This window comes from Ornithorhynchus anatinus, chromosome 19 (assembly GCF_004115215.2).
Source record: "Ornithorhynchus anatinus isolate Pmale09 chromosome 19, mOrnAna1.pri.v4, whole genome shotgun sequence".
In the NCBI taxonomy this organism is placed as follows: domain Eukaryota; kingdom Metazoa; phylum Chordata; class Mammalia; order Monotremata; family Ornithorhynchidae; genus Ornithorhynchus; species Ornithorhynchus anatinus.
Window position 1 is genome coordinate 10,336,825 of NC_041746.1, and position 72,089 is coordinate 10,408,913.

Sequence of the window (72,089 nt, forward strand, 5' to 3'; positions counted from 1 at the left end):
TTTTAACCTCCCAACATCATCACTACCACGCCTGATCTTAGCTTTTCCATTTTCTCACTCCCTTCATTTTGCTTTTATCTCCAAATTCTCCGTTTTTATTTTCAGGCCTCACTACTGCAGAGACCACACTGGCCCCATGCCCAAGGCTGGCTTGCTGCAGGTGACACACTCCTGTCTCTCCCACGGCGCAGAAATCGCCGTTCCTCAAGGTTACTTAGATAACCCTGTTTGTAATTCTCCCCTCGCCCCCCTTCCCTTCCCAGAGAGATGCCAATGCAGTGGTGATTTCCAATCGAAGCAGCAATGCCAGAACTGTAAGCATGGTCTCCTGAGTGCAGTAAGCTTTTTATTATAGCCCACTAGCATATTGAACCATTACACCACCTTGAACATAAGTGCAAATAAGCACAAAGTGACAAACTGCTTTCAACTTCTTCCTAATTTACTATAAAATAAAAGGACAATATCTTACTAAATTGCCTTTTGAAATAATGTTTCCCTTTTGCTTTCTTTGTCGATGCAGGTCCAGGGTTAACCACTCCTGGAGAAAAGATGGGAACAGGGAACAAAAATGCCAGATTTTACAATGAGCTGTGGTTTATAGTATTAATGGCAGCTCTAGGTTTGCTGTTGTTGGCCATCTTTCTTTCCCTGATTCTACAAAGGAAAATTCACAAACAGCCGTATGCCAGAGAAAGGCCTCCCCTGGTGCCACTCCAAAAGAGGATGTCTCCACTGAGCGTCTACCCACCGGGAGAATCCCACATGGTATGTACCACCAACTGGGGAGCTGGACACTGCAGTGGTACTATTATTCATTCATTCATTCCTTAATAGTATTTATTGAGCGCTTACTATGTGCAGAGCACTGTACTAAGCGCTTGGAATGGACAATTCGGCAACAGATACAGGCAATCCGTGCCCACTGATGAGCTTACACACTAATCGGGGGAGAGAGACGGACAAAAACAAGACAATTGAATCACGATAAATAGAATCAAGGGGATATACACCTCATTAACAAAATAAATAGGGTACTAAATTACAGAGCTGCCCTGCTAAGGGGTGGTTCCCTAGAATGAGACTTGACCTAATCCAAGTGAGAAGGGCTCTAGGGACCACTCTGAGGATTCAGTGGAGTCCAAAACGGCTCCAGGTTTCAGATCATTCCCAGATGCCAGACTTAAGAAGGGAGGAAGAAAAAAATTCATTCACTAATTCATTCAATAGTATTTATTGAGCGCTTACTATATGCAGAGCACTGTACTAAGTGCTTGGAATGTACAATTTGGCAACAGATAGAGACAATCCCTGCCCAATAATGGGCTCACAGTCTGAACCGGGGAGAATCTCAGGCAGAAACCCAGTTTCACTGTCTGCAATCCAAAAGGCAAAAAAAAAAGAAATGAGTAAGAGCTAGGACACATCAGACTCAATCTCAGAAACCTAGACTCACCGTGGCTTTACTAGAGCACCAGGTCGAATTAGCCTGCTTATTTGTCCCATTACTGGGCAAGAGAGGATACTCCTTGTTTATTTTTGACAGACCCTTTCAGTTCAAACATCAGGTGGTTAACTAATGCTTCCTTTCCCTGGGGCAGCCAAGAACCACCCTTATGCAGGCAGATAATCCCAAATTAAGGGCTTTCTATCTAGCTGGGCCTGGGGCTGCAGAGCCATTTGAATGGGTTCAGCTCCTCCCTCTTCTAGCCTAAAGAGCTCTTTAATGATCTTTTTTTTTTCTAAATGGTACTTAAGCACTTACTCTGTGCCAAGCACTGTACTAAGGACTGGGGTGGATAAAAGATAATCAGTTTGGACAAAGTCCCTCACCATTTTGGGCCTCACAGTCTAAATGTTAGCAGCAGTCCGAGAAGCAGCGTGGCTTAGTGGAAAGAGCATGGGTCTGGGAGTCCAGGGACCTGGATCCTAATCTAAATTCTGCCAATTGTCTGCTGTGTGACCTTAGTCAAGTCACTTAACTTCTCTATGCCTCAGTTACATCATGTGTAAAATTGGGATTAAAACTGTAAGCCCTAAGTGGGACAGGGACTAGTTAACTTGTGTCCAGCACAGCGCTTAGGACAGTGCCTGGCCACATAGTAAGCGCTTAACAAATACCGTTAAAAAACAATGTGGGTGGGTCTCTTTAAAGCAGGATTTTTGAAGAGATTACTTTGGACAAGTTTCAATATCAAAATGTCAAGCAATTTTGTATACTAACACTAAAAGTAATTAATTGTTCATCAGGAAGAAATTTATCAGATGCAGTATGGTCAAAAGGAAACTATAGCTCTATACCCACCTGGGTGTTATTTTGAGGATGTACTTCTGCACAACCTCCACTCATAAGACCTTTTCCCTTCTCTATTAACCATATTGATTTTGGGAATATGAAACTTAGACTGAACCACCTCTTCAAAATGTAGCTGTATCATTCAAGCAGAGGCCCCTTTTGCTAAGACTGTCACAGGTCTTTCTTCCCTATTTTGAAGGAAGTAAAATTGATGCAAGATTTACAAGTCACCACCAGGTTTTAGTTTACGCCCAGTTTACGCTCAGCTCCCAGGACCTGAATAGTGAATTTGTTAATTTGCTTTTCCGACCGGAAGTTCACTAGGTTTAGAGGATGCCCTCTGAGCTGTTTGAATTACTTTTCTGAGCCATCATTCTATGCTAGAGTTTAGGCTGTTGACTGCCAGATCTATTCTTATGAACTGGCTTGCTTTTTCTCTGCTTCTGTCTTCTGTAATTGAAAGAGACTCTGCAGTCACAAAAATTCTCTTGGAGATTCTGTTGAGCCCAGGAGGAAAGACTCAGGGTTTATGTAGAAGCTCATATCTTAGACAAATACCCAGGCTCTGAATGACTAAAAATGTTTTCTACTGATGACATTCCCTTCACCTCTTCAAAAATCTTTCACTATGACCTGTTTATCCATAACTAGAGCTCCATAAACAAAAAGCCAGCAGGTACCCATGTACAATACTGGCCCTGATGGCAGGCAATACAAACAAAATCTCTCAGTAACTCTAAGGGACCCTGGGTTTGTTCAAGTGACCCCGGGAACTGAAACAGCAGTATTCATTTCAATGTGCCTTCAGCCGGTCACTCAAATAGTACAGCTTTAAGATGGAAATGAATGGCTATTTTTCCTTTCTCCTGGGGTAGGTTGGTGACCATATATGCTGAATCTGTAGCTGTCTTTCAATTCTTGCCTTCTGCTCTCTTGTTTCACCTTCTGCTTTCTCCAAATCCAACTTCTTAAAACCACAGCAATCCCCATTACACGAGGTTCTCTGCCGTCCCCATTCCACTGTGACTGCTTTTCAAGTTCCTGTCATATCAGCACCACCACCTTCCCAGAAACCACTCCTCTCCAACCAGGTAAGCTGCTTTCTAAGTGCCAGTCTTTAGGGCCTGCGCCAAATCTAGAGGAAGAAGCACAAGCACAGTGAAGTGAGGGAGCCATTAGAGTTTTATTAGCATTTTCAAGGTCACACAGCATACGGTTCAGCTAATTCTAAGAGCAGGTTTTACACAGAACTCAATTACTGATTTGAATTTGGTACTATCACCCTCCGCAGTACTGAACAAATAATACAAGAGAAACTTGCCTTGGAGACTAACCAATTAGTCTCCAGTCTCCATGTGTTTTTAATTGTGAAAACCTTTCAATTGACCTGAATGTGTATGTTTAAGGTTCATTTCAGGGTAATCTGTTTGGAGATGAAGGGGTGGGAACACTTCTCATCATACATTCTGCTAATGCCGATTCCACCTTTTAAATCTCAGTTCGACTCTGTTGCGGATATGGCTGAATCTTCAACTAATGTCACTCTAAAAAGTTACACCATGCACTTTGAGGTATAGTTAGAGTGGAAATGACCTGTGTGCCGTGACCTGGAAATCCCCATAATGTTTCTGCGTGATTTTTCGTGTGTTTTTTTTTTCTTCAGTTCAGGAAGGACAGCTCACAGCTATTTGGAAAATACAGATCCAAACTGGGCCATGAAACTATCTTTATCCGGAGGAAAACTAGGGGCCTGAATTGGGTTGGGGTGCTGGGGAAGGTGTGCTTCTCCTAGTCAGAATTACAGTGGGATCTTGTCTCCCTCCTCCTTTGGCCTAACTCATGGGGAACAGGGACACTAAGAGTCAAAGGGCAAAAGGAAGGATTCAGTGCCCAGACATCAGATCGGGAAAATGGAGTTATGTTCTCCCCTAAATCAGTTGCAAAAGAGGCGTATGCACCCAGCAGGCTAAAGCAGGAGAATATGGTTGACCTTGGCACCATGTAACAGCCCGGGGAAAAGGGTGTGCTGAAGGGGGAGGGGCTGACTGAGGTGACATGCATGAAGAGATCACCTTGTTAAACCCGCATTGCAGCAAGCCTTTGTTTCCACAGGGAACAATAGCCGGCTCCCTTAATGAGTTACCATGTGTTAATGGCACTCTCTTATCAGGTGTCTGACGTGACCGTTAGCTCCACTGTCTGCCCTCCATAAAAATCTAAAGTAGTAATTGCAGGTAGTAGAATTCCAATCTAGAAAGAGAAGAGGCTTTTTAGAAGAGATTAAGGAAATGGCACTGCAAGTGGTCGTGTGTGCAATGTGGTCCTTTATCCTCTCTCTGGCGCGATTTTTCTCGGGAGTTTTCATTCTGAGCCCATCCTTAACATGAATCTTCTTCTTAGGGACTGGCTGATACCAAAATCAGGGGATGCAGGACTCCCGTGAGTATCCGTAGCAGCAGAAGTATGTCAGTACTTAGGATACCAAGTCAAAGCCAGTTGGGTCGGACCTACTCCCAAGGCTCCTTACACCGCAGTGTCAGCCAGCTAATTGACATGCAGGACCAGAAAATCTTGATTGGCGATTCAATGTGGGAGACCGTCACTGCTCACGACAACAGATTGGTAAGCCTTCGTTTACTACTTCATGTTCGTTGATGGGAAGAGAGTCACACGGGTTACGGTTTTCTCTGACGTTGAACACCCACAACTCTCAATCAGTGGCATTTTGCTTTGTGCAGAGCACATGCTTAGGTGAGTAATAATAATAATGTTGGTATTTGTTAAGCGTTTACTATGGGCCAAGCACTGTTCTAAGCACTGGGGTAGATACAGGGTAATCAGGTTGTCCCACGTGAGACTCCCAGTCATAATCCCCATTTGACAGATGAGGTAACTGAGGCACCGAGAAGTTAAGTGACTTGCCCAAAGTCACACAGCTGACAGGTGGCGGAGGTGGGATTGAAATCCATGACCTCTGACTCCTAAGCCCATACTCTTTCCACTGAGCCATGCTGCTTCTCTACAGTATAGTACAGTACAATACAATATACAATACAGTACAATACAGTATAGCAGAGTTAGGAGGCATGATCCCTGCCCACCGAGAGCTTAGTCTCTCCGCCCTCCACAGTCTTCTGTTTAAATACCTATCAGTCAATCAATGGTACTTATTGAGCACTTGCTATGTGCAGAGTACTGTACTAAGTGCTTGGGAAAGCACAGTACAACCTAATTATCCCTGGCCATAACAAGCTTACAGTTTAGAGGGGGAGACAGACATGAATAGGAATAAGTTATGTATAATAATTTAAATAGAATGGAATGAGGGGACAGGAAGTCTCCCTGGGATGGTGTGTACCTGGATATGTACCCTTCTACCTCCACCCCACTGCCAAGAACCCTTAGCCTGGTATGGAATGCATGCAATTCTCACTATCTTGAATACCATATTTTCTGGCTCACCTACCTGCAATCCTTTTTGTTGGGTTTTAAACCCTCTCTTACCTTTCCCTCACTCCTCTAATCAATCGCCCATTTGGATGCTCTTCTGCTCTTAATAACCATAAAATTGAATGTGTGAGTATGTGAGGACCAGCACCAGGTTAGTGAATAATAACATTTATTAAAGGTGAACCAATCAATCAATGGTATTTAGGGCACTGTACTGATTGGGCAAGTACAAAAGAGTTGGTAGATGCAATCTCTGCCCAGATGGAGCTTACAGCCTTCAGAAGAATGTGTGAAACACTCTAATAAGAGCTAGGAAGAGTCCATCTCAACGTTATCAAATACGATCCCTGGCTGCTGAGGAGAGAAAAAAGAAATCAGGTTAGAACAAATTAAAAATAGCAACTGTAAAAGGTCCATTATTCCTTGAGGGGATAGTCAATCCCCTGTTTCTGATGCCTAACAGGGCCAAGCTGTGGTTACTGCAAAGCTGATGGGGAGGATGGGGTCCCCCAGGCTTCAGGCCACCTTTCTGCACTGCCTTTCCCATTTTCCAAGCCCATCCCCCTACTCCCAGGACCCTGCAAATATTGCAGTTCCACAGGGTGGAGGAACGCAAGGCCTCCTGTTCCTAAATTCTGCTCTTGGATGGGGAGGTAGGGCAGGTAGCTGTGACATAGTTCCCACAATATTGGGCAGGAAAATCCAGAGTTTAATTTAGCACGTCGGCATTTTGAGCATGGACCCTAAAAACGATCATAAATTGAGAGGATTTATTATGTCCTACAGTGAAGAGAAGCACTTGGGAGAGTACAATATAATAGACAGGCACATTACCTTCCCACAACGAGCTTACAGTCTGCAGTAGAGTTAGAAGACATTAATTGTGCCTTCAAAGAGCTTGCAGTCTGGGTGGAGAGACAGACACTGCAGTAATTTATAGGTAGAAAAAGGAAGAAGAGAAATGGATACATAAGTAATATGTGAGTAGGATATACAAGTCTGTATATGCAGAGTACCAAGATGACAGTTGGGGTGGAAGGATATGATCCCTGATGGTGATAAATCTGTATGCTTAAAAAAAAATTCTGAAGGAAAAAGCATTAAAATGCTCTTTAAAATGAATTAGAGAAAACATAATGTCAAAGAGGTAAATAGGATGATCTCTAGAAAATCCGAAGTTGAACATCTGAGTCATAGAATAGCAGTGTGTGTGTATCCCCGTCCCTGCCTCCCCTTGTTTAGTTATTCCTCATTTTGAACAAAACACAAGGAATTCTGCCAGTAAAATACTGAGCCGTAAAAGACTTTTAGAAACAGTCTGAGGATAGAGAAGGGAAGGATTAGTTTTGAAGTTTAAAGATTAGGTAACTTTCTAGGTTTGTTTTCTCTATATTGTAAAACGTCTATGGGCAAGGACAATCTTTAGTGGGGTTTTTTGTTGTTTTTTTGTCTATTCCCAAGTTCCATGAACAGTGCCATGCAAGAATTTAGAAATTTGGTAAATATCAGCAATAATAATTTTAAGGCACAGCCATTTTCTCTAGTCAGCAAGCCTTCTCTTCTCCTAAACAGTCCCAACTCCTTTAACCATTTTTTACAGGGTGCATTTTTGAACATTTTGCTTTTTGTCATTCTTTTCAGTTCGCCCTCTGGTTTCCTTAGTTATATTCCCTCACAGGTCCTCAGTAAAAGTTAAGTGACTGAGAATTGCAACATGGAATCAAAAGAGCCACTCTAGGCATTCCATGAACCTCTACGCAATAGGCATATTGCTTAGAAGCACCAAATGTTAACGACTGAGGAGTTAACATGTGCCTTCTCATCATGACTTCAGAAATTCTGAGTGATTTCACTGATGGACAGTGGAACAATTTACACTGTCCATTTTCACAGTAAGGCAAGTGAATGTTTTACCTGACTTCAAGTGCTTTCCCAGAGCAGTACATTATGGACACAGTGCTATGCAGTATGGATCTCATTAAGACTAGATGCTTTCTCTCTCCATCAACCACTGGTGTTTATTGAGCACTTACTATATGCACAGCACAATACAACAGAGTTGGCAGACTCTCTTCACCATTATAAGGCTTACCATATTATTAAGAGGGGTTCTTTTGGATCCCACACCTCTTTAGTGATCGGAGTGGTTTGGGACTGCATTTGCTTCTTGTAGATCCTATCCTTGCTTTTAATAAATTTGCCTCCTTGACTTGCAGCCTGGCTTTAAGGCTTTGCTCCAGGACAGTCAATATAGTCCTGATTACTACCTCTTAGGCCAGCCAGTGCACTACTCTTCTCTCTCAGCAGCTCACACCTGCCCCGACATGGTTTGAAGTTGTTGGGTCGTTAAGCTATGGCTTCTATCCAGCTTACTTGTGGTGCACCCCTCCCCTGCCTTTTTTCCCCTCTGTCCTCACTCTGTCATAGGGATCTTGTTACAACCATCACCACTGCAGTACAGGTAAACTTACTTGTTTTGTGTGGTGCCCTGTTTGTGTGGGACCCACAAGTCCCACAAAGGTAAGTTAGCCTCAGGATTTCCACACCCATTTTGGGATCTTTTCCTGTCTTGGCTTAGGAGATATTTTATAGTTCCAGTATTCCTGATAAGAAAAAAAAAACTTTAAAAATGATAAAAGTGATATTTTGATACATGTTGGAAGGTTAAGCATTTGGAATCTACATGTAGGATTTTAATCCGGAAAATAGTCTGTGGCTAGAGAATAGGTATATTCTGAACTGCCCTTATATTGTCAGACCTCAGGGAACATTTGTGGTTCTTGTTGAGTACTTACTATATGCCCGGTGCCGATGCAGATACAGGATAATCAGATCAGACACAATCCCTCTCACACATGAGATTCACAGTTTAAGAGGGAACTGGTCTGGACTTCTTACCAGGCACTGTTCTTTTGCATTTATTCTTCAGTGCACAGACAATGAAGACCTAGTGAATGCCATCAAGAACTTCAGTTCAGTGACCAAGGAACACACCACATTTACAGACACACAGCTGTAACAGGATGGGAAATTGGAGTAGAGGAAGTGCAGCCCTGAAGAGGCCAGCTGGATGTTCTTCTCCTGATTGCTGGAGCTGATAAGTCACTCACTGCTTTTGTTTCTGTGCTTTATTATGAGCTGGGGGCCAGGCTAGTTAAGATGTTTGGGAGACAGATGACCACATGTATATTTTGATTTTCTAGGATTTTAAAGATGGAGGGCCAGATACTTCCGAAGCTCAAATGCACATGCACAGGTAGCATAAGCACAGTTAGGGTAGTGTGCCACGGAAGCTGGTAGATTTCTTTCCATCACCTTGTGTGGAACAAAGCAAGCCACACAAGAAGGTTGTACTGAAAACCAATGTAAGCAGAGTGCTGTTTTACATAGCATCAAGGTTCAGTGAAGTAGCATTTCTACAACTTGAGTCACACAAACTCCAACAGCTCTGTGGTGGTGACAGTGGCAACCCTGACCAATCTTTTACTTCCCCAGTCTGCCTCTAAATATGCCAGAATGCCAAGAGGAAGACAAACCATGAGCTCTGACTTTGGCTGAGCATTGCCAAGCAGCGGTTATGGGAGCTCTCAGGAACATTATGGAGTGAAAGAGTTGTGTAACTAGGCCATGCTCATCCTCTGGTTCAGGGCTGTGAATGGGAATCCCTTTCTCAGGTGGCTCACTACTATTCACCATCTATCCCTCTGGAGTCATCTTTATTTACCTTGGGAGAGGGGCACAGTTGTCTCTTACCTTCCCCCTAAAGTCTTGACTGAGGAGGAAGCTGGAAGAGAAAAGGGAGCTGTGCTGGCAAGGATGGGCTTTCAGGTCCTCCCAAGAAGACAGCCCTTTGAGCTGGGAAAGAAGCAGTCCAGAAAGCACCTGGGAATACAGATTCCAAAGTAGTCATAGGCATGCCTATTTCCCCATCTTCAGAGAAAATAAGATAGATCTGGAAATATGCTGAAAGCTTTTCTTATATCCGTAAGCCACACAAACATAGCTTTATAGTTTTTCATGTCCTTACAGATTCCCATCATCTGCAGTATCATTTTTTGGCTGAAAACATGTTCCTCCACACCCTTTAAGCCAAATAAAAATAATAATAATGATGTTATTTATTAAGCGCTTACTATGTGCCAAGCACTGTTCTAAGCGCTGGAGGTAGACACAAGGTAATCAGGTTGTCCCATGTGGTACTCACAGTTTTAAACCCCGCTTTAAAGATGAGGTAACTGAGGCACTGAGAAGTTAAGTGACTTGCCCAAAGTCATACAGCTGTCAAGGAGCAGAGTCAGGATTAGAACCCATGATTTCTGATTCCCAAACCGTGCTCTTTCCACTAAGCCATGCTGCTTCTCAATGACATTCACTGTACTGAAAGTTGCTCTTGTTTTAGGGACAAATGGTTCTTTCTTTGGCATCTGATTTCTGGTCAGGATTGAACCTACCCTCACACTAGCACCAGTTTTTGCCAATGTCTGGGAGGGAACAAGCAGAGCCAGAAGCAGAAAATACTGACAGCAACTTTAGACTGGCTAAACCATTGAGCACCTCTCAGTCTCTGACTTTTCCAAGTTTTACAACTGGTGAGTCACTGTTTAGCCAGAGGATGTTTAAACTGAACATTCGATTAATCAAACTGAGTGAACTAATTTAGGCAACAGTCTACTCTGAAGAGGGAATCAACCCATAAAATTGTTACATCTATGGTAAATCACAATTTCCCTTTTTAAAAAACCACAGATCTTTGCAAACAATCACTGTGCATTTCATATCTTTCTTCTCTTTCCAGTTTCCTTTTAAAACTGTTTTTTACCACTTTAGGATTAGTTGTGTGGTGAATGCTCATTATTTTCAGCTTTACTTAGAGGCTTAGAAAAGGTTGCACATTGTTCATTTCTACAAAGGGTTCCACTAAAACCAACATACAGTGCTAGCCTTCCTGAACATTAACTCACTGTCCTTCCATCTGATCTGAAAAAAATATGTTCATGTCTATCTAAAAAACCCACCACAATCAGGACATCAAGTTAAGTCAGGTTAGTACCTTAAATCATTATGCTTTCCTTTTGATGCAGAGTTGACATCCTGAAAATGAATAACGGCTTGTCAAATAAATATTAAAAAATAAACGTGTGTAATGTTGTTTAGTCTGGGCTGCATTAAAAGCAAGCACCAGTTAATAAGGGGGCAGTTCAAAATGGTGTTGGGGAATGTGGCCTGTGAAGGCAGAGGTTTGACATTGGTTACCCATGTCGAGTTCTTATCCTCTCCTGCTTGCTTTTCAGACATCTGGGTATGTGGGTGAACGCAGGCAGCTGGAATGACTGAAGCTAGTACATCATTTCTCTTGGGAGCAGCCAGGGTGACAGTGGGATACCCCCCCCTCCCCCCCCCCGGATCTCCTCTTGTAGTTGCTGCCTTAATTGGGCACTGAAAAGGGGGAGGAGGAAAACTAGCCAGGCAGGTTTGGAGAGAGTGACAGATATTTGACTCCTGCAAGACTGTCTGGCTACAGAGAAAAAATATGGTTTCTGTTATTTATTTCCATCTATATTTTATTCCTTGGTGATAAGTTTTTCATGCCAGAAACTGAAACCGTTTCTAGAATTGGCGTATTCCTCTAGGATTGGCTTGTATACTTAACTAAAATTTTGGAGGCTTTTATGTTAAAAGGTTCATTTCTACATCCAGTCCAGTTGGAAGGAATTAGAGCAAGAGGAATCAGTGCCATTGATGTACTTGAGAGAAGCATTTAGTGCAGAAAAAAAAAATGGAGGTTACTCACCCGGCCGCACCCATTGGGGTAAGGATCGCTCACCCTACCTCTGCTTGCAAGATGTTGGGAAGCTCCAAAACAAAGGAAAGGAAGGGATGGAGACTTCAGGAAGGGAGAGAGGTGAACCAGCTGAGGGGCAAATAAGGAAAGCTGCAAATCGGTGAGTACATTGATTCTGCACGCTAATCAATCTATTTCTCTAAACCTCAGTCCCTTCAGAAGCTAAACAGCCAACACCCCCTTAAGAGCTTGAAACATCAGTTTAAACTTTACTACAAATAGTTTCTTACTTCACATGTTAGAAAATACATTCCTCCTTCCAGCCCAATGATTCTGCTGGAAATGAAAGTGCTTGCAGGTTCCAGGAACAGTGAATTTTGTTTCGAGTGGGGTGATTCCTAAAGTGAAGAAAATTCTTTCCTTATATACCCACCTGGTTTTGTTCACATCTGCTGGAAGGATGTAAGAATTTCCTTATTAGACTAAAGTGAATTTTGATTATCTAGATAATTAAAATCCACATACTGCTGGCTTTCTGTTATTAGTTTGTCTTCTACCCGCCCTCTGGTAGAAGTGCTAAAGAGAATGGAAAATGCTGGCGCTCAGAATAAATTCTCTGATAGGTAACCAAACTCTCAAGCCACAGTGTTCAGTAACAAATGTTGAATCCTTTTATGCATTTTAGTTTGTGGTGAGAATTGCCTGAAACCAACTCACCATTATCAAAAAAAAGTCCCACAAGCAACAATTACCATTCCTTTTGCATTTTAATTTTAGGACAAATATATGCAAAATAATATTTTTACAGCAACCAAAAGCGAGAGCCAAACATTCAGAATCACAGCCTCAAAATTAGCAAATTTACCACATACAAAATATATTGAACATATTAATACTGAAAAAATAGGGTGTCTTTTTAAACAACTCAAACAAGTGCGGTTTGTTTTTCAATCTGATCCAAACTGAGAAGAGAGGGTTGTTGTGCTAAAGTAAGAAGTTCCAAGTCATTGTAAATTACTACATGGATGAATGACATTTAATATAGAGGGTGTTTAACGGGAAGGGTCCCAAACATTAAGCACTTAATACAGTGCTTTGCACACAGTAAGGGCTCAATAAATACAATCAAATGAATGAACCTTGAGAATCAGAAAATGACCCACTAGAAAAAAGCTTTCACAATAGTTCATGAGGGACTGTATCACTATGTCACAAATGTTTGATCATTAGATTAATGACATTAATGTGGAGCACCTTTGCCCAAGGATCTCAAAAAGGATAAGTGAATCCCTGGCAGAACAGAGTGGACCCGGGAGACTTACGAACAACACCGAAAAGGCAAGGGGGAAGAGGAATGGGTGTTTATTTCCCTTCCTTAATACACAGCTAAACATCCAAGTGGGTTACTACTTCTAAAATGGCCCTGTGAGTTGTGCTGGAAAACCTGAAGAGTTTTCAGGCGATATGAAAAGATATGTTTACCTGTGCACCTTAATCCAGTTAATTCCTTCTGTGAACAAGACATTGAAACGGAGCCCGTTTTAAAGTGGAGCACTGTGGAGAAAAAGTCAACAGCACTGAAATCCAGTTGTGAGTTTGCATGGAAACACATGCCCTGTGTGGAAAGGTTTTTCACAAGCTGTACTCTTGGCAGGAAGAATCGCTCTTCTTATGCCGGGGAGAGGGAGCCGTCTTGGTCGGTGACGGGGAGGCAGTACCGGGTGAGTCGGGCCCCGTGTCCGAAGTGCTTGGCGATGATGCCAAATGAGGGACTTTCTTTCTTCCCAGGAACCCGGTTCCCTCAAACCCACCTTTCTTCTTCATTTCTCCTTTGTTGTCATACTCCTCCTCTGAGCCCCTCTTCTTGGCGTCTGATGAGCCCTCGACTATTCTTGGAACCTCTGCTCCACCGTCTGGCTCTTTGGGTGCTTTGGCTTCTGCTGCTGGGCCCTTTCTGTCGGCAACATTGCACTCACCTGTGGGCCACTTCACTTCTGTTTCAACAGGACCCACGCTGTCATTTTCAGGGACTGGTTTTTCCATCCCGTTTTTATTTAAGTGAAAAGTCTGGAAGTCTTTGTAACTATGGAAGCTCTCAGTTCGCCGAGCCCTTGCTAACAAAGGGCTCTCTCTATAGGGCCTCACAGAGCCGTACGACGCTGCTGGTTCATGGATGGTTTCGTGGTGTTGAAGCTGAAGGCTGAAAAGTAGTGGGTAAATCGTATTTTAGCTATCTCCACTGATTAAGCCAAATAATTCAACTGTCTAGTTGAGATTTTGAAAAGGACTGAGCAGATAATTTTTTTCCTCTCCACAGCTAGTCTAGAGTTAGACTCTGTATAAAGGAGTTTTCCAAATTTCCTAGTTGACCCCCCCCCCCCCCAATTCAGTCTAAGCTAATATTCTGTAAAATACTACCTCCCCTGGGATACAATTTAAGAGATTGCTGGGAACAGTGGCTTCAGGAATTCTAAGTCCACGAAAATACAATGGCCATCTGAGTGGACCAAGGTTGATACGAAGAGTAGGAGGAAAGTCCACTTGTATATAAATTGAGAAAACATGCTCATTAAATGTATGAACATCTTTTGAGGATAGACAGTCATGCCTATATTCATGTGGGGGGAGAGGGGACTATTTTGTCCAAATCAAAAACTCCAAAGCTATTCTGCCCGCATAGCAGACACGTCTCCTACCTAGAGTTGGACTCCCGGAGGCGGCTGTGTTGGACTACCGAGGTGGCGGGGCTGATGTTGGGAGTGGCACAACGGGAAGTGCTCAGGTCACACTGATCCAACAATTTCAGTAGCTCCTCCTCAGTCGGACCTCCTACATCTTGGGGAAAAAGAGCAGGTGGTCATGGCCTGCTCTTACTCAGGCATCTCAATACCAGAGAAGCATCTCTATCTGAGGCCACCTACCCTTCTCTTCACTCTTGTTAACCATATCCATTGCTGTGGTCAGATCCCACATTTGGATGCTGCCGTTGGCGTGGCCAGTGAAGAGGTAGCGGCGTGGCCTCGAGCCCATCCGACTGGATCCTTCGCACTCTCGCACAGTGAAGGAGGAGATGGTGGTACAATCCACAGCCTGGATCTCACAAATTCTGCAAGACAGTAGTACAACCGGAGTTTATGGGGATACAGAGACACACACAGTGGTTCAGAGAAGAATTTGTTGGTGTTTCTTTTCATTTGCTTAGACTAGTAACTATAATGAGTCAGTTTCGTAGCCTTCCACTCTAAAATGTCAGATACATTGAATATAATAAAAATGCCAACTGCATTCCAGCCTCTCAAAGTATATCACAATGCAATACCACCAAAAGCTGTAGAAAAATCACCTTATTTAATAAATGGAGCATCAATTAGGTATGAATGCTGAGAAATTTTACATGAATGGAGGGAGTGAGAGTTAATACTTAAATGATAATTTCTATTACCACCTTGTTTGTCCCCAGGATTCTCTGCCTCAATCCAGGGTCAGAGGTAAGAGTTCCACCTTATGAATTCCTACCATTGCCTCTTATATTAGGATGACGTTTTCTGTACCAGTGTCCCCTCCACCTCTAGGGCAGCTCCAGGTCAGCTGAAAATGAAGACCTGAATCCACCTGAAGAGCTGAGGTAACTCACTTAAGCATATTCATTTACTTTTCTTCCTCAGATGGTCCTTGGAGGGCTCCCATGCTTAAAAATATATATGCTACTATGTAAGGCTACCCAGATAAAAATTTAAAAAATATTACAATTCCTTAATATCTGTGCTGAAAGTATTCTTAAATCCTGCATGTTAAAATACGATTCAAAATCTCTCTTGTTTTGACATTCACTAATGTATAGCTTTAAAAAGCAACACATAAAAGATTGAGCTTGGGCAGTACATGCCAAGCTAAGATTCAACCTCGTACGACTGTGAATTTTAGTTATCCCTAGGTCTAAAATCTGTATTACACTCATGTTAAAATATAGCTTCAGTTTAATGGCCCTGAAAACAAACAAGTTTTTCATTTGGAAGGAACTGGCCTCATTTTCTCCAAAGGAATGTTAGAGATATTATTGGAGCATCATAAATGAGAAATTGTGATTTAATTGTGTTTGATGAAGAAGGCCAAGTTGATTACCACACGCTGGTGTCACTCTCAATAACAGGAATTGAACAGGGATTTGAGTTATTGCTTTGTTAGAATTTATTCTAATGTGACACCAATTTTAATAAGCATTTGGCAGCTTCTTCACTAAATATGTACAGCACATTAAATCACAGTGATTTATAATATTTATTGGGACAATAATTTGGCCTCCAGCCACATTACAGGCTTCTAATGCTGTTTTCTTAAAAAATAAACAAGCTGTCAAATGGGTAGTTTAGGTGTGTAGAGAAAAAAAAGTAGCCTCTTGATTAATTCCTTTTGCAGTTGCTTTTGACTGAATGTAATGAACTTTGAAGCAAAGAAAATTGATTATCTTAAGAAATTTTAGTCATTATAAGATTAAGCAATAAGAGAGCAGATATTACAGACTGATTAATAGAGCACTATTAAAATTGCAGTATTAACAATTACATCATAAAATATCTATCCCTTTCTCCTGGACTGTCATTCAACAAACATTACTTTACCTGAACCCACTTGTTTAATAACTAAAACAATCAAGAGGGCTCTTGGAAGATCATGGTACAAGTGTAATAATAATAATGTTGGTATTTGTTACACGCTTACTACGTGCAGAGCACTGTTCTCAGCGCTGGGGTAGATACAGGGTAACCAGGTTGTCCTGCGTGAGGCTCACAGTCTTAATCCCCATTTTACAGATGAGGTAAATGAGGCACAGAGAAGTTAGGTGACTTACCCACGGTCACCCAGCTGACAAGTGGCAGAGTCGGGATTCGAACCTATGACCTCTGAGTCCCAAGCCCGTACTCTTTGCACTGAGCCACGCTGCTTCCCCTGTGTAACCCAGTTACAGTGAATTTTGTTGACCTACCTAGCTTTCCTGCAGTGTTAGAGAATTCCAGCAAGGCTAATTTAGCTCTACAAAGCATAGAACCAAAGGACATTAGAGAATGGACCAATCTGTTGCTTTTCTCTCAGCAAATTCTGCAGACCCCAACTGTATAATATTGAGAACATGTGGGGAAAAAAAGTGCAGTCTATTTTACTTATGCCAGGTAGTAGAGTCAGACCAGACTGTAGCCAACATACCTTTTCCCAGTTGATGACAGTCTCACAAAGAGTTTGTTAGTGACGGGAACCACTTTCTGGATAAACACCTGTTGATCATCCCTCTCTCCAAATGGCCCTGTAATTAGATTGGGGGGGGCGGGGGGGAAGAGGATAGTAAAACCCAAACAAAGTACTGAGAAGCAAACCTCTATTGTGTCTTTGGCCAAGAGGTCTGCTACAAATAGCTCCGCTGCAGTTCAGAAGAGGGGTGATAAGGAAAGGAAGGGGTGGACTGTGCACATCCCAGTTATCACCTTGCAAACCACTTTGGCAACTGGTGTGGAATGCGGGGGAGCTCCCTTCCTCCCTTTAGCCCTGAAGTTGGGCTAAAAGAGGTTCCCAGTAGCTGAGAAAATAAGGCACCAAAGAAGAGAAGGGATGGATGTCCAAGCCCCTTTTATGACTCTGCAATAAAGTCCAGGGACCTTCCCATTCCCTCTGCTGGGCCCCATCCTGCTTTCAATACAACCAAATCTGTGGTTTAACTAATGCTGTTATACGGGAAGGATACTGTCATTACAAAAATGCTAAGACCTCTTTACCAGAAGCGTACTACAAATGGAGACAATTCCATTAGCCTCAGGCAAATCAATTCTAATGCATTCTTCCACATTTTACATCAGTGCTATAAAATCCTCATGGATTAAAAAAAAAGTGATCCAAAAAGGAACATTAGTTAGCCAATAGGTGCTACGGACATGTTCTAAACCTGGTGAGAGGCCCCCTGCACCACTACTGTAAGTTTCCCTCAAATGGGTCCTCAGGGAAAACAATCTGACAGTTTCTGTTCAGAAGATGGATGGAGAGACAAATCAAACTTCCACTATATATGGTTTGGTCAAAGCAGACATAAACGAGTAACTGCTGAGCAGAGATATGCGGCACACCTTTTACATGGCTTACCCTTCCGATGGTATCATACTGATTTGTTATATATGAAAAAAGCTGGCCCCCTAACTTGGATGTCTTCAGTAAATAAATAACTAGCAATGGAAGATGCCAACTTGAAAATGCTTTTAATGGACTGCTTAGCTTTTAAGACTACAACTGTACTTCGACAAGGGTGTACTGCCAAAATTACTTAGCCATCCATAAAGATTTTCTGCCTCTGAATAATTTCCACAAGAGGAGTAAAAACACACCAGAAAAATGTCATCAAGCCCTATTTTCAAAGTTACTGGATTGGAAAAAATATAAAAAATGGGAAACAGGCATTCTGCTGATAATATACGCTCCCTCAGACCTCACAGTTTGGTTACTGCTCTGGAAAATATTTCACCCACCTATGTCATTTCCCGAAGAATAGCTACCATGGCTCTCCGTTTCCTCCAAAGACAGTATCTTGAAAGATGCTAAAGGAGTAGATCCTGGCTGAGTGGAAATCATACCTCTGAATCGTGTTACTGTCCATGTCCGGACATGATTATTATCTGCACAGACTAGAAAAGGTTGAGAAGCACATAGTAAGAGCTTAACAAATACCATAATTATTATATGTAAATATGTAAGATACGGCAAAAGTTAAATACATCTTGCACAATTTTTAAATTAACTTTATTTTGATTGACTTAAAATAATGTAATTGATCAAATCCTAATTTTTGCCAAAGAACTGGGATGTGTGGTTATTTATATTTTGCCTTCCCTGTGAAAAGCACTTAATTTGGAAGCTAATCAAGTCCAAAGCTTTGTTTTTTTGTAGAAGTATGCTTTGATTTACCATAAAGCTGGAAGGTTTAGTAAGCAAATATGGAGGCCGTTCTAAAAACAGTCTCAGGAAGTGGAGATGGGAAAAGAGAGTGGCTAGAGAAGTTCTGTTCATAGACTTTGCAAATCTCTGGTTTCTCTTGTTAAGTTTGCTTCATATCAAGCTATTGGCTTGTTTTACATTTTTCCATTTCTGCACATCGCCTCTAGTCATTTGGCCAAGTGTTCATAAGAGCCTTGGTCACTGCTGCTGTTGTCAAGAAGTACTGGCAGTGAGGAACACTTGTCAAAACTGGAAATACTGGCATCCAATTTATGGAAATTGTCAAGGAAAATAAACTATTGGGATCACGCTGTAAGACTTGCATAAAACCAAATAATGAGCTATTTAATAAGAACAGTATTTTTGTTGAGGGATTTACTCAAAAGTTCATTGAGTGAGATGGCCTTAAGTTTTCAAATTGAATAGCTATTAAACTGTGAATGGGTCAAAGTAAGTCAGAACTAAAATAGTTTTGTTTTTTTTTAAAAAAAAAAAACCAATAACATCAACACTCTGAAAGCCATCTTTAACAAATCTGAAATCTTTTACCCTCAAAGAAACTGCCTATTAATTTTGTGCAATAAGCTTCAAATTCACCTTTTGCTAAAAACATGCAGTAGAAGCCCATCTGAACTTGCAAGTCCCAGCTCTGGCCTGCAACAACTGGCAAAAATCATGGGAGGGTGAATTGAAGCAAATATGTAACAAGACCCTAACTATGCACAAGAGAGTTCTCATTGTTTAACCTACACCCTTGAAAAATTCCAAAGAAAATAATGTAGAACATTAATTGGTTAACTGATAAGAGTGAGTCCTACTATTAATACACAGACAGTCCAGCTCAGATTTATGACTGAAAACTGCATATATCAGAAGCAATTTTTTAATAGGAATAAATTTTATAAATCAGGAATGGGGCCTTAAAACAGGGTCTGATAGCCCTTTATTCTCCGAATTAATCCAGAAATACATATGCAGTCCATCAGATTGAATAATATAGCTACAGTGGACACTCTGACCCCTCCCTGGTGATTCCAACTGGCAATCAGGTAATGCCTTCTCCCCACCACGCCTTCTTCTTTAAACATTACTCCTTGCCCTGCACTGTGACTTTTAAAAGGGCTTCCCCATTTCCCTGCAGTTCTCAGAACTATGCTCTGGACACAGTAAGAGCTCAATAAATACGACTGATTGATCGAGACACCTCCTGAATTGCCCAGGACCCCAGAGCTGGTGCCACAATGGAGGCAAATGCTGTAAAATCAAAACTGACGTGCTGTAAATTTGAAAATGTTTTGTGTTGGCTCAATTCAAAACGTACATTAAGTGCTGAAAAACAACTGTTGCTAATACTTGCAGTAAATGGTAAATTTAACTGTACTGTTGAAGTAGCAGAGGCCTAATACACTTATAAGAAACTCTTGATATTTGTTTGGTATAAACACCCTTTAATCCCTCAGACAAACTTTTCTATGTGCTTCAATGTATTTGAACTCAGGAATACTACGTAAAAAAAAAAGATGACCAGGTTCAATCATTAGTAAACAGTGAGTGCTTGCTACATTCAGAGCACCATACTAAGCACTTGAAAGAATACAAATCAGTTGGTAGGCATAATCCCTGCCTATAAGGAGTTGGCAGTTTACAGTACCTAATGAATAATAAATGCTAGAAGTAAAGTCAAAAAACCTTTCAAGAAAAAACATTCCAACTAACAAAATTACTGTACCAGATACAAGGTGTTTCTCTGACAGCATGATCTTTGTAACAGGACTTCGGTGAACTGTGAATGTCTGGAAAAGCTGAGGACCAGATCCAACTGTCTCTGGGTGTTGCACAATAACTCTCACTGCTCCAGAACTGGTGCCATAGGCGATCTCAATCCAGTTACCACTTACACCTAAAAAAGAGTAAAAGTTGAGATATGGTATTCTGAATGAGAGGATAATACACGGGACAATACACTGAGGCTTAGTCCCCACAATCCTCCAACAGAAGCTGGTATGATTCGGTTCCAGCCTCACCATGACTGAATTGTCAAGGGGTCCAGGGGTTGGCAGAAGCAGAGGCAGAAGCGCTGCTTGGGTGCTGCCCAATTCTAGGTTATTCCTTAACTGTACGATCTCAAGGAGCCTGAGGCTTTGGTGGAGTATAATGGGGGGGGGGGGGGGTTTGACTTCTCTGGAGCCATCTTGGAACACTCCTAGCATTTGCAGGTATGTACATGGTTATATTTACTTCAATGCTAACCTGCCACTAAAGCAGCTTACTACTCCTAAAACAATACCACCTCATAACTATTCATTCAAACTATTATCTGCATGTAAGCAATTTTATCAGGAAGGTTAATCAGTTAGAACTTATAAATTTATTAACAGAAGTAACACTGTGGATGTATTTTATGTTTACTTCCACATGTTCATGTGCTCTTCATCACATGAGTACACTTCCAATCAGTCAATCTCAGTGAAATAAGGTACTACATTTTGAACAGATCCAGGACCTAGTCAGCTTACAGTTGATTCATTCTGAAGTCTGAGAAGCAGCATGCCCTAGTGGAAAGAGCACAGGCCTGGGTGTTCAGAGGACCTGGGTTCCTAACCTGGATGCACCATTTGTCCGCTATATGACCTTTGGAAAAATCACTTAACCTCTCTATGGCTCAGTTTCTTGATATGCAAAATGGGAATTTAAAACCTGTTCTCCCTCCTACTTAAACTGTGAGCCCTATATGGGGCAGGAACAGTATTTCTAGCTGATTAACTTATATGTACCCTGATACCTAGAACAGTGCCTGGCACATAGTAAGCACTTAACAAATACCATAATTACTATTGTAAGTGTAACTGTAACATCTTATCCCTCCTTTATCAAACATATTTCATCCCCAAAGTTCTTATTTAAGCACAATATCTAAGTATCAGGATTCCTGGAAAATGATTCTTTTAAAACAAAGGAGTCAACGTGCATTGACTAGCAGCAGAAATTGTGCTGAGTGAACTGTTCTTTTCCAAAACAAAAATATGCTTTTACTTTAAAAATTACAACCATTCCATCACATACTGACTTGTTTTGGGTGTGAGGTAGACACTCAGGGCAGTAATAGCATCATTTGAGGGATCATGATAAAGTTCAGTTACCAGTAGATCATTGTCCTTCATTCGCAAAGGAAATTTCTGCATATCTAGGGAAGAAAATATATTAAATTCCATGTGTACAAATGAATAGTCTGGTCATCAACTTTGTCACCACATCTGCAACTCCTCTGTTGGCTCAGAAATGGATTCCAAGCCACAAGTGGCTGCGAAGGACTGGAGAAAAGGGACAGCCATGAAAGTGGTCTGGGGAAAGGTGGGAGGGAGGATGGAGGTAGAGGATTGGGGATCATCACTGCTATCTTGGTGCTGGCTCTGGTGGTCAGCCACAGCAACCACATTGGAGTTACTCCTAGGGAACCAAATGCATCGGCACAGCGGAACCCACTTTTCTCCCTATGACTGTATCCACATCTATGTGAGAGGGTGCATAGTTCTTGTGACCGGGCCTACGTCTTTAGGCATACCACGGCGAAGCATGCACTTCCAACAAGTACTGCAGGAACTAATGTATCTACTGAAAAGATATTCTTTCTGAAAGCAGAACTATATCATTTAGACTTCATTGTGCTTACCTATGTAATATATGGATCCATTGTTACAGCCCAGCAGCAGGAAAGATCCAGCAGTGTCATAGCTAGTTATAGGGACAACATCTTGAACCTGATGGGTGATTAGAATTATTATTAGAATTTTGCCTTTTGCAATTGACGTTTTCCTCATCCTCAGTTTTCCACAATTTTGACTGTGTGAAACACAAGAGGGCTCTATTCAAATGTCTGAATAACGTAGAAAGCACAAATAGGAATTCAAGACTAAGTAATACCGACCTATTTATTCAGCTAGCAAACAAGGTGTCTTCCTGGGGATATTTTGAAAAGTCTTTACAAACTATATGATTCTGAAACAGATTACAAAGAACTTTTCTGTGCACTGAGCAACATAAATAAACTTAAAAAAAGGATCATCTATTTTTAAATCACAACCGTGCAGCATGTGGACCAAGGGCCATTTTAGGGGTTGCATAGTGATTCTATAAAGGAGATTAGCTCTTAGGATTTTTAAGCCTGCAATTGAAATAACCTAACTTTCTAGCCTCTTTACTCCTGCAACTACTTCTCCTGTTCCTGACATGTACCCCAGAAATTTGCACTTGCCACCTCAATTTCGCCCAACAAGGACCATCTTTTTGAATGAGACTACCAGGAAACCTTAACAATAATAATGGCATTTATCAAGTGCTTACTACATGTCGAGCACTCTTCTAACCACTGGGGTAGATATAAGTTAATCAGTTTGGACAAAAGCTCCTCTACCACATGGGCTCACTTTCTAAGTAATGAACTAGACACTGAACTAGTGTTCCCCCTCCACCCTTCTAGACTGTGTGCAGGGATTGCCTCTATTTGTTGCTGAATTGTACTTCTCAAGTGCTTAGTATAGTGCTCTGCACTCAGTAAGTGCTCAATAAATATGACTAAATGGATGAACTAGACTGTAAGCTCATTATATAGACAGCAAGCTCATTGAAGGCATGGAACATGTCCATCAACTCTGTTGAACTGTAATCTCCCCAAGTGCTTAGTACAGTGTTCTGCAAACAATAAGCACTCAATAAATTCCACTGATAATGACAGAACTATTATGCTTCAATCAGACCCAGCTTCAGTTTAGATTTAAATCTCACCCTCAGCCCTCTCAAGGAGAATGATCCACTCTCCTGCTGGCTCAAGGTTAAGTTAATGTCTGAGCACATGAACTATAAATCAGAGTAGAAAAACAATCCACCAAATACAATGAAAGCCATAGTCAAGACCTACCAATTTGGGCTACCGAAAGTAACTGAAGAGAGTCAACATGGTATTTAATAAATAGCCCAAGGCCAGTCCTAAAATGCCAGGTATAGCTAATACCAAATACAGCTATTTGGAACAAAAACTGAAGCTTGAATTGATATGGGTGAAGGTCAGATGAGACAATACAAAATTCATTCATATTTATTGAGCGCTTACTGAGTAAAAATCATCGTACTAAGCACTTGGGAGAATACAATAACAACCAATAGACACATTCCCTGTCCACAACAAGCTCACAGTCTAGAAGGGGAGACAGAGTATGTAGTTGGCAAAGCCTACTAAAAGCATAAGACACACTTTTGGAGTAGAAAAGAAAAGGATGAGCAAGATAAAGCTGAAGGGGAAAGATCTTTTTCCTAAAAAAGCCTTTATATCATTTTAATAAAACTTTATTCTAATCATGAAGTGTCCTCATTTAATTGAAAAAAAAAGCTTTTATAATTGACTACAAAAGCCTTAATGTCAAAAAACCTTTTCTAAAAATCTCAGTTTACTTCTTTTTGAGATAAACAGTACAACAACCTCCACTACCCTGCTAAAGTACTATACTGTGCTACAATGACTGTCTCTTTACACTTTCTCAGTGTTATTCACTGGCAGAATTGTTGCTTTAGGGCCAGATCAGAACTTATTCAGCCAGTGTGTTGTGGCAGCCATAGAGGTCGGCTTCGGGTCAGCTCTGCCTTTTGACATTTGCAAAATAGACTTTTGGAATTCATTACTCACTACCTCTGCCTTGTACCACACAGACATTCATCCGGCTACATTACAAGGCAGGCTTCCTGCATGAATGCCCATCTTTTCCCCAAATCTTGTCTGCAATCCACAAATGTATCCATTCCCATTGTCAGATATGGTTTTCCAGTTACCCCTGCACTGAGTAAAAAAATAGTCAGTTTACACATTAGTATATCTCCAGAGAATGTGTCTTCCCTGCAGGGTAGGTAAGAAAGACGGTTTCAGGATCACAAAAGATATGGAATTTTTTTCGGCTCTATTAAAAAACAAGTTCCCTAGAGTAACCAATATTTTCCTTGAACAAATGCACTTCCTACCACAGCTATCTATTTTAAACCAGAGAAGAATTTAAAACAGTTAAGTACTCATTTTCTTCAAAGAGAAAAAAGACCTCCCTGAGTTTGAACTTGAGAATAAGCAGAGGAATGAAAGAAGGTGAAAGGAGATAAGAATAGAGGAAGGTTGTATTGTGCCTTTATTTTTTTTTTATCAACTTCTTGACCCATGACAATCTTGATTTTCCCTCCCTTCACTTCAAAGAGTCCACACTTTCCAAGGTCACCAATTACTTTATCCTAATCCTCCTTGACCTCTAAGACACCTTCAACAGAGTTAGCCACTCCCTCCTCCTGAAAATGCTATCTGAATTTGATTTGGCCAACAAAGTACTCAAGTGTCCTTTTCCCTCTTTGGCTACTGAGTCTCTTTCGCTGGCTCTTCTTCCAACTAGCTGTGGATGCCCTACAAGGCTGTCTTTAGACCCCTACCTTTCTCACTCCAAGCCCACTTAGGTAGTTCAATCACATGGTTTTAGCTAGCATATCTACAGAGCTTGCTCCTCAATCTACTTTAAATACCTTGACTTCTCTCATTAGGATTAAGAACTCTATTAAGCATTTGGGAGAATGCAAAAGAAGCAAGGAACCTATTCCCTGCTCTTTAGGAGCTGAATTGATGTCTGCCTTCCTCAGGGAGATTTCTGTTTTATTTATTTATTTTGCTTCTGTTAAATCCCTCCAAGAGCTTAGTGTAGGGTTCTGAACATAACATGCTCAGTAAATATCACAGACTGATTGGGAGAGAGGGAGAAAGGAGTAACAGGACATGAAAACAGAGTTATTTTTTCAATTTTGTTGAGCACAGCGAATGGATCTGGCAGGGGGCAAGAGGGACTATGGGAGCAGAATTTGAGAGCTCCTAGGTGTGTGCCTGGGTTGCTCTTCACTTGTCCTTTCTTATCTTAGTGTTGGGTCCCCTACTGTAAGGACACTATGAGAAGACTGCAATAAATGCTGTTGAGAATGACCTAGAATGAGTTTTTCCAACACCTCACAGTAGGAAAAAGGACTCCTAAATAAACAATCAATGGTATTTGTTTACTGTTCACTGTTTCCAAAGCATTGTACTAAGCACTTAGGAGCATACAGTAAACAAAACAGCTCACTGGTAAAATCTGTGTAATAAACAGCCCAGTTAGAACTTAGAAAAATGCTCTAACAATGGGTCACCAATCAGATCTTTCCCATATTGCGGAGGGACCGAGTTCGATCTGATTATACCCCAAGGCTTAGTACAGTTCTTGGCACATAGTAATGTTCAACAAATACCACAATTATTAGTTATGACCTGCTAAAAAGAACTGGTAAACAGGGCCTTGAAATGTCTCAGGTCTGCTGTAACGAGTCAAAAATTCTTCAGTGTAAACAAACCTGCCAATGCTGTGTCACTGCGTTCCAGACTCCCACTTTTCCGGTGTGACTCGTAGCAACCAGCTGATTACCAATGAAGAAGAGGGCATCTACAGGAACTCCAAGACTGAACACGCCTATAAAAAAGACAAAAGCAGATGAGATTAGATTTAAAGTAAATCTGTAACTACAGAATACATCTCACTTGTATTAGAGCTACACCTGTGGTTGCATAAATAGCTTTAAGCTTTTGATTAAGGCTGAATGAAGGAAACATTTTTCACAAAAGATTCGGAAATTGTGCTTCAACCTCGGTTCATATAAGACACTGCAGATTTGAAGAACACTAGTTCTTCATCTGTCAATGCATACACAAACACAGAAAACATTATGAAACACTTTTGAAATTAGATTCTGACCTGCCACCAGTCTAGAATTCCTTGAGCAGATTTTGAGGGAGTTCAAGGAATGTTTGCCCCTGTTGAACCAGTATATCGTATTAAAACTGTAAAGCCCAATACCAAGTTAAAATATGTTCAAACATTCAAATTACACTGTGATAAAATGCATTCTCTCCATTTAGAAACTGTAATGATTTAGAATGTATACACAGTGTGGTTATAAAGTTTGGGATATTTTTTCCCCCTAAAATAACATCCTAAAAGGCAGGGGAAATGTAAATTATACATCACTTGAAAGTCTACTAAAAGTTATATTTCACAATGTAACATACTCTTCATATCAAAACACTGGCATCATTTCCATTACTTGTGAGGGCAATGACTCATGTATAAAAATCCAGTGTATTATGTAAGGATTTCACAGAGACAAGTAAATTAAATCTGTCTGGCCCTTTAGAGTGTAAACTCCTGAGAGTAAGTTTGAAAGTAGGGATTTTTTTTTATATATATAATCTCCAAGGATTTAGTTAAGTGTTCTGCACACAAAAGATGCCTAAATATTGTTCAAACTGATATTAAATATGACATATTCCATAAAAAATCATGCCATATTCCATAAAAAATCATGCTACAAGAATTACATCTAGCAGATCCCACAGTGGAAATATCATGAATCAACTATTTGTCGAGGATGGTGGCATCCAGAAATGTTCATACTACTTGAAAAATGTATATCAGTTATGGGAAGAAACCGCAATGCAAAATAAAAGTAAAAATCTTGGAAAAAAATCTGGTTCATGGTATTCCACAAATCATTACCAATCATCAAGAGCACTCATTAGCCTCAAATCTTCCCTCTTTTTTAATTCCTATATTCACTCTGTTGTTAAATCCAGTCAGCTTTTCCTCCACAGAATCTCCAGGATCTGTCCCTTTCTCTCCATTGAAATTGTCACCAAGCTGGTCCCTAACTTGTCGCAACATAGGTTAACAATTGCAGCAGCTGCCTCCCTCATCTTCATGGCTCCAGTCTCACCTCCTCCTCCTCCTCCAGTTCACACTTCATTCTCTTCATTCTCCTGCTGGACCATTTTTCTAATATTCTGCTAAATCCTCTCTACTTCACATAAACCATAAACCAAATACCATAATTATTATTATTCTCCACAAGGAGCAGACTCATCTAACCACGGGCTTTATTGCATGCAATCAACTTTCTCCTTTCTAATTCACCCTTTTCTCACTACACCCCATCTTGTGCTCTTTGCTCCTCCCAAGCTAACTCATTCACTACACCTCTTCCTAATCTCTTGCCGTGATCCCTGGCCAATGCGCTGTCCCCTACCTGAAATTCCCTCTCCCCTCACATCCAACAGATCTCCCCTCCAATTAAACCCTTCTAAAAAAAAAAAAAAATCACATCATCTCTAAGAGGTTTTACCTGGTTAGTTTCTATTCGCCCCAGGTTTTATCACCCCTCAATACATGGATTACCTGACCAGTTGAGACCTCACAACTTCTTGTAGCATTTGTGTATTCATTTTACATAGATTATTCAAATGCTCAGTACAGTGCCCTGCACAGAGTAAACATTCAATACACCCAATGTGCAATAAACCCAACTCACCTAGACAGCCCCGTCATTTTTTTCTCCTATCCAAAAATTATTTCAGGGTCTGTCTCCCCTGTGGGAACGTAAACTCCTTAGAGACTGGGACTGTTTCTACAAATTCTTTTATACTCTCCCAAGCATTTAGTACAGTGGTCTACACACAGTAGGTGCTCAATAAATATTGCTGAAGGACTAAACCTGGACAAAAGGTAAAAGTCTGGCTCAGATTTTTTAAAACACACCAATACCCTGAAAATCCTAGATTTATATGGAATCAGTAAGGCATGTGGGCTAAGAAAATTTTGTCATTTCAAAGCACACAGTTAAGAACTTGTTTCACTTTCCGATCAGTAACAGGACTCGTTACATCTGAGTGCCTTAATTAGGATGCTAAGCAAGTTTTAGGGCAACACTTAGCATTACAGGGCCTATGGAAAGAGGCAATAAGAAAACAGGGCAACAACTAGAATTGATTACTCCAGAGAAGGATGAGGTTCAGGGAAATCAAGAGAGACAGCTTGAATGGTCTCAAGGAATTTAAAGTGTCACTCCTGCTTAGGCTGAAGCATCTTGACGGTCATCCTCAGGGATGGTGATGGTACAAGTAATGACAGGTTCCTGCCTTAAGGGGCCCCTATGGTAAAATACTGTTTATAGCAGCAATCCAGCCGCAGTATCTTATGTAAGTAAAATTGAAGGGTTCTCAGCCTCTGGGAAAGCTCTATCATGGAGATGCCAGGCCTCGCAATTTTCTCAGGATGGTGTTGTCAGTTTCTGAAAAGTATTTGGAACAACGGATTGTTTCTTATACAGGACAGGAAACAAAATTCTGCTACATTATCCTACCTATTATGACAGAGCTAAAACATCATTTGCGAACGACACAGGCTATGCAATTGCAATTTACAGTAAGTAACTGTTTCATTGAAATGCACAAAACATTTGGCAAATTCACAATTATTAAAAATTATTTTCCACATTTTTACGGTACTTATTAAGTGCTTTACTATTTGCCAGGCACTGTTCTAAGCAGTGGGGTAGATACAATGTAATTAGGTTGGACACAGTCCACGTCCCAAATGGAGCTCAGTCTTAATCCTCATTTTACAGTTGAGGTAACTAAGGCACAGAGAAGTTAAATGACTTACCCAAGGTCATGCAGCAGACAAGTGGCGGAGCCAGAATTAGAACCCTGATCTTTCTGTCTTCCGGACCCATACTCCATCTACTAGGCTATGCTGCTTCTCATTTAATATAAAAAGAGATTTATTCAAATGATTGAATTGGGTCTATAGGTACTATGAATGACATTGGTAACTTACCGTGAGTTTGTCTAGATTCTTGTAAAACTTTTCATTTCATGAGTATTTATCAATTTGGCACAGTACAATGCTTCCTGCCTCAAAAATTACATTTAAGGTTAAGTAAAATTATCCAGCTTCTTAGAAACAAAAGATAAATAGTAAATAGGAAGTTTTAAAAATTTCTAAGTTGTTAGAAAAGTTCAAAATAAAGTGAAATAATTTCACACAAAAAAGCACAAAAGCTGTAAGATTAACTTGTTTGTTTCTAAGAATAACTGGAAAAGATAAGGGAGGGCAGGGACTTCTTCAACTTTACAGTTAAGTTGTTGACCCTGTTAAAATAACTAATCAACAGAAAAAAAAAATTAAGTCTGATTTCCATTGCTGAGAATGCAAAAAACGAATTCACAACTTCAAACCAGGGAAACCACGTTAATACTCTCACAATACACAGACATAAGCTATTTGGGTATTTTATACCAGGGGAAGAAAAAACAGCAAAGTATTGTTTTCCGTTTGTTTAGTAGCGTTCCTCAAAAATGGACAACCAACAGGACTTTATGTAACCTCATGAAGTTTTCTCCCAATAGATTTAAAGAGTTTAAGTGCAGAAAATAATGAAATGCATCACTACTTGTCACAGAATTTTTCACCAAAAAAGTTCATAGTTCTAGAGGAGTTCAAAATTAAATATCATAGACCCAAAAACATATCTAAGAAGGTGGCACAAGGTGTTACTTTCACTACTGCATACCACATAAATTTAATTCCTAGAGTGCTTGAGAACTCTGAACCTTTTAAACTCTGCCTCAACTGTACACAAAGAACAAGAAGTAACAAATTAGACAGCAAAAAGTAGATGCAAATGAGTGAAAGAGTTGGTGGTTATTTGACTGATGAACGGATTGGAGATTAAGTATTTTGAAACTAGGTGAAACAGCTGACCCGGTTACACAGTCTAGGATGGAGACAAAGATGGATTAAAGCAATCAATCCATAGCACTTATTGTGCACTTATGGGTGGAGAGCACTTTTTCTAGACACAGCACATAGCCTCTGCCCTCAACACCTTTATAGTGAATGACTGAGAGGCCCCAAGCTCCTACTAAAAAGTTCGACAAATCATTGGAATTTTTCTCCATTTTAGAGGCACAGATCACGTATTACCAGGAACTTAACTTCATGGATGTGTACTATTTGAAGAACAGGGGTGGGGAGAAGGAGTTGAGGATATAGGAAAGGTGTGAGCAAGAAGTTGAAAGAAGGGGAGTTGGTCGTTACAGTTGGAAAATAAGCCTAAACTTCAGATGTGAACAGGGGGTAGCATGTGAGTACAGCCGATATAAATGATTGAAGAGTTGGTGGAGAGTCACAAGTCAACTGGGAAGAGTTTTTGCTTGATATGGAGGGTGATGGGGAGCCTTTGGAGGCTTTCAGGAGTGGAGAGGTACATCCTGAATACTATTCTACCAAGATGATTCATAGAGCAGTATGTAATGTTAGACTGAAGGAGTGGAAAAGGCTGGAGGCAGCCAATGAGGAGGCTGGTACAGTAGGCTAACTGGAATAAGGCACAAACTTGGATCAGAGTGGTAGCTGTTTGGGTGGTGAGAAGTGGAACCAAGAAATGTTAGAGAGGAGGAAAAACTGGCAAAATTTGACAAGTGATTGAATTTGACAGAGCTTGGACAATCTGTCTGCAATATTCCTTATAATGACATAATAATGGCATTTGTTAAGTGCTTACTATGTGCCATGCACTGTTCTAAGCGCTGGGATAGATACAAGGTAATCAGGTTGTCCCACGTGGGGCTCATAGTCTTAATCCCCATTTTACAGATGAAATAGTGAGGCACAGAGAAGTTAAGTGACTTGTCCAAAGTCACACAGCTGATACATCGTTGTCCACTACCAAATTAAATATATGCTCAATCCCATTTGTCCAATACTACCAAATTAAATATATATAAATTAAAATATATGTTCTGTTTGAAAATGATCTCAACTGGAATCTGAGAGCACTTTAGGCTTCTGAAAAAGTAGGTGTTCTACATTTATATGGAAATGTCAAAATTGATCATTTAGGTTTTAGGGCTCTTGGTTTTATTCTATTTTTCTAGATAGGCAAACATTCTCTAAATTGATATTCTGAACTGAAGCAGAGAAAAGAATAAAAATGAGGGGTTCTTTTTTAATTTTAAAATGAAAGCTAAAATTTAAGCATCGAAAAGGCAATGATTATCTTTCCACAAATGTTGAGGAGTAAATGACGTCAGCTACCAGTGGTAGAGGAAGAAATAAATGAACACTTGCTTTCAATTACAACTCAATAATGAGAGGTATTTCACAAAGACTAACAAATGACAGATTCTGAATAGTAATTACAAGATCCCCAATGACTCATCATTACCAATAAAAAGTTTTGGGGTGTTTTTTTTTTCAAAATCAAGATTAAGAGCACAGAAGCACGGTAACAATCACAGGAAACCTAGTACCTGAATCACTTCTAAATAGCTATGAATCATTAACAAATCATTTACCGGTTTACATAGGTTTAGGATATGGTTGACAGTAGTAAGGCCAACACATTTTCCCACCTATTTCACTGCCACTGCCACCATCTTGAATGCTCCATAAGATAATGCTACTTTCTGAAGCAACAGCCACCATCTTGTCTTTGTCTCCATGTGGACCTCCAACCACTTTTGCATTCAAAGCTACTCGCTCAATAGTCCAGTCCAAATATGGACTTGTAAACACTTGCTGCCATCCTGAAGATTCTTTGATTCTGAAAAAAAAAAGGGGGGGGGGATGGGGCAGAAAAATATAACCTTAGTTAAGACACAGATTTATACACAAGGGAGCATACTCATTCTACAATTCTTAGCAAGCTTTTTCCATCAGTCTAATAAAATAAAACTAAGGTTGTGGATAAAAATTCATTAAACCTGGATAAAACTTTACCAGCAAAACTACGAATTCAGAAAACCCCATAAATATCTTCCTTTAAAATCTCAGCTCTACACTTTACTGAATTCAAGAATTGGGGGACATTTTTAAAGGCAAATTTATCTGAGACACTTTAAAAAACCCCCACATATTACATATAAATCTTTTAGAACATGCTGAAGTAAAGCTAAAGATAGGTTTAGCTAGATTCAGAATTTGTGGATTAAAGTTAATACATAAATTTCTTATTATGCATTGCTTTTCCAGATGATATACCTTCTCAGATAGCCTCCCCCAAAAGTAGTAATTTTTGTAAACACACTGAAACAAGTAAAGGATGGGATATCAGTCTCTAAACTTTTATGGATTATTTGTTTTGTCACCAATTTGTGGTAGTCTTGATTTATTTTTTTTTAATGCAAGTCAGTGGCTATATTTTCATTTTATTTCTCTAGAATACTCAGGTCCTAGGTTTCAGTTGCATATAGGGGATTGGGCTTTTAAGAATGGAGTAGGGCTTTTAGGCAGGGGAGATGATGGATGGTGCTTAGAAGTGTCCTGCAGGCTTCTTAGAGCTAACACATCAAAAAGACATCTTGGTGTTCTCATTTGGAGACTTGCAAGCAATCTAAAATGAGCAGGCTATGGATTCATGGCTGAAAACCACAAGATAATGTGCTCCATAGCTCCCATGCTAAAGAACATTCCAGAATCCCCTTTCAGTTCATTTTCTGTCCTGTTTAAGGACTGGAGAGAGTCTGCTTACATTGCCTAAAGTGCTCAAAACACTGTCATGGACACAGGTGCTATATGATGAGGATGTTATGCTGCTGTCATGAATTTGGAAGTTCACTAATGTAGGAGTAAAAACAGCTCAAGTAACTGATGAGAATTTAAAAAAAAAAAAATGAAAATGGTTTACCCTTTTATAAAAGGTGTTTGCTCTTGATGTTTTGGATAGAATGCTGTTGGGGAATGTTCTTTTGACAACATGGGCTTATCTGAATAGAACATACAATGTGATGTGGGCAAACAGTCACACACGTGTCCAGAGCAGGACAAGGCCCTCCTACTCAAATGAAAAATTTTCCTTAACATAGCTGATCATACCGCAGAGGGAAACGAGTAGAAATAAAAACAACAATGAATAGACCACAAAAGACAAACATGACTAAGATGCATAGACTTTCCATGCTTTAAGAAAAAATGTCCAATAAATTCTTTAAAATATGATTTGCTCCCTAATAAATTTGAAACTTCATATCTTGATGCTAATAGAGCAACCCAAAGAAATGAACCCATTTCCAGGGTGGCACAACCTAATCCCAAAACCCCCCTGGATGCAGATGCCTGGGGTCAGGACTCTATTCAAGTTGATCTGGAATCAGTCTCTATGACCTGCACACAACTCTAGTTAGGTTTGGCCATCTACAAGAGACGGGAGCTTGGGAGGCTGGACTGTCCTATTTTGAGGACAGAGCTGTTGGGCATGAGACAGGAGGAAATGTGATGTTTGTTTTTTTCCTAGAAAAGCAAAGTTGGATAAGAAAAGTATGTAGCAGAATAAAAACACTGAAGAGACAGCTGCGAAGAAATACAGACTAATGCCTTTCCATTTTGATGTGGAATTTTTTCTTCCAAAAATAAGGTATTTTCCAAGGCAAAAATATGGAGAAAAATTGTTTGGTCTGCAAGTCTATGAGGGAGAACTGAAAGAAGCTCAACAGGAAATGTCAAATGTTCCAGCATAGTGAAGCCTAACCTTAGGGCTAAGCTACTCACACATTTCACTACCACATATTTCCCAGGAAAACAGGCCCCAAAGAAGAGCTTCCAGAAGTAAGGCCTGGAACATCACTGGAAAAAAGTGGGGTGAGTGGGTGATAACAGAGAGAAAAGAAGGGTGGATGGTTTAGCTATTCTGAGGTACGTTAAGCTACTAATACCACCACCCCTTTGGAAAAGTATACCTAGGACAAATTTCCACTCAGCCCATGCAAGAACCTAAGTATTTTCTGGGTAATTCCATACCTGGATGTTTTCTGTGTTGGCCCAGAATACAAGGTACTGTTGGACTTGCATAAGCTTCACTGTCAGCAGCAGCATCACAATGCATTTGTTCCAAATCCGATGATCTCTACTTATAAAGCCCAATTAGTTCCATCTGACTTTTCAATCCCTCCCACAAAGTGACTATATTATAAAGAATGGAAAATATCCACGGCAAGGGAAAGTACAAGTTTCCCCAAAGGATCCATGGAGCCCTAAAATAAACTTTAAGCAAGGAATGTGAAAAGTGAAAAAAGCCTAGTAAAATGTGGCTTGCCAACTGAAAGGTTACATTCTTTCACACTTGCTTAGTACATTACAGTACAGTTTAAGAAAACATCGCACTTGAAGACTTAAAAAAAAAAAATCACTAGACTGTAACTATTTCCAAGCCTTACTGCACATCTCAGAACTGTGAAAAACAAAACCCTTTATAAAATGCATCTATATTCTAAAGATGGCAAATATGGCAAATACAAATTTACAAAGATTGTTTGATTTTTTTGAAATACAATGAATCAATTTAGGACCATCATTTAATTTACCTCAGATTGTGGGACAGGGACTGGGTTTGTCAAGTATCATCCTCTGTGCTTAGCACACACTAAGTGATTAATATATGCCATCATTTACTTTAGGATTTATATTTATACAACCTATTTAAAGGCTGTTTTCTATCTTCTGGATAGACATATTAATGTAACTGTGAATAAAATCACAAGAATATGATAAATGCCATTTGGGGATCAGATCAATCCAGTATTATTTCCCAAAGTGACTAAAGGGAGACTAGAAGAAAAGTGTGATGGTTATCTTCCTTACCCTCTAATTAGTAGTTGGAGATGTTCATTTCTTACCTTTTTCTTCTAGTCTCTGTCTTCCCCTCTAGTAACCTCATTATGGACTTCTCATCCATCAATTTATCCTAACACTTTCTTCAGTCAACTGCTAGTTTCTGCCCACACAACTTTCTGTAGTAAGGAACTTGAACAAGATGCTAAGCACCAGCTGAGTGAAGAAGTGTTTTTGCTTGTCCTGAACTTACAAACTGTAGGCTTCAAATTTGAGTCAGGAAGAAGCACACCTGCAGACCTTCATTGAAGTTGCTCCCTGCTACCCGAAACCTGGCAGGGAAGCAAACAGTGTGGAGGGAGGGTCTCCATTCTAATCTTCCTCGACCGCTAAACTGCCTTCGACAATGTCAACCACCCCTTCTACTGGAAATATTATCCAACCTCGGCCTCATTGAAATGATCCCCTCTTGGTTTTCCTATCTGACTGCTCCATTCTCAGTCTCTTTTGCAGGCTCCTCCTCTGCCTCCCACTCCCTATGGGAGTTCCTCAAGATTCAGTTCTGAGTTCCCTTCGATTTTCAATCTATATCCTCTCCTTCGGAGAACTCATTTGTTCCCACGGCTTCAACTATAACCTCTACTAGGATGGTTCCCAAATTTACACCTCCAGCCCTGGTCTTTCTCCCTTTTTGCAGTCTCGCATTTCCTCCTGCCTTCAAGACATCTCTACTTGGTAGTCCTGCCGTCACCTCAACCTTAGCATGTCTGAAATAAAGCTCCTTATTTTCCCACCCAAACCCTCTCCTCCCAATCTTCCCACCACTGTAGACAGCACCACCACCCTTCCCTTTCCTTAGCTTCCTCAACTGTAAAATGGGTATTAAGTGAAATGACTTACCCAAGATTAATAATAATAATAATAATGTTGGTATTTGTTAAGCACTTACTACGTGCCGAGCACTGTTCTAAGCGCTGGGGTAGATACAGGGTAATCACATCCTACGTGAGGCTCACAGTCTTAATCCCCATTTGACAGATGAGGTAACTGAGGCACCGAGAAGTCAAGTGACTTTCCCAAAGTCACACAGCTAACAGGTGGAGGAGTAGAATTCAAATCCATGACCTCTGACTCCTAAGCCCGTGCTCTTTCCATTGAGCCAAAATTAGAACCCAGGTCCCCTGACTCCCAAACCCAAGTTCTTTCCACTACGCCTCATTGCTTCCCTCAAGTGACTAATCTAGCATTTTGCACTTGGCAGACAAATGCCAATAACGACAATGATGCAGTTTTTTATACTATTTTCACACTATGTTTTCTCCCCATTTATTATCCCTTCTTCTACCGTCTACCTCTCCCATTTCCATTCCCTACCCAATTTCACTTCTTTACACATCCTGCATAGAATAGCAAACCTTAAAAATGCTGGCGTGGCAGTGCTTGAAGGGGTGAGAATGAAGTCTGGAAGGTTCCCAGCAAGCTTAGAGGGTGGAGAGGGGAAGTGGAGAGAAGTGGATGGATGGATGGGAAGAAGCCCACTTCCTACTGCTGTTAATTGACATCATCAGTGCCCATAAATACTCTTATGGGTTAGGATCATTCTATGAATGTGCCCCCTGGTGAGTCAGATTTTATATACGCTTAGCCATCCACAGTCCTTCACTTCCAAAAAATGTCAGCAACTAATCGCTCCCTTGCCTCAATTCTCTCCTGTCTCCTTCCAGAAACACGTGTTTCCACAGTTCACTCCCATTCCCTGCCAATCTTGTACAAGGCCCAGCTAGGTCAAACAAACAGGCCTGAGCAATGGAGAGAGAAAAGGAGTGACTGATGAGAGCCCACACTAGCCCCCACACATCTCACATAAATCATCTCTGGCAACGGCAAGGAAGAACAGAAGAACTCATGTGTGTCCATGCTATTTGAGACAACAAGCTGCCTATTTTTTTTTTAAAGGAAACATTTAACAGCCTAGTGGTCTTTCTAAGAGTAAGCTGTTCCAATCAGCCTGGTACAGAAAGTACAGTTTGTTCCCTTTGCCTATCAGGAAAATGCCTGAAAAGTGCAGGAAAACATTGAGAGTTACAAGCATTACGATTTTATCAACAAAGCTGCATTAATAAGAATGAGAAACAATAGATTTCTTATACCTGTAACAAACAGCAAAGTGGGCATATGCAGCTACAATCCAGTTATGATGACCGGCTACTATCAGCACTTTCCGTGGATCCACAGGAAATCCTGCCAATGGAGTAGCAGAAGAGAAATCGGCCAGCTTGGGTTAGAGCCCTTGGAAAATATATTCAGCTGCGAAGTGAAAATCAGCTCTCAAATCAAGACCCAGGGTAACTGTACTAAAATATCTAAGATCTTTTCAACATTTTAGTGTCTCTCTCTTAAAAGAAGGTAGTCTCTTTTTCCTCAACCTGCCAAAGTCTGAGAGAAACCCACCAGGCTGCAATCAATCATATTTACTGAGTTTACTGTGTGCAGAGCACTGTACTAAGCATGCTGGAGAGTACAATGTAAGGCAGACAGAAGCTGCCTTCACAAGAAGATAGCTGTTATATCACTCATGACTTTGGCTGGAACAGAGAGTACTTGAGAAATGTTCCCCAAAAATCAATAATGAACTGCTCTGCTGACCTCCCTTTTTCCCTCTTCTCAGTGCTCTAAGCTTGTCCTTCCACTATAAACTGTCACAGACCTTGTCCACTAATTTCTATGAAATCACTTCCGGGGCTTAGTATAGGGCTTTGCACATTATAAAGCATGCTGGAAGACAGTGTGGTCTAATGGTGAAGAGCTGTGGTAATCCCAGCTCCGTCCCTGGACTACTGGGTAAACTCAGGTAAATCACTTACCCTTTCTCTGCCTCAATTTCCTCATCTATAAAACACCAATCCCTATCTCAGAGGTATCAGTGTAGATAAAATGAGGTTATGGGGAAGTACTCTGGAAACATAAAAGCCCTCTCTACAAATTTGAGGTATTAGTATTATGAAATGTTGGTGGTATGATAATAATAATAGTATTTGTGAAGGGTTTATTATGTACCAAACACTGCTCATTCATTCAACCATATTTACTGAGTGCTTACTGTGTGCAGAACACTATACTAAGCACTTGGAAAATACAATTCGGCAACAGATAGAGACAATTCCTACCCAACAACAGGCTCACAGTCTAGAAGGGGGAGACAGACAACAAAACAAAACAAGCAGACAAGCATCAATCGCATCAGAATAGATAAAAAGAATTATAGATATATACACTATTCTAAAGACGGGGTAGACACAAGACATACAGGTCAAACACAGTCCCTCACAGTCTAAGAGATCTCTGCCGTTGCCAGAGATGATTTATGTGAGATGTGTGGGGGCTAGTGTGGGCTCTCATCAGTCACTCCTTTTCTCTCTCCATTGCTCAGGCCTGTTTGTTTGACCTAGCTGGGCCTTGTACAAGATTGGCAGGGAATGGGAGTGAACTGGGACTCACAGTCTAAGGTGGAGGAAGAAGGTGTTTAAACCCCATTTTCCCAATAAGGAAATTGAAGCACAGAAAAGATGTCACAGCAGGCAAGGGGCAGAGATGACAGTAAAATCCAGTATCCCCGACTCCCAGGCCCATGCTCTTTCTAATACAGGCCATGTTGTGGTAAAGACAATGGCTTTAGGAGATTAGACGCTAGCTTCACAAACCCCATTTTCAACATAGAGCAGTCTACAGGACTATCCAAATCCACACTTCATTGTGTTGACAGTTGCTAATTCACAGGATAGTAAGCAAGTGATATTAAGTACTTGTTAAAAATTATACCATGAATTAAAGAGAGAAGGAAAGAAGAGAAAGAGAAGGAAAATAATTTTTTTTAAAAAGGAACTCTTTCCTCACCTAGCCTGACTGTCTCTTCTCCCGGTCCAGAGAGAACAGGCTGAGCACTACTTCCATGCACTTCCCTGTCACAATTCTGTCCCGTTCTGGGATCAACAGGGGAATTGCTTATTTTGCGACTTGGAATGCCTTTAAGAAAGGTAAGGAGGAGATTTTAATGCCATAGGTTCATTCTGGGAAAATGTAAAGATTTATGAATCAGATCCGTTTACTTCTGGCAAGAATACTTAATTTTAGCAATGTGTACTCCATTCATCAACATAAATTATACCGATAATTTAATCTGATATTACAGATCCAGAGTCATGGCCTAAACAAGTAAACACAAAAATATCATACAAGTCATGAACATTTCAGTTTTAGTCCATTAGCAATAACAGAAAGCCTAAGATTCAGGTACCATACTCAAAGCACTATTCTAGGCACTTGAGGAATGTTAAAATAGAAGTCAAAGTCATGATCCTTCCCTCTAGGTAGCACGCAAGCCTCCTGGGGAGCCACAAGACATAATTTAGGGGACATATCATGGTTGACAGACGATAAACACACAAGTGAATAAATAAATGAAGGAATGAATACTGAGGGTGGGGCTGAAGGAATGGAATGACCAAGAAGAAAAGAAAATAAATCAGGCAACACTTTCTGTTGCAGGTGACTGGTGAACTGGGTTTTAAAGGAGAATGACAGGTACAAATAAGGATTGGCAGACAAAAATGAATGGACACAAAATTCAAATCAAGTACTAAATGAAACCTATTATAACTGTTTAAGTTGCTGCAGTTGCCCTTATATCAATCATTCTTTACATTTTGTTATTGCACAACATGACAAATTATTTTCTTGGATAAAAATGAAAAATTCTCAAACTTTCTACTGTCTCTTTTTCTGCCTTCCACCAATTTGCTGAAATGTAGCAGAGCTTTAATGTGCATCAGTGAGTAAAATAACATACACACATTTTAGGCAAATACAACCATAAGTCTCAGAACTCACTTGTAAGGCAGGAACAGATTTTAGTTTTCCATAACGCAATTAAGTCCCTCGGCCACCTCTATTTATGCTAAAGGTCTTGCAGAGAAGCAATCACTGACTCTAAAGTTAAATCTTCATTTTTCCACATCCACATCATAAGGAACAATGGATAAAGGGCAAGATGAAGGGAGATGGAAATACCTGGTGGAGGCAGATAGCCATGAAAGAGCACACTGCCGCATGATGAGCGTTCCAGTTCTTCACACAACAGGAGTCTTCTTACTAAAAGTGTTTCAGGACACAATAGAAGCAAACACAAGAAAAGCACTCAACCTTTATTATTTCTTGTTTCAATTGACTGGGGAATGAAGGAAAAACAACTCAGGATATGAATTCCCAGGTCATGCCTTCATGAAGCCAATGTGTTTTTGAAAGAATGTTTCAGTAGAAACTACAGTTTCTGTCATGAGCTCCTAGGGAAAAAACATCTAACACTCACCGGTACCTATCAACAACAGCATCTCAGATGTAAACTGAATGATAGGTTACCTCTGAACCTGCCACAGGGAGTCTGATGTTCCCACATCTGTGTAACCAATTGAAGCGCTCTAATATCATCCTAATGCCCCAGCTCTCCCCTCCGCTCAGTCCCACCAAGTCACTGCCCCCGGCTCAACCCCGAGTGACTTCAGGGATCATCCAAAAGACAGACAGGTTAGTAGTGAAAGATGGGAACGGGGAAAAAGGTTTGTATTTGAGCCAGTCAGGATACATAGGAAGGGAAATGTGCATCCCACATCTGATGTCTTAGCTACCTCATATCCATCCTTACCTAGCACCTCCCATGGGAAACATGCTGAAGTGAAGCAGAAAAGAACTAGTGCCCAAATTCTCTTTTGGTAAACTGCACACAAGGCTTGTATCCTTAAATCGCAAGCTAGATCTGTTAAGAGTCTTGTAGTTTGTCTCGGGTAAACTCGATGAGAGTTACCAGACATTTCTATTGTCTATGATAACTGAAGAAATTAAACACAAGAGATGATGAGCATAAATGTGGTCAGAGGATAAGACCTGATTTCTTGTGGCTGAGCAGAGCAAAGGAACAAGTTATCACCATAAAATTCTCCTAGGAACACATACCTATTGGAGTGATTCCATAAAATTCTGCTTCATGCCTGAGAACATTAATACTCACTCCCCTAAAAAAAAAAAAGGAAAAATAGAAGTCCATTTAGGATCAACTCTGTATTTTTAAACAAAATTTAAAAAATATTTTTCTGCTAATGTTCTAGAGCTACAAAAAGCTAGTAGAAAAGTCAATAGCTTATTCTCTTCAACTTTTTCTGTAATGTCTTGGTTTGGGAAATTATTCTGTCCCCAAACTTTCTAAATTCTATTCCCTCTCAGAATAACCAGTCCCTTAAGAACCTAAAAATCAAGAGCATCTGAGTACTAGATGGCAAATGATAGTCAGGGGCTTGTTTCTGAAGGTTGCAGAAGTTAGGAAGAAATCCACAAGGGAAGAGGGGACTTTAATGAAGGGCTGGATTCAGCCCAAGTAAAAGGCCTCTAACTTTCATGAAATAATACCTTCCACATAGATTTCAACCTTGGAAATACTCTGGGGAGCCAATGTTGTTTCTGTCCAGAAGCCCCTCTCTGTAGCAGGACATTCCTACGAAAGCAGTCCCACTGCTTTCTGTGCTGTTACCGCTTTCTTAAAGTAAAGGATAGACTCCATGGGGCCGTCGTCTTATATCCTGGTCCCAAGTGTCCTCCCCATGAAGTCTGCCCCACTATACCAAAAAGAGAGAACCACAGAGAATGGGCGATTGACTCTTTTTAGGTTAAAATGATGGAGATGCAACTGAGGTGTAAGTGATGGGAAGAGTAATTGGTTTATACAATTTTATTTCCTCATCTCAAGTGTTATACAATCTCATGGAATACTGTAATCTCCTTTCCTCTAAAATGCTAAATTTTTCTGTAGAACTGAAGAGCCATGACAATAGTCTGCAGGGGGGTTATAAACACTGATACCATGCTAGCCAAGCAGAGGAGTTTTGTGCTTGCTTTCCAGGCAGAAGGTGAATGTCTCTTGGAATGTTAAGTAGTTGTGTTAAAAACAGTGACTTTTCAGTTGAAGACAGTGGCTAGTACAGTTTTGGCTGGTCCGTGAAAAAGCAAACCTGAAAACTTCTGGAACCTATCTATCAGCCCATGCCTTATATATGGTACACAATGTCTGCCATCCCACCTTCAAACGTGACGAACAGAGGTTTGCATCCAGATCATTTTCACTTGGGTAGTCTGCTTAATTGCAACAGCAACTGACCTCTCAAATGGATCTGCTTCCAAGACAACAATAACAAAAATACCCAAGTACTTTCTGATCTTGTGTGAAGGCAAACAATACTAGGTCTGTCAGGGAGTACTAACTAAATGGATCTGGACATTTTCAGATCAACAGTCCACAAGTAACATCCAAATCCTCTCAAGAAAAAGCAGGAAAGAAAATGAAACACCCAGATAGAGATAGTTCAAGAGCTGGCACATTGTTTTGTAATACAATGTTAGATGTGGGAAAAAAGCAACCATAGATACTCACCGATAATTCACATTGAGAAATAAAGGTTAACAAAAAAGCTCCTCAAAGAGAAATGATTATGTTGCCAACACTGGGAAATGGAGGTAGTAAGCAAACAGCCTCAAAGCCGCAAAGAAGGAGTGCCTGTTTGAACCGCATGTATTATTCAAATAGCCAAACATCACAAAACTCTTCATGCAAAAGCATACGTAATCCTTCATATCAATATAACAATAATATTAAACCAGTATCAAAATGGATATATTCTTACCGCAAGTCTAGCTCTTTTGTACGAAGAAAATTTAAAATAGGTGCAAATGCTGTTGGGTCTCTATCAATAAATATCTACAAAGCAAAACAGACAGGTTTTACTTTAACAGCTTGATTTAGGTTAACTATAAATTACTTGTTTATAGTAATTTAGATAAATATGTATAAATATTAATCGATAATTACCTTTTGCATTAGTTAAAACATACAAATTGCTGACTGCCATCTTACAGAGGCAATAATGTATTTTTAGTTCATACAAATACATGCATATCTCATATGACATTAAAAAAATTAGACTATTTAGCAAGACTACACAGGCTAATGAGCAGAGCGCTAAACTCTGACCGACTTTTGGCTATTCACTTAATTCATACATTTCAAATTCCTCAACTGAACAAGAATCATTATCAAAACTGATCTGCCTTCAAACGTAGCATGATGAAGCAGTTTTTTAATCGAAAACTCATTTTTCCAAAATCAAAAAAGTAATGGATGACAAAAAGGGTAAGCACTAGGTAAAATCAGAATCCACAGATTACTAAACAGCATCTGTACCAAAACCATTAAAGTGCTCTCTAAAATGGACTGTAGCTCTCCAAGTTAGTTTTCAAGCTTTCAAAGCACATCAGATTTGTTTTATAGTAACCAAGTGAAACACTTGCTACTATATTGACACAGGAACTACATAATGGGAGTTTTAAGGGGGCAAATGTCTAAGATCAAAGAGTTTAAAACCAAAACGTTCTTTGGCAATATTTAAACAAATAAATATCTGAGTAAAAATACATAACTTTGCCAGGGTCAAAGACTGGATACCTGTATTTACTGTCTCCCAAACCTGGACAGTACTCATGTAGGTTTTCCCCTCTAATTCTCTGTGTTTGAGGACAACCAGCTAGTGGCTAACATTGTAAATACATTCCTCTCTCATTGATGGTCTTATCTATTCCCCAGAACATCTGGAAATTCAGCTTTGAGCCCGTTGGAACTGTACTACACAATTTTTCAAACATGCTTTAATTTGCCAGACATTTTCAAAGTAAATAAAATATCTGCCCAAAGTATCTAGACTGTTTAGGCCTAAGGGGATCTGAGGATTATCTGTCATATTCAATGCAATGTGCATCACTAAGAAGCAGCGTGGCTCAGTGGAAAGAGCCCAGGCTTGGGAGTCTGAGGTCATGGGTTCGAATCCCAGCTCCGCCACCTGTCAGCTGTGTGACTGTGGGCAAGTCACTTGCCTTCTCTGTGCCTCAGCTACCTCATCTGCAAAATGGGGATGAAGACTGTGAGCGCCACATAGGACAACCTGATTACCCTGTATCTACCCCAACACTTAGAACAGTGCTCTGCACATAGCAAGCGCTTAACAAATACTAACATTATTATTATTATCTCCTTACAACCGTTTTCTCCAACATCAGCTGGTGGTGTATTGATAAACTCACATTAATTCGGTCAGTTCTGCCAGTTTGGACAGAACTGAGAATTCAATATGACCACCAGTCCCCTTATTCACATATTTACCTTCCATTTTAATGAACTCCCATAGAGTATGTGATTTATCCATACAAAAATGATGCTGTCTCTCCCTTAACTGGTTGCCTTTCTTAGGGATCCTACACTTAATTATAGATGCCACCAAACTGCCAGATAGAGGAAATGACACTCACTGGTCTATAATTCCCACACTCATCTCTCGAATCCTTCCTTTAGGTGGGAATTACACACTGGCTACCTTCCAGTCTGTGCCCATTTGTAACAATAAGCTTTAAAGGCTCTAGTTAGGAGATAATAATGTTGGTATTTGTTAAGCGCTTACTAGGTGCCGAGCACTGTTCTAAGCGCTGGGGTAGACACGGGAATCAGGTTGTCCCACGTGGGGCTCACAGTCTTAATCCCCATTTTACAGATGAGGTAACTGAGGCACCGAGAAGTGAAGTGACTTGCCCAGAGTCACACAGCTGACAAGTGGCCGAGCCGGGATTTGAACCCGTGACCTCTGACTCCAAAGCCCGTGCTCTTTCCACTGAGCCACGATGCTTCTCCTTCAAGACTCTCAATGGATGCCTGCCAAACTGGCATTGACTGTTTCTAGGTAATTATTCATTTGATCTAAAACATCCTGAGGAATCATCCCGATTTGACCCAAGTCCTCTAACCAAGACAACCTCTGACTCTGTTGTAGCCCTGGAGTCACAGTGGCATATGGGGGGTTGTTAAATTTAATCCAACCATAATGTGACTGCAGGGAATGAGGGGGAACCTAGGTCATATTTCTGACCAAGAGGTGAGGTTCACAAATCATCTTTACCCACCTCTAGGCTGAAAGTGGGACTTCCCTTGCTTCCCAAGTGCTTAATCTAGTTTTGAAAGCAGCGTGGCCTAGTGGAAAAAACAGGGACCTGGGAGCTAGAGGACCTGGTTCTAATCCCAGCTCTGTCACTTGTCTGTTGTGTGACCTTGGACAAGTCACTTCACTTCTCTTGGCCTCAGTTACCTCATCTGTAAAATGAGGACTAAGACTGTGAGCCCCTCGTGGGACATGGACTGTGTCCAACCTGATTAGTTGGTATCTACCCCAGCATTTAGTACAGTGCCTGACACATAGTAAGCCCTTAATACCATTTAAGGAAAAAAAAAGGTTGCTATATTCACCAGCTTTTTTACAGTCATTAAACACTGAATATGCCTATTCTTTTTAAGCCAATAAGTAATATGGGCAAATTAAATTTAATTTAGAGATTAGGTTCAAAAGACAATCTTCTCATAGTTAAGCAATACATTATACTCACAGCACCAGTTTCATCTCGAAGGGTTGAAATTCTTCCACTCAGCAAGCTGAAAAGAATATAGAATTTTTAATCTGGAGACGATCTTTTTCATAAATACCTTAAAATATAGGCAAACATTCTGTCATTGACCTAAAGATGATTTTAACTTCAATAAGTGGTCAAATTATAGAAAAGATAACATACCTGGAAAAAAACGAATCTGGAATCCACATAAGTGTCTGTCTTGAAGTACTGAATCTGTAAATTGAAGAACCAAAGCCAGTGAAAAACATTTTTAAGTATTAGTTATTACATAACTTTCCTACTCAGACTTTGAGCCCCATGCGGGCCTGAAACAGCGCCGGACCTGATTAACTTCTATCTACTCCAGCACTTAGAGCATATAGTAAGTGCATAACAAATACTATTAAAAAAAGAACTTTCCACATACATAAGTGACATGGACTCATCTCAGCATATCAAAATTTGACGAGATAATTATCAAGATGGACTTCAGGGTACAGGTGGGCAGTGATAACAAAGCACACCCCTATTCCCCTATCATGGAAGAGCTTCACTCTCGTAAAACCGCAGCTCAAGAGACACTTGCCCATTCTGATACCAGTTTGCCGGCATGGGCAAAAGCAGTTTCGTCGATAACAACACATTTAGTCCCCACTAGCACACACTCTAGCCAAAAGATGAATTGAAAGCGTTCACTATGGCAGAAGTGCATAAGAAAAATGTCACCAGGCCATATGGGATTGGCTAGCCAAATAGCAAATCATCAACTACTGCTCAGTAATGTTGCCGGAGATGAACTTGAAATTTCTAACTTTATCTTTTGCTTCCCAAGTGAAAGAAGTCATAGACTCACCCGTGATCTAAAACAATGCCATCTTACTGATTTCAGCATAAAGTTTTGGAAGATCTCCTTGCATCTGCATCAGCGGCACTGACCACTGTCTCCTAAACTTTGAATTTGCTCTAGTAATATAACCTGGGCATAGAAAAGCAGCCCACAAACCATCATGGCAGCTCCAAGTCCTCCCCTCGAAAAAGAAGATACTTCAAGGTTCTCTGTGACATCAGAACAGACCTATAGTAATGTGGAACTCCGGCTACAAGTAACAATGTGACTAGAAAGTTACCCCTTCTCCACACTAAGACTGTATGGGTATAGTAAGATGACAACAGAGATCAGTTCAATACAAATGACTCCAGAGATTAAAAAATTACTTGCAGTTTAGCAAGACTTGTGACATCTCAGTACTTTGCATCTCCACTTGTTTATGTACCAGGCATGTGATGTTACTAAGCTAATGGGATGCTTGGAAGAAGAGGCTGATATAAGCAGGACTTAGCAAACACTGACCTAGTTCCCTAGGCAAAACTTTGTATCTAAGTATCTTTATATCTTGTTCCCCTTTTTATCTAAGTTAAGTCTTGGCCTATCTATCCATTTTGGTTTGCGTGGGGCCTGCCCCCAGCAATACTCCATGACTCCAACTGTGGCTCTGATTTTTTCTCTCAAGGAGGTGAGTGCATTTATTGAGATCTGTAAGGGTAAGATATACAGAATGAATTTAAAACGACCCGCCTAAAACCCAAATTCTTCATCCCTCCACAGAGTGGAACCTGTCAACAGGAGATGGTAGCAAGATGATCTAGAAATGGGGCAAAGCAAATGCTTGAATGGGAGAATTGGAATTTAAAATTTTAGTTTAAAACTGCTGTAACAGGAATTTATAACAGACTAAAGATTTGGGCAAAAGCTCAATCACTGGAGAAAAAAACAACAACAATGACCTGGAAATCAAGAAAACAGCAAGGACTTGTCAGTGAAGACGAGCCCTTAAAAATGACTCCTGCAAATTTTCACACTTTGCCCCACTGGGAAATGAACATAATGCTTCGGAATTTTTATGTGCTGGAAGAGGTAAGGAAGTTCAATCAGAAAGAGGAACTGGTTGGAAGAGTTCTCAACATCCAAGTCCACAGACATTTAGTGATAACGGAGTGTGTCACACACAAACTCAAAATTACTAACCCCGCCTCCGACCTCCCAGATAGGTGAAAGCCACAAACCGCGATTTGGCACGGGCTGTTCCCCAAGAAATTCCTTCACTAAATGCCACACCCCATCCGCAAGCCCCCACAGTCTCACTTGCCTGTAACAACCCAGACCTAACCCAACCTGAACCACAGGAGTTGTGATCCAAGGTCCTCAGGCTTCCACACTCCCCACTAGACTCTTCCCCAACTCCAAACCAATTCCTCTCCCTCTTTCACTGGTCTAGATCTTGCCAGTCTTTACGCAGAGACATAAAGCCCCAAGGCTCATACGCCCGGCCCCCAAATTACTTCACCTGCACCTTTTCTATAGCCTCTCTTACTTCCAGTTCTGAGTTGGTCTTCAATCGATCAATCTTATTTACTGAGCACTTACTGTGTGCTGAGCATTGTGCTAAAGTGCTTTGGAGAGTACAATACAACAGAGTTGGTAGACGGGTTCCCTTCCACTCGCTCTCTAATTCCCCATGACTATTTCACAAGATAGAATTCAGAAAAGTGAAAAACTGAATTTTCTTTCACCCAAAACTAAGTAATATTTCCTTTCTAAATTACATACTGTAGGATGATTTTACATAAATCACCTGCTTTCTAAATTATGCATCTGATAGTTACAGAGCTCTTTTCGATTTTTCCAGCTCCACCAGCATTATTTTCCACATAAAAAATATCAAGCTGCCCAAGTTACTCTATATAACAAGTGTGATCATTGCTGTTTGAGGTGTAATTAAGCAGTTATGCTGTCAACAAACAATTTTAGAATGTACTTCACCTCAGCCACCAAGACAGCTCAGCATGCTTTGAAGGAATTATTGACCAGAAATTTAGGCTCCAAGAAAAAAATAAAAGAAAAATCTCTCTAAAGCAGTAGTGAAGTCCACCAAACAGAAATAAAAAAGAATCCTGAGTATTACTTTCTTCAATGAGTGAAGGCATTCTCTGTTCACAATACAAAGGGGTCATAGCAGCTTACATGTCAAAAATCAATTGAACTGCTTAGAGAACAAAGAATACTTTCAAACCAACTAAAATCAAACTAGCTGACTTTTCACTAAGCAGGGCTTTCAGGAATCTTTGCGATTGTCTTGGAGTAGGAGAGATTCTAATTATTTGACAGTAAAATGTTTCTAAAGTTTTGTCTCCTGACAATTACCTCATTGTCAACGAAGTTCTCAAGAAGAGTTCAGATAACCAGGTCAATCAACCTGGTTGAATTAGAAAATATTTTGAGATAGACAATACAAAAGTAAATGTTTACAGAGCTGCAGGAGATCAAACAAGCTTTGTAAACAAAGGTGAAAAAGCATGACCATTTACTCCCAAATTGTCACCTCTTAGGTTTCTCCTCTTCCAACTCAAACACTTCAGCATTAATTCTATAGCAACTCTGGAGACGAATTGGTTTCGTTTGTTAAATTCTTGTGTGCACTTTGCAAGGCGCCACACCCTTCTCCTCCTACTGGCTTGCTGCACCCATCCCAGCAGAAACAACTGGGGGGAGGGCGGGGAGCGGTGAAAGGGTGTGAATAGTGTCCCGTAAAGCCACTAGCACAATCATCAATTCCTGCACACAGGTTCTGGTTCCCAAAAACTTCCTGAAGGCTCATCCACCATATACGAGAGGAAAATCATCATCATCATTTTCCCAGCTGCTCTCTGAACAGGATGAGTGCTCAATAAATACAAACGATTAAGCCTCCAAGTTAGGCTTTGCAACCATTAATTTAAAAAATGCTTTATTATAATAAGATTACGGTATCTGTTAGGGGCTTACTATGTGCCAATTACTGTACTAAACGCTGGGGTCGTTACAAGATCAGTTCAGATACAGTCCCTGGCCTACACGGGGCTCACAGTCTAAGAGGGAGGAAAAGCGGATATTTCATTGCATTTTACAGGTGAGGAAACGGAGGCACAGAGAAGTTAAGTGACTTGCCCAAGGTCACACGGCAGGTGAATGACAGTGGTGGGATTATAACGCAAGTCTTCTGACTCAGGCCTGGGTTCTTTCCACTAGTCCATGCTGCTTTATATAATTTCAAAGTAAAAACCTTCTTCCTCTTCTCTCCCCTCCCAAACTAGCTCACTTAGGAGGAAGACTAACCAAAAACTAAACGCTTGGTCACTGATTTCCATATAAATGCAAATGATATCTTTTACTTATTTTCATTTTAATTCTGCAAGGTTCTCAGAATTCTCCTTGAGGGCAAGGTACATTTCTACCACCCATGTTGTATTTGTACTCTCCCACGTGTTTAGTACAGTGCTCTGCGCTTAGTAGGTGCTCCATAAATGCCACTGATGGATGGATCTTGAAATGAGTATTGTAAAAATGAATAGCAAAGCCTCCCTTCCTCCTCTTCTCCTTTCCCCTACAACATGAATACTTTTCTTCTGCGATAGAGAGGATTGGTCAATTTGGGCGGGTAATGCATACCTCCAAACCTATTAGCCATTCACTATCTGTGCAATTTACAACACTTCCATTTTGCGAAATTAGCATTGTACACACAAAATCATAAAAACCACAGCTACCACTCGGATACACTTAACCACTCGGATTTATCTCAAATTTCACTGAAAACAAAACCAAATTAGGAGCATTTTTTTTCCCCTTCGGGGACTGCGCTACGGGGCGGGGGGGAAAAATCAGAGTGGGGGGGGTCGCAAAACCAGGACAAGAAGAAGAATTTTGCCACGCTCTAAGATCCTCTGGATGAACAGTTTATAAATAAATTTGAAATCACCAGTGTGCATTGTTCCTGCCTTTGCGAGGCCTTTCCAATTTGATTTAAAATAGGCCTCCTGACCTTGAAACTTTTTTTAAAAAAAGATTCATTAGTAAAACAAAGCACGTTATTATCCCAGAGGACTGTACCAGTGACTACCATGTCTCCAGCTAACCCCTTCCTCCGAAGAGACCTGGCAAACTCTCTTTCCTTGCGAGAGAAATGACTCACAACCCGGGCCGCGGCACAAAAATGTAATATATATTTTTTTTCCCTTTCCTCCCTGCTCCAAGTTCCCCCCCACCCCGAATTTTGCCCGCGGGGTCTTCCAAGAAAGCCCCAAACTGCGAGCCTGCGGTTCACTCATTCCTACTTACGGAGCACTTCCTGTGTGCAGAGCACTGTACTAAGCGCTTGGAGAGCACCATTAGGCAGCAAATAGGGACCATCCCTGCCCAGCAACGGGGATACAAGCTGGGGGGAGGGGGCAGACAACAAAACAAGTAGGCAGGCATCAAGAGCGTCGATATAAATGGGTAGAATTCATTCAATAGTATTTATTGAGCGCTTACTATGTGCAGAGCACTGTACTAAGCGCTTGGAAAGCACCATTAGGCAGCAGATAGGGACCATCCCTGCCCAGCAACGGGGATACAAGCTGGGGGGAGGGGGCAGACAACAAAACAAGTAGGCAGGCATCAAGAGCGTCGATATAAATGGGTAGAATTCATTCAATAGTATTTATTGAGCGCTTACTATGTGCAGAGCACTGTACTAAGCGCTTGGAAAGCACCATTAGGCAGCAAATAGGGACCATCCCTGCCCAGCAACGGGGATACAAGCTGGGGGGAGGGGGCAGACAACAAAACAAGTAGGCAGGCATCAAGAGCGTCGATATAAATGGGTAGAATTCATTCAATAGTATTTATTGAGCGCTTACTATGTGCAGAGCACTGTACTAAGCGCTTGGAAAGCACCATTAGGCAGCAGATAAGGACCATCCCTGCCCAGCAACGGGGATACAAGCTGGGGGGAGGGGGCAGACAACAAAACAAGTAGGCAGGCATCAAGAGCGTCGATATAAATGGGTAGAATTCATTCAATAGTATTTATTGAGCGCTTACTATGTGCAGAGCACTGTACTAAGCGCTTGGAAAGCACCATTAGGCAGCAGATAGGGACCATCCCTGCCCAGCAACGGGGATACAAGCTGGGGGGAGGGGGCAGACAACAAAACAAGTAGATAGGCATCAAGAGCGTCGATATAAATAGGTAAAATTCATTCAATAGTATTTATAATAATAATGTTGGTATTTGTTAAGCGCTTACTATGTGCCGAGCACTGTCCTAAGCGCTGGGGTAAACACAGGGGAATCAGGTTGTCCCACATGGGGCTCACACTTAATCCCCATTTTACAGATGAGGGAACTGAGGCACAGAGAAGTTAAGTGACTTGCCCACAGTCACACAGCTGACAAGTGGCAGAGCTGGGATTCGAACTCATGAGCCCTGACTCCAAAGCCCATGCTCTTTCCACTGCGCCACTATGTGCAGGGCACTGTACTAAGCGCTCGGAATATACAATTCGGCAACAAGCATGGTCGCCTTTGGGGTTTGAGGACAGACACTCTGCAGATGACGATAGGCGGGGATAAAGTTGTCCTGTGCGGGCCGCCCTCGCCGCGTCGGGGGAAGCGCTGAGCACAGTGCTCTGCACATAGTAGGCGCTCAATACATACCACTCGAATGAAGGAAGGACAGCCAGCGAGGCGGGGAAGGTTGGAGAAGGAGGAGCTGCCGCCAAGGCCGGGATGCCCTCGGAGGCCTCCCGTGCAGTCCTTCTGGTAGAGTAGCCATAGTTTTCTCGGTAAAAACACGCAAGGTTTACCACTGCCTCCTCCTGGAATGCAATAACCGCTTAACGAATGCCATGAAAAACCTATATATTCGTATTTATTCAGCGCTTACTCGTTCATTCACTGGATCGTATTTCCTGAGCGCCTACTGCGTGCAGGGCACTGTCCTGAGCGCTTGCAATGGTCCATTCACTCAATAGTATTTATTGAGCGCTTACTATGTGCAGAGCACTGGACTAAGCGCTTGGAATGGGCAATTCGGCCACAGAGAGAGACAGTCCCGGCCCACTGACGGGTTTACAGTCTAATGGGGGAGGCAGACAGACCAAAAAAAACCCAACTTAATCACGATAAATAGGATCATTCGGCAACAGAGAGGGCCAGTCCCGGCCCACTGACGGGCTAAACGGGGGAGCCGGCAGAGCAGAAGAGAACTAGCCATCGGTATTCACTGAGCGCTTACTCATTCACTCATATTTACTGAGCGCCTACTGTGCGCAGGGCTCTGTACTGAGCGCTGGGAAGGGACCGTTCGGCACCAGAGGAGGACCGTCCCGGCCCAGCGACGGGTTAAACGGGGGAGCCGGCGGCGCGACCCGGCCCGGCGACGGGCCCAACGGCGGACGCGGCCGGGCGAAGGAGAACAAAAGAAAAAAGAAAAGAAAAGAAAAGCAAAGCAAAGAAAAGCAAGGCGGTCCCTCCCCGGCCCGGTCCCCGTGCGGCGGGCCCGGGTCGCCGCCGCCGCCGCCGCCCCCCGACTCACCGGGTGCCCCCGACATTGAGCTGCACGATCTCCCCGCCGCCGGCCGCCGCGCCGCAGCAGCTCCCGCCGCCGGCCATCGCGGCCCGACCCGCCTCCGCCTCCGCAGCCACCGGGCCCGGGGAGGGAGGGAAGGACGGACGGAGGGAGGGAGGGAGGCTGCGGGGAGGCCGGCCGGCCGGGCGGGCGGGCGGACCGCCGGGCGGCCCCGCTCCCTACCAGCCTCCGCCCGGCCCGGGCCCAGATACCGCAGCGCCCGCCCCGCCCCGCCCCGCACCACCGCAGCCTCGGGGAGGAGCTCGGGGAGGAGCTCGGGGCGGAGCTCAGGGGGGTGCTCGGGGCGTGCTCAAGGCGGAGCTCAGGAGGGTGCCCAAGGCGGAGCTCAGGGGAGTGCTCGGGGGGTGCTCAAGGCGGAGCTCGGGGGGTGCTCAGGGCGTGCTCAAGGCGGAGCTCAGGAGGGTGCTCAAGGCGGAGCTCGGGGGGGTGCTCAGGGCGGAGCTCAGGGCGGTGCCCAAGGCGGAGCTCAGGGGAGTGCTCGGGGGGTGCTCAAGGCGGAGCTCAGGAGGGTGCTCAAGGCGGAGCTCAGGGGGGTGCTCAAGGCGGAGCTCAGGGCGGAGCTCAGGGGGGGTGCTCAGGGCGGAGCTCAGGGAGGTGCTCAGGGCGGAGCTCAGGAGGGTGCTCAAGGCGGAGCTCAAGGGGGTGCTCAAGGCGGAGCTCAAGGCGGAGCTCAGGGGGGTGCTCAAGGCGGAGATCAGGGCGGAGCTCGGGGGGTGCTCAAGGCGGAGCTCGGGGGGTACTCAAGGCGGAGGTCAGGGCGGAGCTCAGGGGGGTGCTCAAGGCGGAGCTCAGGGCGGAGCTCAGGGGGGGTGCTCAGGGCGGAGCTCAGGGGGGTGCTCAGGGCGGAGCTCAGGAGGGTGCTCAAGGCGGAGCTCAAGGGGGTGCTCAAGGCGGAGCTCAGGGGGGTGCTCAAGGCGGAGCTCAGGGGGGTGCTAAAGGCGGAGCTCAGGGCGGAGCTCGGGGGGGTGCTCAGGGCGGAGCTCAGGAGGGTGCTCAAGGCGGAGCTCGGGGGGGGGGGGGGGTGCTCAGGGCGGAGCCCCGAACGGCAAAGTGACGTTTCCTCCTCCCGGACTCCTCCTCCTCCTCCACTCATACAAACCGAACCTCTCGAGCGCGGACTCATAATAATAATAATTATAATAATGTTGGCATTTGTTAAGCGCTTACTACGTGCAAAGCACTGTTCTCAGCAATGGGGGAGATACAGGGTAATCATTCATTCATTCAATAGTATTTATTGAGCGCTTACTATGTGCAGAGCACTGGACTAAGCGCTTGGAATGTACAAATCGGTAACAGAGACAGTCCCTGCCCTCTGACGGGCTTACAGTCTAATCGGGGGAGGCAGACGGCAGACAAGAACAATAGCAATAAATAGAAGCAAGGTTGTCCCACGTGAGGCTCACAGTCTTCATCCCCATTTTACAGATGAGGTCACTGAGGCACAGAGAAGTTAAGTGACTTGCCCACAGTCACACAGCTGACAGGTGGCTGAGGTGGGATTCGAACCCATGACCTCTGACTCCCAAGCCAGGGCTCTTTCCACTGAGCCACTCTGCTTCTCTAAGGTTGGTATTTAAGTGCTTACTATGTGCACAGCGCTGTTCTAAGCGCTGGTGGGAATAATGATAATAATAACGTTGGTATTTGTTAAGTGCTTCCTATGTGCAGAGCGCTGTTCTAAGCGCTGAGGGGGATAATGATAATGATAATAATAATGTTGGTATTTGTCAAGCACTTACTATGTGCAGAGCACTGTTCTAAGTACTGGGGACGATAATAATATTGGTATTTGTTAAGCCCTTACTGTGTGCAGAGCACTGTTCTAAGCACCCCGGGGGGATAATAATAATAATAACGTTGGTATTTGTTAAGCGCTTACTATAGGCAGAGTGCTGTTCTAAGCGTTGGGGGGGATAATGATAATAATAATGTTGGTATTTGTTAAGTGCTTACTATGTGCAGAGCACTGTTCTAAGCGCCGGGGGGGGGATGATGATAATAATAATGTTGGTATCCGTTAAGCGCTTACTATGTGCCAACCACTGCTCTAAACGCTGGGGGAGATACAAGGTTATCGGGTGGTCCCACGTGGGGCTCACAGTCTTCATCCCCATTTTACAGATGGGGTCACTGAGGCACCGAGAAGTTAAGCGACTTTACCCAAAGTCACACAGGTGACAAGTGGCAGAATTAGAACCCACGGCCTCTGACTCCTAAGCCCGTCCTCTTTCCTCTAAGCCCCGCTGCTTCTCCCGGCCCAAATCCAAGAGGCCTCCCACGATCGACATCTTGCACTCTCTGACTTCCACAGTCAATTCTTGCCCCCGGATTATTAATTTTTATCTATTTAGATCGACTGTTTGTATTTCCAATTCCTTTTCTCGATTGTGAATTCCTCCAAGAGAGACTAAATCTCTTCTGTATACTTCCAACCACTTAGACACTGTGCTTCCTGCTGCTTGGTGTACCTGTTGCTGCCTGGCTGACTGAGGAATTATTTCATTTTACTGTGAACAAGTAGAGCTCCCCAGGCCTCACCCAAAGGAGAAGGCAGTGTCTGCCCTTCACCCCACAGTCCACCTGTCGCTCTGCTAGAGCACTGACCCTGCTCCCCGCTGTCCCCTCCGAGACACTGTCCCCTCGAAAGACAGTGGAAAGAAAAGACAAGGAAAGACAGGCCGTCCTTCCAACTTCCATCTTTCACTGTTATCTGAGCCTATGCCGACAGTATTGTCCACAGCATTATCTCAGGAGTTGGGCCTGGGATCCTCAGCTAGCCAGAGGCCATGTACTATGTGGAAGCCTACCGATCAACCTGAAGGATCCGAGGGGAACCCACATCATCTTTTATACGGAAAGACCTGCCAAAAACTATGTGCTTCACATTGAGGAAGACAGACACACACACATACAATACACAGGCAACAGTGAGAGCAATTTAAACCTCAGTACCAGATATCCAGACTAGAAGAGTAAGGCAGACCATTGGACACCCTCCCCAGATACCCCACGTGTTCTTCAATGCTAGTTTTTTCGTCAGTTTTAGTTTCTAGATTATAAACTTCTTAAGGGCAGAGATCGTGTTTACCAACTTTATTGCACTGTACTCTCCTAATGCTTACGGTGCTCTGCACACAGAACGCTCAATAAACATCCTTGATTGGGGGGCCGGGGTTACAGCAACACACAGGCAACTTGGGCCTTAGTGGGGGAGGGGGAATTGGAGCAGAATGGTTGCCGTGCATCACCTCCACTACCTTCCAGCAAAATAGCTAGGTTTCAGAGAACCCTTCGGGACCCACTTCTGGAGAACCGGAGGGTCACTTCTGCCCCATCTTTGCACATATATTTACACGGAGGGAGGCGAGGAGGGAGGAGGAGGCCCTATTTTGTCTCAAAGTGTGACTTTCTAGAAGGGAAAAGCCCATCCAACCTCAATCCCTCTTTCCTCAGGTGAGGCTGCCTTCTTGGGAGCAGATGGGAGAAGATCTAGAGAATGGAGCCTGCATCTGGGCCCAGCCCTTTCCAGTCCTGAAACTTTCTACCACCCGGGCTCTCCCCATAGACCTGCCTCATCACTGTGCCAAGGTGGACTTTAAACATCTAATTTCCCCTTGACCTCTCAGTCACCTGTGACCCTGGACCACTCCATGGCATTATCATTGGGCATGACACTGTAGAAATGGGCTCCAACTCTCCACTGTCCAGAGAACAGAGAAATTTATAGCTCCTTTCCACTCTGTTTAAAATTGAAGTGATTTAGTGGAACATCTTACCTAAATACACTCCACGGTGAGCTACGCATGTTACTTGGAAAGATACCTCAGAGTCTCAGCATTAAAGGTGGAACAATAAAATCACCATAATTCTCTGAGAAGTCATAAATTAATTGTAGTAGACTTAAAAGGGTTTTGGTCACCATCCATTATGCATTAGTAAATATACATACGGTATATATTGACTTTTCATTAATGGACCGCCAGACTATATTATGACCAGATCCACTTTCCCAGAAATGAAACAATGATTTTTTTCTCAGTTTGGGGCTTAAACTTCAATAGAGCTCAAGCTCCAAATAAATCAGATCCTGCCTCTCCCTCACACACTGGAAGGGGCAATTCACACTCTCTTTAGATCAATCAATGAATCAGTTGTATTTATTGAGCATTTACTGTGTATAGAACACTATACTAAACACTTAGGAGAGTATAACAGATACGGTAAGCAAGCTTCCTTCCCACAAGGAGCTTACAGTATAGAGGGGAAGACAGACATTAGACAATATCAGAGATATCTAAATAGCCCTAGGGAGCTGAGGGGGGAAATGGGTAAAGGATACAAATCCAAGTGCCAGGGAAACACGGCAGGGAGAGGGAGTAGGGGAAATGAGGGAATAATTGGGGCAGGCCAGTTGGAGATGTGATTTTAATAAGCCCCAAGCGGGATAGACCGTGACCAACCTGAGAAACAGGAAAAGGTATGTGGGAGGCCAGCACTTCTCAGTGTTTCTGGTTTACATCTTGACCAAACAAAACATTCTTGCTCTCTCCCGTCCTATGCTCACTCACCATCCACCCTTGGACCTTATGTTTGTGCTGATTTACATTTCTTCCTTTCACTTTCAGTTAGGAAAACTCCTAACATTTGCAGACCTATTCTCCCAACTAGGTACTCATCAGTCATGAATACGTCGACAATACAAAAACTAGGTCGAGTGATGTGACATTTGTGTTATCGTCCCGATCGAATGATCTAGATCTAGACTGAGTGCACTAATAGTTTCAGGCCAGGTCAGGAGTGGCTTTCGGCACTGCTGAGTTCTGAGGTGGCCTCACACTTAGCTGACCCCATCAATAATACATTGGGGTGTGGAGTATCAGTGGCAGGTGCACTGGGCTTGCTAAAAAATTCACCAGCAGCCAGGAAATTCCAATTCCTCACACACACTTTCTTCCTTACTTTCAAGTCAGTTAAGTAGCATAAACATTCCAATGGTGCTTTTATTTGCCAAAGAGCGGGACTACAGGTATATTCCAGGGGCAGCATCTGTGGCTGAATCAAAGTAAATAATCCCAGTTGAAGGTACACGGCCCCAGATGAGGTGCACTGGATTACAAACTCAGGTTCAATCAATGGTATTTCCTGAGCCCTTACTGGGTACACAGCACTCTACTAAGTGCTTGGAGAGTACAACACATCAGAGTTGGTAGACTCTTTTGTCCAGGAGACTCTTCTGTCCAAATAATTCATGATGTTAAAATCCATTTTTTATGTTTTTAATTATAAGACTTTGCCATTACAAAATTTTTGAAGTAGCATTTACAATTATCATAAATGTCATTTTTCACCCCAATTGTCACTCTTTTCTCTCCAAATCATTGCTTCCCAACACATTCCAAGCTCAGAAGAGAAGCAGATTGATGGGGGGCAAGTTGGAGGGGAGGGGGGCATTGAGAGAATCAAAATCTTATCCTTTAAAGCAACTACAGCAGTGCAAATCTAATCTGATTGTATGCCACTGAAATGTGATACTTTACATGACTTAATTATGATAGGTTTCATTTCATTGCTTAACATTCTGATAACACATCAATCTCACTGATATCTTGAAGTCAGTTTTGAATACAGTTGAATGAATTTGCCACACTGTTTCGGACTGATGATTGCTGAACCCGGTAGGTTAGGCTCCCCTTTAAAATGGTGGGGGGCGGGGGGAACGGACTTCAATATTCATCAGAATCAAAAGGGAGACTATTCTAAATCTCTTTAAAAAGACTGAGGTAGAATTCACTTAAACAAAATCATTTTCTTTCCCTAAGATACTTGGCTATAATAGTGACCTTTAGCAGTTATATATAGCACTTACCTATCTGCAAAGATATTTTCTTTTGAATGGTTACCCCACAACCTTTTTGCTATCAATGTACACAAAGCTGGCACCCCCCAACTCCTTTTCCCCATTACTCCATATCTATTATCTTAACTAGTCCATCCCAGCTCATGCCCCCAATGGTCAATCTTGTCTTTTCTTATGCTGTCGACTTGTCTCCGACCCATAGCGACGCATGGACACCTCTCTCCCAGAATGCCCCGCATCCATCTGCAATCATTCTGGTAGTGTATCCATTGAGTTTTCTTGGTAAACATATGGAAGTGGTTTACCATTGCCTCCTTCCAGGCAGTAAACCTGAGTCTCCACTCTCGACTCTCTTCCATGCCGCTGTTGCCCAGTACAGGTGAGTTTTGACTGGTAGCACTTACACTCGCTAGACACTGTCCAAGCTAGCAATGGAATGGATATGCCTCTGCTTGACCCTACCTTCCATAGCAGAAACTAGTAGAGAACTGAAAACTCTCCAGGTGTGATCTGCCAGGGGCTCGGTGCGGGGGGACCCACCCCTCAAAAGTTAGTTATTTTCACTAGTTTTGACACAACTCCAATGCTGTTGGGATCTATCAGGGCCCTCACTACTGCTGTTGTCATAACCTCCCTGGCTACTTTCACAGTTGGAAGTCCATGTCACCCTCTACTGCATAGCCAGGGCCTGGACCTAGGTGGGATTTGGGGGTGGGGTAGAGAAAGGAGGAGGCAGTAGCAATGTAGAAACCACCAGAGCAGATTCCTTCTCCCTCGTCACTTTGGATCTTCTCCCCGCATCCCACCTTGGTCTGACCCCGGTCCCGACATCCTCGGGGTTTGCAGTCTTGGAAGGTGGGAACTGCAAGATGTGGGAGTGGCAGGAGCAGCACCAAGGCTGATAAGAAAGATAAATCCAATAAAGGAATAGAAATATATCAGCAGGGGGGAATGTGGGCAGTCTGAGAGAGAGATGGGTGAGTTCAGGTTGTGGGTAAGGGACAGGACTAGAGGTGAGACTACTTCCCTGATGAATTTGCAAAAGTGGAAACCCAAGGGGTAATCACTTTGCTAGAAAGTGAATTCTATCACACTGGCATGGAACTAATTAGACATTTAGGGAGGCACTTTTTTTATTTTTGGTCACCAGTGGACCAAACAGAGCTCTTCAAGAATCAGTGGTATTTACTGAGCACTTATTACATGCAACTAATGGTGTTTGGAAAGAATACGTCTCTCTAAGCATTTACTTTCTACAGTAGAAAGAAGGGCATACTAGGGCAGAATAAGGAGTAGGGTTTAGTTTAGGGGAGGGGTTTGTTTATATTGAACATTTCAATAAATTGGTTTCTATTAGTCAATCAACAGTATTTATTGAGCACTTACTGCCTGCTGAGCACTGTTCTAAGCACTTGGGGGAGTAAAATAGCTCAAGGAGTGTAAAGACACTAGATATAGATTAAAAACAAATGAAGTGGAACTCCAGTTCCCCAATCTAACCAAAGATGACCCTTCAGAGAAATCAGTACATTGCCTTGTGCAACTGGAATTTGAGGAAGTAATAGCCAACTCTAAGGTTTAGAAAGGAAATAATAACATTGTGGTTTGAAAGCGTAAGTGTGCTTCCAGCTTTCAAAAACCACTCCTACAGCTAAACAGGGTCTCTCTGACATTAGCCAGTACCCAAGAATCTTAAAATCTGTGCTAAGAGGCTATCCCAGCCCGTTTTCTCCACAACTATAGCTAGAGAAAACCATTAGGCAAGAAAAAGGTTGTCACTCTTCTCCTCCAAACACCCACCACAACTCTCTTCTTCTCTTTGGACTTCTAAGTGACGGTAAATTTCATATTTTCATCAATCTTTGGTAAGAGGATAACTACGGCTGCTGTTTTGAGGTTGCCAGAGACTGAGAAATGGCATTTTTCCAGAGATCCCAGAAAGAAACTTTACTCAAGTTTATGAGGAGGATTAAATCAAGTGGTGGGTTTCAGTTTACTTGAAATCTCCATTACCGTAACATAATTCTCTTTATGGCTTGGAACCATCTGTTCAGTCCCCTGATGTACAATGGTCAGTAGAATGCTCTAATTCGGGTCCTCTGGACGGTAGGCTCATTGAGGGTAGGGATCATGCCTACCAACTCTATTGTACTCTCCCAAGCATATAATGCAGTGCTCTGGACATGGTAAATACTCAGTAAATGCCAATTATTGATTGAGTCGATGTTCAGTAGATACAGTAAACTCCTTGCGGGAAGGTTTGTCTACCTACTCTAGTTTACTGTACTGTCTCAAGTGCTTAGTACAGTGTTCAATAAGTGCTCAATAAATACCATCGATTAATTGATTGAATGGCTGATCATGCCATTGATCCCCAAGTTTTTTTCCTCTAATAGTTCAAATTTGAAAGGACTTCTGAGTTTTCAGTATTTTGCTTCCCCCTACTTGATGGGGGGGGGGGCAGGGGGGAGGGTGTCCCATCAGTAACAGCAGCTAAACCTCAATCCCGGGATTCAGGATGGAAAACCTGCTCAGAGGAATTGATGTTGTTGCTAGAGGTCTGAGTAGTGCAGCCCCCTCTCACACTCTCTCTTCCCCTGCCAGGCAAGTTCCCAGTGGGGCACCAGAAATGAATAGACAGGCAGTGGCGCAGCACATTGAGAAGTACACGTAATTTTTTTTTTAAACACGAAGAACACACTTACAGCCAAAGTGACCGCAGCACAGTCCCGAGACTGTGCCGTGGTACCACAACCCAGAAAGCGGTTGCCTTGGTTGTCGCTGTGATCTTGGCTGCCTGCGATGGCCAGCTATTTTTCAGGATTCCTGTTAGACCTGTTTACCTCCTGGAATGTCATAGGTGGTTCTCCAGATAGAAACCTTCATCACTATTGGCAAAGTCCCAACGGGCAATGCCCTCTTTACCAAACCAATAGCAGAACTGCCAGTTTTTCTTCTAGTAGACTTCCTGCTCCACTTCTCCCTCATTATTATTATTATTATTGTTATTATTATTATCATTATGGTAGTTAAGTGCTTACTATATGTCAAGCACTGTTCTAAATGCTGGGGTAAATACAAGTTACCAGGTTGGACACAGTCCTTGTCCCACATGGGGCTCACAGTCTAAGTAGGAGGGAGAACAGGTATTTACTCCCCATTTTACACATGAGGAAACTGAGGCACATCGAGGTTAGGTTAAGCAACTGGAAAAGGAGGGAGTAGAACACAGGTTCTCTGGCTCCCAGGCCCATGCTCTTTCCACTAGGCCATGCTGCTTCTCCATGCAAAACCCACCACTGTGGCTCAGACTCTCATCAGATCCCAGCTAGACTACCGTATATCAACCTCCTCTCTGGTCTCCCTCTCATCTTTGTTTTCCCTTTCTCCCTGTACTTGGATCTGTTCCCTTCAAGCACTTGATAGTCACATCACCCTCAGCCCCACAGCACTTACCCATAATTTATTTTAACATCTGTCTCCCCCTCTAGATGATAAGCTCCTTGTGGGCAGGTAAAATGTCTACTAACTGTTGTATTGTACTCTTCCACATGCTTAGCAAAGTGCTCTGGACACAGCAAGTGCTCAATAAATACCATTGATTAATTATTCCAGCGCATACTTCACTGTGCAAGAAGCAGCATAGCCTAGTGAATATGACACTGGCCTGGAAGTCAGAAGGCCCTAAATTCTAATTCAGGCTCCACCACCTGTCTGCTGTGTGACCCTGGGCAAGCCACTTAACTTCCCTGTACATCAGTTAACTCATCTGTAAAATGGGGATGAAGACTGTGAGCCCCATGAGGGACATGGACTATGTCCAACCTGATTACCTTGTATCTACCCCAGTGCTTAGATCAGTGCCTGGTACATAGTAAGCACTTAACAAATACCATTTTATAAATGAATAAAAATCTGAATTGTTTTTCTAAAATATCTAAAATATCATCCACCATACTCCCCACTCTTCAAAACCTTTCAACTGTTACTCATCCCATTACAGCTTCTTTACAGATCAGATCTCTCCTCTCACTACACTCCAGCTTACACTCTTCATTTTTCCCAAGCTAATCTTCTCAATGAAGCCCATTCTCTATTTTCATTCCTCGGAGTCTTTGTTCACTTCTTTCCTCCTGCTGGGCATTTTCCAACTTCTTCAAATTTGCTAGATCATGGCTCTCTCCATCTTTCAGCTCTCTTGTAAAATCCACCTCCACCTGGAGTCTTTCCCCCAATTTAGCACCATCGTCCCTGGATTACCTGGGAGTGAGGGAACATTTACATGCACTGAGTGTCCATTATCATAGTTAAAATACTTTCTGATACCTAATATTCGGATATGGGAGAATTGGCTGCAAATAAAATTGAAGAAGGAATCCAGGTTTCAGCCTGCCTGGATTCCTGTGATCCCCCCATCTTATCAACAGAAGCAATACAGAGAGGGAAGAATGGAAGAGAGAAGCAGCCTCGGGGATGGAGGGAAGAGGAGCCCAGGGAGCGTTTTGGGAAAGAGAGGTTTGGAGAGGTTTTTTTCCCACTTAGGCCCATCTGATTTCTTGGCTAGTTTCATCGGTGTCACCTACAAACCATTTGCAGCAACATATGGCAGGACAAGACTGCCCCAAAATAAGGCTGTAGAATGCAATTAAATTACTAACATTAAGGCAGTACTCACTACAACATCACTTTGCTGATCAGGATACATGGAAAGTATGAACAGCAGCTGCTAATGGTAAACTGAAGGGGACCCTAAGCAAACCGGGGGAGGGAGAGGGGTGGCGGGCAACCATTTTAAAAGTATAATGAAGTGCAGACTCTAACAGGGTGAAACAAGAGTAGACTGTTGGCAGATAGACCAACCTGGATTACACTCCTCGATCAAAAGGCCTCAGGAAGAACAGGATACCACGAGATAGTTGCAAAAAGAGCCACATGCTCTGGAAGTGGCTAACACGTTAACACAACAACCTTATGTCCACTGATTATTATTATTATCATGACTTCTCACTGTACAAACGGCAGGGTGGCCAGCTCTCCACCACCAGATTTCCTGGCTCCAACTCTCTGTCATTACTATGATTATTATTACAGTATTTATTGAGCACTTACTGTATGCAGTGCACTGTACAGAGCATTTGGGAGAGTACATTCCCTGCCCATAGGGTAAAAATGACATAAAAAGACAAGGAGAAAAAGGAATACCAAAGGAGCTACAGAACTGTACTGCTGAAGAACAGTTTCATGTTTTCCATTGCCTATGTAGGAGCTGTTCAAATGCGCTGAGCTAAGTGCTTGGTAAGTACAACAAGAGCACATGATTTGTTTCCTGTCCACAAACTGCTGTGGTCTTTATTGAGCTAAAGACTTAGACTTCCTTCATCTCAAGGCACACAGGTTTGACTTGGGATGTATACTCATTGTTTCAAGCATATTAATCAGTGACTATTGTGTGCAGAGCTCTGTTAATAAGCTTTTGGAAGTGTACAATAAAATAGAGTGAGAAGACATGATCCCTGCTCTCAAAGAGCTCGCAATCTAATGGGGTGGGCAGACACAAAATAATTTACAGATAGGAGGAATAAGAGACTACAAAGAAATGTTTATGCTTAAATAGTAGACTATGTACAAAAAGTGTTCCAGTGGTTATAAGTACCTAACTGCTGAGGTGGTACAAAATTGTTCCTTGGCTGCTAAATTTCAAACCAAACAAAACTTCCTGAGGTTCACATTCTGTTTCCCCTTGGCAAACCTTGATTTTTCTAGTTAACAGAACAAAATGTTATCAGGGATTCTGGAGAGGCCCTAGAAAGTTTGGGAACATCAAATTGTCCTTAGAAAACAATACTCAGGTGAATTGAATTTAAGTGAATCAGAAATCTATGGAGAAAGTATATATAATTTTTCCTTGAAATACATGAGGAAAATATATATATAACTTTTCCTTGAAATACATGAGTATCACACACACTATAAATTATAAATCTGCAATCCACTAATTGATACACACACACACACCTCTACATATCCATATCTATCTACTTATATAGGTAGGAAGAAAAAGAAGAAGTGTGGCCTAGTGGAAAGAACAGGGGCTGGGATTAAGGGGACCTGGATTCTCAACCCTGATCCATCACTTGCCTCCTCTGTGATGATGGGCAACTCACAACTTCTCTGTACCTTAGTTTCCTCATCCGGAAAATGGGGATTCAGTACTGGTTCTCCCTTTCCCTTAGATTGTAAACTCCATGTAGGACAGGGACTGTTGCCTGATCTGATTATCTAGCACTTAGAACAATTTTTTGCAAATAGTAATATCACAAATATTATTAGTAGTAGAAGTAATAATAAAGAGAGAGAAATTGTCTGCCTATGCCAATTTTCCTTCCCTGCACATGGTGCTCCTTCCCTGCAATATAGGGACTTCAGTACCTCTCCTACCAGTCTTTGGGGCATGGGTCCGAGAAGCATAGGAAAACAGACAGAGGGCCTAATACACGTCTCTTCTTCGTACCAGACTCTGAGATGTCACACTCTCAGAGAGGTGGGCAGACTGATACCACGGGCAGGAAGAGGCAGCAGCCCAGCACCATATTTCTGATGGCTGTCAACTCCAAACTTCATTTCGACCAGTCTATGTGTGTCTGGATAATGGATTTCTCATGCTCATGAACATTGAATAATAGTTTTCACTATCGAGAAGCTCATGTGAATTCAGCTAGCCAGAACTGCATGGAGCAAATTATCACTGCATTCTAGGTTATGATTTCTTTTGTGTGGCTCAGTGGAAAAAGACCGGGTTTAGGAGTCAAAGGTCATGGGTTCTAATCCCAGCTCCACCATCTGTCAGTGTGACTTTGGGCAAGTCACTTAACTTCTCAGTGCTTCAGTTCCCTCATCTGTAAAATGGGGATTAAGATTGTGAGCCCCACGAGGAACAACCTGATGACCCTGTATCTCCCCCAGCGCTTTGAACAGTGCTTGGCACAGAGTAAGCGCTTAAGAAATACCAACATCATCATCATCATCATCATCATCATTTTGCCTCGCACACGTTAGTGTGCTTGAGTCTTTCTCAATGCAGTTTTTCTATATTTGTATTTTACCACTAGATGACACCATTGCCCCAGTATTATATGTCTCCATGGCTGTCAATTATTTTTAAAGTGCAAATATTCCCTTTCAGTGGAAGGTGTGACTACACAAATCAGTTACAGAGCTGTAAAACCGTACGTTTATATATAATATGAGAAATTATTTAATGCTCTAATGCAAAGCAGGTTTAATAATACTTTAAAAATAAACACGCCTGAGTTTTTCCTACTTTGACTTTGTGAGGGGGACTCCATTCTGCTGAAGAAGTTCAGGTCTGGCTTGGTAGGAAGAGTTCAATATAAGAAAGTTGGTAGACACATTCCCTGCCCCAAACAAGCTTACCATCTAAAACTCCAAAGGCTGGAAATTAAGAGCCTGGGTCCCAGTTAGCAGGGATCATATAAACGAGGGGTTCCTGAGTCCGTCATGGTAGGCCATTTATCAAGTATGAAAACTGGTACACATACTGCATTATAAAATTCAGCTACTATAGAGCAACAATGAGTAAATGTTACTTATAATGTGTCTACCTTTACTACCATAATGATAACTATGGTATCTATTAAGCAGTACCATGTACTAAGCACTGTACTAAAGCCCTCGGGTGATTTAAGGTAATCCGGTTGGACACAGGCCCTGTCTCACATGGGTCTCGCAGTCCAAACAGGAGGGAAAATAGGTCTTGAAACCCCATTTTCTAGATGAGGAAACTGAGGCTCAGAGAAATTAAGTGACTTGCCCAAGGTCACACAACAGGCAAGGTCTTCTGATTCCTCAGGCTTGTGCTCTTCCCATTAGACCACACTCCTTCCCCATGACATCTCTTTCCAGCCAATAATCACAGGATATTGCATCATTTTTCTTATTGTAATTATTATATTTTTTCTATGTGTTTGCAGGCTGCGTTTGGTCAGTGGGCTTCACTTTGCCATTCCACATTGACTTAAACTTCCATTATTAATCATCAAACTAATGTCTCCTCGAAGTGGGAAATAAGAGAAGCCTGGTGGATGACAACAAATCCTACTTCAACAACTTTCAGTGGTGAACTAGAAAAAGATAAGCTGTAAAAGCACGTGTTTTTATTAATTTTTTAAAACTCACCTACTACCACAGTGTGGAGCTCTTTACCTATATATGTTTCAGAAAATTTATCCTTTTAGCAAGCTGTTGGCCCCACAGTATCCAATAAAATAATACAAACAACCCCAAACGCAAAATATGCTTTCACAATCCAGTCCCATTATGATAATTTCACTGGGTCACACAAAGATGAAGATGCAGCTCAAATTATAGCAATGAGTATCCAATTTAAAAGAAAAAACGAAGTGACCTTCTCCAGTATGCATTCATTCATGGAAATTTCCATGTTTTTCTCTCTGTAAAGAATCACTCTTCTTACAAGGAAAGATATAGAGAGGGACATTGTGTTCATCAAGATACATTTCTTAGGTAAAGTAAATACTGCAGAAGCAACTGAAGTGTCAAAAGAAAGCTTTTTTAAAAATTCGGAGTACTGGCTAAACAACAGAAAAGGGAAAACCCTAGGAAAAAGGGAAACCATGTGAGCTACATTCTATGATGCCACCAACTGTCACATCACATCCAAAATAGAGTAAGCTTTTCTTTTTCCTCAATATTGTGACTTCAGAAAGAAGAGTGCTCCTACAAAGAAGGGGATGCTCAAATAGCAGGCTAGCAAGGCAACAACTCCCTTCCCCACCACCCATGACGGGTGTAAAAAGAACCAACTGATTCATTAGCAAAGTACCTCATTAATTGAAGCTGCAAGTTGTGGCAGTTGGCTACCCTATATGATGGGAATAGCCAAGAAATTAAACTCTTCACTCTGGGGAACTGGATGGTTTAGAGAATGTATAATGGGCAGCTTAAAGGGGAGCCTTCTGGTAGTAACCTGCCCATTTCAACACCTGCTTAGAAAGACCTCAGAGCCTGACTGTTCGGTAAGTTAACCCAGCAAGGCAGTAAGTAATATAGCCAAAGTCCCCGTGGACTCTGCTTCATGAAAGTGCCCAAAACTCCAGATGAAGTCAGTGAGGCTAGGGGATTAGGTAGAGACACACTGGTGGAGTGGAATGACTTTTCTGAAGAGAAATGAGATAGCTGTCTTGTTCCCAGCTCAGGTACAGGGATACTAAAGGAGAATTTCCCCGCACTGCTATTATAAAGTCTGAATTTACTGTTTGTTAAGATAGAGGAAAATGCAGGAGAAATAGAGAGAGGAGGAAACTGAAATTTCTGTGTTTTGAGCAGGTCCCTAAAGACTCTGGATTTCTGCAGTTTTCTAAGATGGTCCCCTTCTGATCCAGATCCCATAAGACAAACCCACCTGGGGACTCTTGGATTCATCAAACTAACATGTTCGTCTCAAGCTAACCTACTCACTATATTTCATTCTCATCTCTTCCATCTCTAACCCTTTGCTTGTGTCTTTCCCCTGCCTCTAACTCCCTCCCCAGCCAAATCCATCAGGCTGCAAGTCCAAAGCCTCCTTTGAAATCACATCACCTCCAAGAGGCCCTGCTATGATTAATCTCTGTTTTCCCCAACTACCACCTCAGTATGTCTGCTCCAACGAAGGCCTTGGAATGTATCAGTTTTTTCCAGGATCATTTGGGTCTAAAAATAAAATTTGATTTTATTTTTATAGCTCATGCTAAAACTACATTTTCTCCTGAAATACCAAATAATAGAGTCCAAAATAAAATTTTCAGGCCTGAAATTTCCACTGAAAGCAGGTCAGAGTCACTCACATGTAGCATTTTAATTTGCATAACAAAGTAATCATTAAACTCTAAAAGTTGAGATGTGAAAGTTTGATGACCAGAAGTTGGAAAATGAAGCGCTAGTTGCTGTGAAACTAGAGGGAAACAGTGAACACAAATTCAGTTTCCCAACTACAATTGGACTAGTAATACTTGACATCTTCCTTCCTTAAAGAAATCTAGAAAGGATAAATGAGTAAAAATTCTTTCAAAGGCATTTGAGGATCTTCAAATTAGCGAACTAAAAAATAGGCATTGTTAGAGCCCCACTATCCTGTGCTCATGAAAGCAAAAGCTTAATCCCCAAATATAAATTACCTTGCCAATGAAACATGGTGCAATAATAAAACAGCAAAATTTATCACTTAGCCCTCCTAATCTTCAAGGAACTTTATGTACACTAAAGACCGATCGTGATGCTCTAGTAGGGGAGAAATTTGTTCTTTTCAAGTGAAGATACAATTCGTGGTTTGCTCTTTAAAGAGGAAAGAAACCAGCAAAAAGTCACCTTTTAAAATGGCACTATAAGGTTCCCACAGATGTTTTCTTCTGGGAATTTGCAGCAAATAGTCCAGCCTTAGAAAGTCCCTGCTTCACTATTGTGAGAACTAAATCATTCCTGTTTGTAGAGTGCCTTAAGTACCTCAGATAAACATTCTCTATAAAAATATGCAGAAGGAAAATAAACACTTGAAAAGCAACTGCTTTCACCCCTTGCTCTTGACTGTAAGTAGGCCCCTTGTGGGCAGGGATCATGTCTACCAACTTTTTTGTATTGAAATCACATTTTAGGACAGATTTAAGACACGGTGTGGCCTAGAGGATAGATCACAGGCCTGGAAGTCGGGGGGTCCAGCTTCTAATCCCAAATCCGCCACTTGTCTGCTCTGTGACTTGGGCAAGTCATTTCACTTCTCTGTGCCTCAGTTACCTTATCTGTAAAAGGGGGGGATTAAGACTGTGAGCCCCATGTGGAACGTGGACTGTGTCCAACCTGATTCATATCTCAATGCTAAGTACAGTTCCTGGTACATAGTAAGCACTTAATAAATACCATAGGGGAAAAAAAATCACCCAAGTTCTTACTACAGTGCTCTGTACACAGTAAGTGCTCAATAAATACCATTGTTGACTAATTGACTCTTCTGCCTCTGACTCACTGCCTTTCCCCCTGCCTGAGATACCCAGTCCTTCAACTTCACTAAGGCACTTCTTTCCCTTCCTTCACGCCCTCCTAAAACATCACCTCTCCAAGTACATATATCATAATCAATATGCTCCCACCTATCCAGTAATGCCGTTGCAACAGTCTGCTCAGTGCTTTGTACGTATCTGTTCTTTATTTATTCACTTGTGCCTATTACTAATACCATTTTAATTTTTTCACTCTTAATGATAGTATATTCATCAATATATATTCCAGGGCCTCCACCATGAGATTGGAAGCTCTTTGAGGGAGGGGAGTATATCTATCACAGCTTTCTTTTATATTTCCCTATCACCTAGTACGGTGTCCTTCAGGAGATGCCCTTCAGTCAGTATATGATACTGATGCTATTGGCGAATATCAAATTTATGCAAAAGATCATTTTGTGTTCTAAGTATCTCCTTCAGACATGCCCAGACAAGCTTCCCCATGACTGTGAGACACCAAGTCCTGAACATGGGTGCCTTCAACACAATGCCTGGAACAGAACACCCCCAGTGCCACAGGACATCATGTCCCCAAGGCCAACCTCTCAAACCCTGAGGTGGCTGCAGGGGTTTACACATAAGGACAGTTTTCCTGGTACAGTCAGATGTCTGAGAACTTCTCCATCCAAGGAGTGTTCATTTAATAATAATAGTAATTTGACATCTGTTAAATGCTTACTGTGCCCAGCTCTGTACTAAGCGCTGGGGAAGATGCAAGATAATTGAGATGGACACAGTCCCTGCCCCAAATACAGTTCACAGTCTAAAGGAGAGGGAGAACAGTAATTTACTCCCCATTTTACAGATGTGGAAACTGAGGCATAGAGAAATGACTTGGCCAAGGTCACTCAGCAGGTAAGTGGCAGAGTCCTCTGTCTCCTAGGCCTTGAACTTTCCACTAAGCCACAATGTTTCCCACTGCTTTAGTAAAAAATACACACTGTAGGACACTGGATATAGTACTTTCAGCCTAGAGTCAGTCATTCAACTAAAATAAATAAAACAGGTACTAAAATGCTGTGCAAGGCCCATGACATGCATAACTTTTATTTTTATTCTTCTGGACTAAAATGCCAAATCTTTTACTTTTAACATCACTTAGGACATACAAGTCAAATTGTGTTTATGAGCCTACAGTCATGTGTGGAATTCAGGTTAACGGTAACAACAAAGAAATGATCAGCTTCTACCTCTCAGGGGCAGCAGAGGTGTTCTCTGACTGTGAGGCATCACCCATTAATGGGAAATCTGACATCAGTGTCACCACTTGGCCAGAATTAGAAAATGAACAAAAGCCGTAGAAAAGTGAAATTACATGATAACAGTCATATATAGTTAATTCCTTTGATCCCACATCATTCATGAATTATGGCCTGTGTAGATTCCTGAAATTAAGTCCCACTGTTGAAAATGATAATAAAACCAGTTCCCAAAAACCAGAAGCCAGGGAAAGGATGCTAAAACAAACCCTTACTGTTCCTGGAAGTGGATGTGTGAAAAGCAGAGACAACTTCCATTTTCAGGTTTCTTCCAAAGGATCAGCACACATAGCAGATCACAAGAGTCTAAAAGTTCAATTCTGTCCTCTTTTACCTTCCTCTCTTCGAATCCTCTTTCTGAACGAGCCCTATAAATGCTAGTTTTAAGTAAAAAATAGCATTCATACTGGTGTATGGTGAAACTTGCCATTCGGTAGGAGAATCACTGCCCAGCCTCCCAGTACGATATATTGGCCAACACCACCCACCCTCTATTCCCTTATTACTAGAAAACCCATATGTAGTGGGGTGCAATTATCTCTGCCCCACACTTCCAATGTCTCTCCACTCTTACCCTTCTATCTTCTCTCCCCATACCGCTTAGGTAAATGAACCCAATCCTCTCCCTAAAACAGAGATATGAGATGCTCATGAGAGCATAGATGCTCATAGAAATCAGGCTAAAAGGATAAAAGAAAAAGAGGCAGAGTATATTAAATGTGTTTATACCCACTGCCTTATTTCCTTTGGACCAGACACGGAGGAAAGAGCTGATTTTCATAGCTATTTCACAGCCGTTTCTATATATACATATATATCAATATTAATTTTAATATTGATTTAGATGAGGAGAGATAGCAGCAAGACCAGCAAGTTAAGTGTCAGGGTTAAAGCAAAATAGCTCTGTCACTGAATGCTTTCTATTTTCCATTGATTTTC

General features: G+C 42.0%; 1 protein-coding gene across 3 annotated transcripts; it reads right to left on the reverse strand.

Annotated features, from left to right (window-relative positions):
- Positions 1-12,276: 12,276 nt before the first annotated feature.
- Positions 12,277-53,003, reverse strand: KCTD3 (potassium channel tetramerization domain containing 3). 3 transcript variants are annotated; one of them, XM_029046879.2, is made up of 18 exons: positions 52,906-53,003; positions 45,689-45,742; positions 45,506-45,551; positions 42,709-42,782; positions 40,991-41,049; positions 40,052-40,132; positions 38,879-39,007; positions 37,135-37,225; positions 31,792-31,982; positions 25,899-26,014; positions 22,171-22,258; positions 21,568-21,684; positions 20,230-20,400; positions 18,035-18,190; positions 16,731-16,827; positions 14,450-14,634; positions 14,225-14,363; positions 12,277-13,728 (listed from the first exon to the last, which is right to left on the reverse strand). In XM_029046879.2, the coding sequence occupies exons 1-18, from the start codon at positions 52,980-52,982 to the stop codon at positions 13,161-13,163; spliced, it is 2,439 nt and encodes an 812-aa protein (XP_028902712.1). In that variant the 5' UTR covers positions 52,983-53,003; the 3' UTR covers positions 12,277-13,160. The 3 variants fall into 3 exon arrangements, with proteins under 3 accessions (XP_028902712.1, XP_028902713.1, XP_007670551.1); XM_029046880.2 differs by lacking the exon at positions 52,906-53,003 and adding an exon at positions 52,026-52,051; XM_007672361.2 differs by lacking the exon at positions 52,906-53,003 and adding an exon at positions 48,711-48,749.
- Between the last annotated feature and the right edge of the window lie 19,086 nt (positions 53,004-72,089).

Bases quoted from the DNA above. Each gene is read 5' to 3' on its own strand.
- KCTD3 (XM_029046879.2), bottom strand. From the start codon at position 52,982: ATGGCCGGCGGCGGGAGCTGCTGCGGCGCGGCGGCCGGCGGCGGGGAG. The intron at 20,401-21,567 runs GTCAGTATGTGA...ACTCTTTTTTAG, and splicing joins CTACCTCACACCCAAAACAA to GTGTAAGTGGTAACTGGATT. The intron at 18,191-20,229 runs GTACAGTAATTT...AACCTTTTCTAG, and splicing joins AGAGAAACACCTTGTATCTG to TCTGTGCAGATAATAATCAT.